Source organism: Diospyros lotus, chromosome 10 (assembly GCF_014633365.1).
Source record: "Diospyros lotus cultivar Yz01 chromosome 10, ASM1463336v1, whole genome shotgun sequence".
In the NCBI taxonomy this organism is placed as follows: Eukaryota; Viridiplantae; Streptophyta; class Magnoliopsida; order Ericales; family Ebenaceae; genus Diospyros; species Diospyros lotus.
This window is the reverse complement of record NC_068347.1, coordinates 18717647-18778594: the sequence shown is the minus strand read 5'-3', so window position 1 is coordinate 18778594 and position 60948 is coordinate 18717647. Positions and strand designations below refer to the sequence as shown.

Sequence of the window (60948 nt, the reverse complement as noted above, 5' to 3'; positions counted from 1 at the left end):
GTATGGTACTATTCAATTGTTATTTGGGTTGTGATTTGTTATATAATTTATGATTCATAAGTTAAAAGATAAAAAAGGAATTAATTACATTATCTCTAATAGTTTCTTTCTATGGGGGACTTTCTTTGGGTTAAAAAATAATATGTTTTTATCTTTAATTATTTAAAATTTACTTTTTTTATAATTAATATAATATTCCCATTTTAAATAAAAATAAAAAAAGAATCCTAGAAATTTTTTTATTTCCTATTTTAAAACTAACTTGTTCTTCAAGTGGGATCAAATTATTGGAAAAAGTTAAGGAAACAAAGAGAAGAACAATAAATACGACTGACTTTAACTTGTGTGGACTACGTTCGTTATCCTCGAACTGCCAAAATGATCCCCTACATCTCACCCCACACTTATCCCATGCATTCATCATCCTCAAACCTCACGACAAAGTCAAAGGCCACCTGTCCAACACTGACCTCGACTTCACGCAAAAGCCCTGTCTCGCGCGACACACCAGATCAGCAACAATCCTCCACGTATTTAATCGCTCTCTGCACCCGCTCATCACTCGGAGAAACCACGCTGATCGGTCGCCGATCTCTCGCTCCGTTTCCTCCCAACAATGGCCGCCGCCGTCAGCAGCATCGCCCCACAACGACTCCTTTCTCTCCCCAGACCCAAACCCATACCCAAACCCGTATTTTCCCCACTAAAGGGCTCCCCCAAGATTTTTCCGAGAAACAAACAGCGGGACTGGGCCGTGGTCGGGTCGGTGACGGAGGAGCTCGACGTGATTCCGGTGCAGAGCCGGGACTCCACGGACCAGCCCGACGGTGTGGCGAGCGGAACGGAGAGGGAAGTTGAGGGAGGAGAATTTCATGGGTTTGGAGGGAGTGAAGGGCGGTTGTCGTTCGAAGGGGCGGGTGAATTTCATGGGTTTTCATCTTCGGCTTCTTCTTCTATGGGGGGAGTGGATGGGAAGGGTGAAGAGGAACAGGAGGATGTGGACAAGTTGATCGATAGGGCCATTAATGCCACCATTGTTCTGGCTGCTGGCTCCTTTGCCATCACCAAGCTGCTCACCATCGATCACGACTACTGGCATGTGAGTCAAAACCAATCATATCATTAATTGTTTGAGGAATTTTCATTGTTGGATTTGGTAGGGGTGGCTTTGATACCACTTGTTGGGAAGTCTATTTATAGGGGGTAACTTAACCGTATTAGGCCTCTAATACTTGTTTCTATGCCTGTCCTCTATTCACAATCAGATTGGGTTCCATACGATAGACTTCTATCTTGATCATATATTTGAGGAGTTATGTAGCAGGGTTGTGGTTGATGAGTTCGTGGGAAGTTGTTTGAGGAATTTCTCTTTTTATGGTGGGAATTTGAGATAAAATTGGGATAGTTGATGGTAGATGCCACTTACGTTTTTGCAATTTGGGGAAACGGGTTTAAGTCAATTGGTTTTTCCGAAGTTGCATTTCTTCAAGTTGAAATCTGTCTCTTTTCCTTCTTTTTTTTTTTCCTTTTGGAATATTCATTTCCCATGATTAAGATTTCTCAGTTGCTAATTATATAGAAATCAAATTCACTCATGCAAATCTGGCTTAAGATTGCGAAGACTGATAATTTTTGTTATCTTTTCAAGATCTCTGCTTTATCTTGTATGGTTGGTGTGAAGTTGTTGCCCTAAGCTCATCTCTTACTAGAGGAAGGGGAACTTTTTGTTTCACATTTTTGTTTGTAGTCACAGCCATTGGTTTCTTTCACAAAGGGCACTCCGAGATGCGGATTTCATTGGCCTATCTGTTTGTTTTACCATTCTAAAAATGACTTACCAATGTTTCTCTCTTCTCTTCTGGTTCTTTCTCCTTTTTTAGGTAGTATTGCCCCGTTCAACGTGTTTTAGAGGACATGTTTGATTTATTTATATGATATCTAGGCATATGCGTGAGTAACTGCCACTTGACATTAGTGATGACATATGTCTTAATTAGTAGAATACTTAGATGGAGTGAATGCTTTATTTATATAATGGAAGGATGGTTGTACATATATATAACAAAAATATATAGAAGAAGATGCCTTTAAAGACAAATCTTGTTCATGTAAACTACATGTTAGAATAACTCACCTAAAATGAGCAAAAAGGGCTCTAAGGGGGAGGGATGCACCTCCCTACAACATCAACATCAAAGGCCTTAATTTCACTAAGTATGGTCAACTACATGAATTCTAGCTCTTCAGTCGTGAATCATCTCTATCCGTACTCATTTCTTCTGTAAGATTATTATATCTCATACCATGAGATATCCATCTCTCTAACCCACCAAAATAGGGAAATGAGAATGATTCCTTTAGAGATAAAACATCACGTTTTCAACACCCTCAAAAGCTCTCCAATTCCTCTCTTGCCAAATATATCACAAAGCACAAGAAAGAGGAATTCTTCAAACACTACTCTATCTCCAATGTTGGCAAGCCCACATCCACGAATCAAAATCTCAAACAGGATAGCTAACATCATCTTATGTACATAGGATGTTATATGTTTAGGATATCTAAGTGAAATAATTTTTTAGCACAACTAGGGACGTAATTGGGTTCCAATGGGTCCCAATTAACCCCATTGAAAATCAAAACAAGTATAAAAAATACATAATTGGGGGATATAGGTGTAAAGGTTATTTGAAATTTTGTTAAAGCATGTAAATGGGGTTAGGGTTATTGAGTACCCATTTACATCCCTAGGCACAACTATGGCTTATTTGTGTCATTGATGTATAGGAATTATTCTGGAGCAAAACATTTTACATGATAAGTGAAAGGCCAACCATACTTCATTACATGGAACTAAAAGTCAAGGAAACCATCAAATAGTTGGTTCTTGACGGCTGAGCTGTTTTTTGGAGGGGTATAAAGATCAAGGAGGGAAAAACAACACAAAAACAATTACAAAAACAAAAAAGAGGTTAAGGTAGTTAGAAATATCCTATAAACATAGGGCTTAAATTTGGGAATTCCTTAATGACAGGAACTGTTAAAAAATCAGGTCATTTTTTTGGAGTAACTTCATTAGGATGTGAGAGGATTTATTTGGAACTTGACAGTTTGTAAGCATTTTAATCCTTGGGCCTTGATTATGGGTCTTATTGATGAAGTGTTTATACAGTTTCATGTTTGTTGGCAAGAAATGAAACTATTGATAACTATTCTGTATGAATATTGTTGGCATGAAATGAAACTATTGATAACTATTCTATGTGAACACAAATATGATTGTGCATGTTCTATAATTGTAGACACATATCCGTATGCTCACAAATTTAGGGATCTCACTTTTCTGGTTTAAAGATTGTGGAGTTTCTCTAGTTGACACCCTGAGCCGCAGCTTTTGTTCATTGTATGTGTGTTAGGGTATGATAGTTTCTTTTCAAATGCATTTCTTCGCCTTATTATCTAGTCACTTTTAGATAATTATCATCCCATACTATGTGCAAGAACTGATTTTCTGTCTCTCATAGGGATGGACAATATATGAGATCTTGAGATATGCACCTCAACATAACTGGAGTGCTTATGAGGCAGCTTTGAAAACAAACCCAGTTCTAGCAAAAATGGCAATAAGTGGAGTTGTTTACTCTTTAGGGGATTGGATTGCGCAGGTTAGTTGGTGTTTCTAAGTTAACCACTATCACCATAGTTTGTTCATTCTAAATTTTTACCAACGTGAATTGAATTATGTCTGATGAATATGCAGTGCGTTGAAGGAAAACCACTTTTTGAATTTGATAGAGTGCGGATGCTCAGATCAGGCCTTGTTGGCTTTACTTTGCATGGATCCCTTTCTCATTATTATTACCAGTTCTGTGAGGTAACTGTGATGCTGTCAATTATTTAATACTCAACTGTTCAGGACATATAATTTAATCTATTTATGGAACATAAAACAATATGTTCTATTTTTCAGGATCTTTTCCCTTTTCAAGATTGGTGGGTTGTTCCTGCTAAAGTAGTCTTTGATCAAACTGTATGGGCTGCTGTTTGGAACAGCATTTATTATACTGTTCTAGGATTCTTGCGCCTTGAATCACCACTTAGTATTTTTAATGAATTGAAGGCAACTTTCTGGCCTATGTTAACTGTAAGGACTTCTTCTCTTCTACTTATATCTTGTTTCCATTCCTGACTGAAGACTTCTTTTTGACTTGCATATTTTATCTGTATGCAAAGGGGATGGGCAGTAAGGATGTGCATTATTCAATGAAAAATGCATTTTGTGGACCTGGATTCATTGGATTTTGGTACTTTGTGCACTCCTCTAATGTTTGTTGAACCTTGTAGATATCCTTAGTTACACACACCAGATAGAATGCTCATGGGGCATTCACTCTGTTAGGCCTCTGAGCTGGCACTTCATGAACAGAATTACTGGTATATAATTACGAGTCATGAAAGTAAATGTTAGGGTCAAATTAAGAAGATTGAGGAGTTGGGGCATGAAATCAACAATAGTAGCAATCCGATTAGAATGTTTGATAAGGTTGTAGATGTTTTAGCAAAAGGGCTTTTTGAATGGACTAAGCCAATTTACAGAGGTGATTTTACATAAAAAGAGATGTTGCAAACACCCAAAACAGCCAATTTGAGTGGATCCGTGAACCTTGATTTGGTAATCAGTTTGAGTTTTGTTCAGTGGCTGTTCATTACATGTCTGTGAATTATTTGAGCTTTAATACTTTGGTTTGTCTGTTTGATTATGGGTGGTTTCTGTTTGAACTTTGGGCATCCAATATTTATTCCATCAGTTTCTCTATTTGTGGTTGGTTGTATGCATTCAGACAGACCTAGGACTGCTACTTGACCAGCTTCTCTATGACCACTTTTTTTCTTGTCTACCCATCTTAGAAAGACTATCATGCTTGGAGCAACATTTCATTTGAAAACAATAATTTCTTTAGTGGCATGCACTATATAATTTGCACGGTTATAATGTATTTGAACTCTATAACTAATCTATGGTCCAAATTGGTTTTTTGAACTTGTTTAGATTGCAGTTTTGTTTAGACTGACATTATTTTGAAAGGGATGGAATGTTGGAGTCTACAGAAACTTTATATTGCTTTTCTGAAGGAATAGCATTGCAATGGTGTCCTACCTTTCTTTGCTATAAGCATATATGGGGTAAAGGGACAACAGTTCTATTTATCTACATGAGCTGTGTTGTTTTAAATTTTAACATTAATTGGAAAGTTCAGCTGACGTCTAAATTTTAGTTGATGTTCCTGAAATAGATTCACGCCTAAATGGATTAATGATTCTTTTTGGACAGTTGTAGAAAAAGATGGGAAGATATTTTCATTCTGGCTTGCATGTACTAAATGCTAAGATTGGTTGTAGAAAAGATGGAGGGACATTTTCTTTCTTCTGATGCCTGCAATACATTCTAAGATTGGTCTAGGGATTTCATTCTTATATGAAACTGGCTTTTCTTTTTTCTTTTTTTCTTTTGCCTTTCATCTGTGTTATTATATATCTAACAATGTTGTGGATTCGGGTTATTCCCAGGCTGGGTGGAAGCTTTGGCCATTTGCTCATCTTATTACCTATGGCGTGATCCCTGTGGAACAGAGGCTGCTTTGGGTTGACTGTGTAGAGCTCATTTGGGTGACAATTCTTTCAACGTAAGTAATAATTCAGGATTTCCATTGCCATTTTAAATTCAGTTCTCTCTTGAGAAACCATATATTGATGGTTGCATTGGTAGATAAGAGTATCCAATCTTGCTAATATTACTGCTTAGAACTAAAATTATGGATTCTTGATTCTGGCTTGTGAAGTTATACAAGCCAAAATTGATGAATTCATGGGAACTTATTACCTTTGGTGAGAGGAGGGGTCACCATTCTCCTGCTCCTTTGGGAATATATATATATAAAAAAAGGCATTCTTAGTGTACGAGACTCCCTGCTTTGTGTCTTTTTCAAGACGCATATTGCTATAAAAATTCCAATCTTTGGCATATGCACTGTTATATAGGCAAGCATGAGAGTGAGGGGGCATAGTTGTCAAAGGCTCAAAGTGCACTGATGTGCAAGAGTGCTTGGAGCCTAGGCGTGAGGTGTAAGGCATAGGCACAAGCCTTTTGGACGTGAGGTGCAAATTTTTACATAGCTAATTGGGTGCTCTATTGTTTTGTCAAATTTCTTTCAGTTTTTTTTCTGGTTATTACTAGTAGATTTTAACAAGTCTATAAAAAAACAAGAACAAAAACAAAAAAAATTATGACATAGGCACAAAAGGCATGCGCCTAGCTCCTCATGGTAGGGTGCATGCCCTAGAGCCTAGGTGTGCGCCTCATAGAGCAAGGTGCCCTCAGGTGAGCCTTGATCGGCCTATGGGAGGGGGTAAGATTGAAGGTTGTGAAGGAGAGAATAAAATTACTTTGATGAATTGTAGCTCTTATTATTCTTCTTGGCCAGAGATAATTCCTGAAATAGTCAATGGTGGAGATCGAATACATGTAGTTGAGCTGTAGGTTGTATGGGAAACCAATTATTGTGGCCGGGGGATTGTTTGAGGACCACTTGAACAGGTTCCTGTATTCACATGTGCAACTTGAGAGTGGCAATCATTCTTACCAATGATATTTTGTCCATGTATCAGCAGCTGCGCATATGATTACCATAACTAGGCATCTCATTTTTCTCATTATGTTTTTTTCTTTTCTATCATCGGTGGGCTGTTCCAGCCAAGTTATTTCTGACATTCTCTACATTCTCTCATCTGCTAGTTACTCGAACGAGAAATCAGAAGCAAGAATATCCAACACATTACCAGAAGCAAGCTCGAGCTCCTCATCACTAGGCCCGTCTGAGGTACGTCAAGAGTAACTTAATCACAAGGCACATATGGGTTCCGAGGAATGCCGCACATGATTCTGATTTTCTATCTACGCTTTCTGTTTTCCTGGACTTCTTCTAGGAGTAAACATGGGATGAGAAAATGGAAGAAAGAGGAGTTGCTGGATTCCTTGCTAGTGCTACAAGAAAACTAAGCCTAAACCCTAGACCTTTCCATCGATTGATTGGATGGTGGCTTGTGAAGTGTGTGGCAATGGGGTGATATGGCTGGGGAATCTGGTTCTAATTTGTCACCCACATCCCTGAGGAATTGGGACGTGTATTTTGTGAAAAACCTTAGCTTCCTCGTCTTCTATCTGAATGTTGTATACAAGCTCTGTTCCGTTCTGTTTCTGGAGCTTCTAACATGGCTGACTGGCTGGCTGGCTCTGTTTCTATTTCGAAATGTAAAGAAAGACACAGAGATAAGTAAATTCCACAACTCCTTCAATTCTAAAGAGCTTTATAGACTTATGTCATTTGCCCCCCCAATTTTATATACAGATACAGTTGCTTTTCTTGGAATCGTATTTGGAATATTCATTCACTTTGCGGAAGAGTTCGTGGTGGTAAATTTGTAAATTTCCAAATATGTGAATGTCATAATCAATTAAAAAGCATGCAAAATTTTAAAGCAAAATAATATCCATGACTGCACCTAAAACCCAGTGGTAATATTTGTAGATAGTAGATATTAATAGGGGACATAAGTTATAATATTTTAGTTTTGGGGTTAAATTGTTTATTATATTTTAAGAATAGTCAAATATAGTATTGGCAACAGAGCAAGACAGCATTGCCTTGTTCTCAACTTCAAATCCCAATACTTTGTACCACATCCTGTAGGGCAGGGCAGGGGTTTTTATCTAATATCCTGTCTTTTTTGTCAAAACAATTTAAAATACCATATTACACATATATAAATAATGTTTAGAATGGTTCAGAGATTATGAGTATATCTTGTATTATGCATGTGTAAACAAAAAAAATGTATTTTAAATCATATTTGCATAAATTTTTTATTTTTGAGTAAAATATAAAAAGATATTTTGAACCTTACTTTATTGACAATGTTTTATAACATCAAAATGCCTTATTTAACAGGATATATAATATTTATATATGTTTATATATGTATATATAATATATAAAAGACTTAATAGGTTAGGGGATCTTTGAACTATTAAAAAATGTGATTTTTATCCGTTCAACTAAAATTTTAGCATACTTCTTCATTCAATTACTTTTTTCGTCACCATAAGTTTTATTTACATGCTTGTAACGTGTATGTAATTCACATTTTAATAGAGATTAACGCCAAAGATTTAAGGTGATGAAAAAAAAATAATTGAATGAGTGAATATGTTAAAATTTTAGTTAAGGGAGCTAAAAACTACATTTCTTAATAATCTAAAGACCTTATGTATTAACCCAATTTTAGGTTATGTGGATCAAAAAAAAAAAAAAAACCTAAACTCTCATATCGTGCCTACTTACCACTGTTACCCTTTTAAGCCTACCACCAGATTTTACCCCACTTGCCTCTACTAACTTCTTGCGAGTATCGACTATTCTTAGTTGTCACCATTGCCACAACTAAAACTCTAAGTCCAGCCCAAAAATAATGGAAGAGAAAATAAGTCCAATCAAAAAATAATGGAAGAGAAAAAAATGGGTGCTGTGGTGGGCAAACAACTAGAGAAAGAAAAATATGGTGGTTGTGGCCAACAAAAAAAAAAAAAAAAAGAAGATGAAGATAGTAGCGGTGTTGTACGATTAATAAAAGAAAGGGAGACGAGAAAAGGGGTTAGGATTTGAGAAATTTGTTTTTTTTTATTTTTATTTTTGTGATTATTATAAGAGATAATGTGTAAAGCTTTAATTTGATATATATAAATTGTTCTCCGGAAAAATGTCCAAGAGATGAGTGAATTGGGTATTTAGAAAATTAATAATTTTTATTTCTTTTAAAAACTCTTGAATTTTTGATCTTAATATGTTGTAATTGCAATATGAATAAATACAATAAAATCAACCAACCACAAAGAACAAGAGAATTTTTATAGAGGTTCAGTTCTAAAGAGCTTACTCTTTTTTCTCAAGACTTAGCTTGAGGTTCAACTAGAAAGAATCAACACTAGGTTTTGATTGAAACTAGAATTAACATATAATCTCTTATCTAAACAAGAACCACTAGCATGCAACTAACAAACAAAATCTCTTGCATAACAAGTGAGTAAAAACAAACTTACAACTAGATACAATATCAAACAAGTCATCAACGGATTGAGAATTTCACTAGCCAGCGCACTTCCAACATTTGAGCTTTCTCACTTTTGTTTGAATGCTCTATTAAGTTTGTTCTGTATATGTCTAGCCTTCATACTCATCTTGTATTTATACATCTTCTCAAAAAACTAGCTGTTACAAATAGAGGGATAAACAATCATTTGAAATACAAAAAAAAATGTGCATTATTTTCCAACTCGAGCTAGCATTTGTTGAAATCTTAAACACAACAAAGAATCATTTGCATAAAAAGGCAAAAATGAATGCTAAGGGGATAACATTTTCAAAAGACAAAATTTCAAGAGAAAATCTGACTATGACTTTGAGGACAATAATAAAACATATATAAAAATATATACCCTTGGCGTGCAACAACAATAGATAAAGAAATATGAGATAATCATCAATGATGGAACAACTTCAGTCGACCGAAGTTGTCCAGTAACCAAAAACACAACTTTGGTTGAAGGCTAGGTCGACCTAAGACACGAGAAAAATATTATGGCTAACTTCGGTAGACCGAAAAAGAACTTCAGTCAACCTAAATGGCATATGACGAGATTTAAACATTCTGCCTCACTTTAGTCAACTTAGACTTAATCATCAGTCGACCTAAGATACATTGACATGAAAAACATTCATCTTTCAACATAAGAAGTTTATGAAATTCATTTAAATTATAAAAATATTTTTATTATCATCAAAATTATATTTACTTACCCTTGAGCTTAAAAATCTCTCTCTTTTTTATAATGACAAAAATTTTATATTTTTCTTTGAAATAAAAATAACTCCCCCTAAATATATAAAAATATTTTGAGATAAAAATATTTGTTTGATAAAACATATTGTATATTAAGAACGAGATATAAAGTATCAGATTATATTTCAAAATAGAACATATCATATGATTATATTCAAAATATAACATATTTTAAGAACATGACATAAAAATAAGTACATCAGATTTGTTAAGCTCAAGGGTAAGTAAATACAATTTTGATGATAACAAAAATATTTTTATGATATAAATATATTTCTTTCTCATACAAAAAATAAATTTATTTTGAATTAAAAGTAGGTACAAAGTGTAAATTTATTTTGAATTAAAGATTGATTTTCTTTAGACATGTTTCCTTATTTTGATCATTTATGTCTCAAAAGTTTAGGTTTGAATTTTCATTTCTTGATAAATGCATTTCTTACTTATGCAAAAAGTACATTTATTTTGAATTAAAGAAAAATTATTTTTAAACATGTTTTCTTTTTTTTATACAAAAAAATAAATTTATTTTGAATTAAAGAGAATTGATTTTAGACATGTTTTCTCTTACTCATGTAAAAAGTAAATTTATTTTGAATTAAAGGAGAATTGTTTTTAAACATATTTTCTTGTTTTAATCATTTATGTCTCAAAAGCTTATATTTGAATTTTCAAATCTTGAATTAAAGGAGAATTGTTTTTAAATATGTTTTCTCTTACTCATGCAAAAAGTAAATTTATTTTGAATTAAATAAGAATTGCTTTTAGACATGTTTTTTTGTTTTAATCATCTATGTCTCAAAAGCATATATTTGAATTTTCAAATATTGATTTCTCATGCAAAAAGTAAATTTATTTTGAATTAAATAAGAATTGCTTTTAGACATGTTTTTTTGTTTTAATCATCTATGTCTCAAAAGCATATATTTGAATTTTCAAATATTGATTTCTCATGCAAAAAGTAAATTTATTTTGAATTAAATGTGAGACATGTTTTCTTATTGTTTGAGAAAGCCAAAATATTTTTTGAATTTTAAACTTTATATTAACCCTTTCTTTAATGGATAGTGTGTTTGGAAGATGTATATATATTTGGTAAGTATGGAGGCTTAAGGTAGAACAAATTTGATAGAGCATTCATGATATTTTACTCTTGTGTTTAGTTTTGATGATGAAAAATTTCAAATGTCTTTTTATTTTCTCTCAATCAAAGCATATGGTTTGGAAACTAAAATCAATTTCAAAGTGCTTTGTTAAAATGATCTATGATCTTTTATATTAGTTGGAGATTAGCATAAACAAGTTTTAAGATCTAAAAAGAATCTCCTCGAAATCGTTGGTCAAAATAATTCTAAGGCAAAAGACCAACTAGAACATGTTTTTTTAGAAAACTATCTCTTAGTATTTTGATATCTAATATCTCTTAGTAATGAAATGGTTTTGATGAATGTCTATATGAAAATCAATTTCTACTATATGGATTATATGAATGAGAAAATGTATTTTTAGTATATAAATCTTAAAGCAAGATATGAAATATTGAGTATGGATGAAAGATTGATTTGTTAAGAATAATTTGTTTCAAATCATACTTTTGATAATCTCAACTTACTTTAAAGATAATCAAAATGAGTTTTTAAAGAATCGAATAAGGATGTATTGAAAATTCAAGTTTTTCTAAAGAATAGTTGACTATCAGGTTCATTCTGTTGATTATGCCTTGAAATAGTCGACTATTTTGATTGTTCTGTCGACTATTCAAGCATCTGTTGACTATTTTTAACATCTGTCGACTATCGAGTAAAAATAGTCGATTATGCCTTTTGGTCTGTCGACTATTTTTGTTTATGAAATTCAAAAATTTCTTTATATCTCAGCATCTGTTGACTATTGGAATGTGTCTGTCGACTATTGAAATTTTGTGTTATAAAATAGTTGATTATTCGTTTTGTCTGTCGACTATTTCTTGCTTTAGTTGTAAAAATAGTCAACTATATATTTCTTCTGTCGACTATTTCTTTTTGCAGAAAGCTCCAACGGCTATTTTTTCAAATCCCAACGGCTCCAAACGGCTATATTTCTCTTCAACTTTGTGGGACACTTATATATACATGTCATAGATGATCAAGAGAAGGCTAATGGACGGGAATGAAATTATTTGAGCTTACTGTTATTCTCATTTGTATTTAAAATCGTCTGTGCTTTAATTTTCTCTCTTCAAGGCTTCGATCTTCAGTTGTAATTATTTACTTCAAGTCTTGTATCATTTTTGAGAGATCATTGTAACTAAGAGTTGTACTCTTAGATTCTCTATTCGATTGTTTGTATTTTTTTCCTAGCAATAGCTAGAGGGCCCATTAAATTGGGAGGTTGTATTTTTCCTAGCAGTAGCTAGAGGGCCCATTTAATTGGGAGGTTGTATTTCCTAGCTTGTGTAGCTAGAGGGCCTACTTGTGTAAGTAGGAGGTTTTAGTGAATTGGTTTAAAATCCTTAGTGGGAGCTAAGGTAGTGGATTAGGCTTGGTTTAAGCCGAACCACTATAAATCCTTTGTCTCTTTTATTCTTCTTGCTTTACATTTATCATCTCATATGTTCTATGTTTTAAGTCACTAAAACCTCATTTGGGTCAAAAAGTTTTCAAGTTTCTACCAAGCTTTTAATTATACCAATTCACCCCCCTTTTTGGTGTGTGCCATAGCATCTCATGTTCTAACAATTCAAACAAAAGTGAGAAGGTTCGAAGTGCTGGAAGTGTGTTGACTGGTGAAATTCTCAATGGTTGGTGATTTGTTTGTAATTGTCTCTAGTTGTAAGTTTATTATTTTTACTCATTTGTTGTGTGAGAGAATTGTATTTGTTAATAGTGTGCTAGTGGTTCTTGTTTAGGCAATGGATTGTATGTTGGTTCTAGCTCCAGTTAAAAGGTAGTGTTCATTCTCCTTAGTGGAACCTCAAGTTAAGTCTTGAGAGAGAGGATTAGGCTCTTTAGAGTCGAACCTCTATAAATTTCTTTTGTTTTGTGTGGTTGTGTGATTTTACTATTATCAATTCTACTGCAATCACCACATATTAAGATTACAAATTTAAGAGTTTTTAAAAGAGTTAAAATTATTAATTTTTGAAAAACCCAATTCACCCTCCCTTTTGGGTATTTTTCTGGGCAACAAGATTATATTCATTTGAGCATAGGAGTACATAAGAGGAAAATAAAAAAAATATGAGGTCATTTCTCTCTTTCTTTGTCAGTATCAAAACTAAGACCTACTATTGAGATGGAGGATGAGGAAAATGACTTTCTAGTCTAGTGAGCCTGTCCTCAACGTGGGTGATTTGAGCACCTACATCCAAAATGGCATTAAGAATATCCTACAAAGAGGGACCTGGGCGAGCAGAAGATGAAGCGCTAGCAGCAGCAGGATCGTGAATCGAAGTGGGATGCATCTCATTGGCTTGGGCATACTCAACCTTTTCATCAGTAGAGTCGACTTGAGCTACGCCATAGAATGTTGGATTCTTCTGCTAGACTCCTTGTAGCTTGATGTAGTGCATGCGACGTAGTGTGCTTGTGTAGATCTGATCAGTGGGCTTGAGGGAAACAAAGTACTCATTCTCAAGTCGAATATTAAAGTGTTTGAAGATGCGAGTGAGAAACATCCCATATGTGATGGACGATGATGTATGGCAAATCAATAGGGAGTTTGTTGACAAGACACCAAAGTATTTCAAACTCAAAAAATGAAACATGATCGAAAAACCCACTATTTGGAACAAAATAGTGACAAATGATTAAATACAAAAGATGAGTAGGAATATCAAAATCTTTACCCAAAGGCATATAGGACTGAAAATCAAGAATAGTAAGGGTGCGAACGGCTGAGGTAGGATCAAAGTTAGGAATTTTATAAGTCCATTGTTGTGTTTTGGGTATTTGGATTTCAGAGTTGTGGGAATGAATACCAAAAATTTCTTGAAAAATACTAGCATTAAACTCATCATCAATGCCCTTAACTTTTGATGAGATGCGAAAATGATGGTCAAGGAGGACAAGATTAGCATAAAAAAAGCGAACAAGGTCATGATAAACTAACTCATCTAAAGTGAGAAATGAGGCCCACATGCCAAGATAGTTGGATAAATCAAACCCTTCTTTGTGAAGCTATTCGAATTTGACTTTTCTACCATTGAGAATAACTTTCTTTTCCATCTGGGCAAAATGGGAGGTTGTTTCTTTAGAAATAATCATAGACATGTCAAAGTCATGGCGGGCCTTTGTACGTCTTTCAGATGTGGATCCTTGGGACCTCTCAGATGTGGACCATTAGACTCTCTTCCTGAATGCTCTTCTTGGGGCCATTTAAAGTGAAAAGAAGAAAACGGGTTGGGTTTAGAGCAAGAAACTAGAGAGGAGAGATGAGAATAAGTGAGGAGAAATGGCCCAAAAGGCCTTTAAATAACATTTGATCGACTTAGGGTTGCTGCATTTACGGAAACTTCAGTCGACTGAAGTTTCTCTTCAGTCGTCCAAAGATGAGCAAAATACCCACTTGCGAACAGATCAAACTTCAGTCGACTAACCTTTAAGCTTAGGTCGATTGAAGATGGACAGAATGTCCACCCTCAAACCAACACTACTTCGATCGATCAACCCTTAAACTTAGGTTGACCGAAGATGGACAGGATGCCTACCCTCAAATTGACACTACTTCGGTCAATCGATCCTTTATCTTAGGTCGATCAAAGATTAACAAAAGACAAAGAAAGGCAATGAATACACCAAACATAAAATATTAAAGAACATATTACTCAAATAAATTCATCATACCTAATTCTCTTTTAAGTTTGCAAAATTGGTCTTCTCCTAAAGGTTTTGTAAAAATATCAACTAGTTGATAAGTTGTGTTTACATATTCTAAATTGATGTTTCCTTCTTTCACATGCTCTCTAATAAAATGATTGTTGTTTTACTTTTGTATACTTAGTTTTGATGATGAAAAATAATATTTTATTTAATTCCTAAGTTATGAATCAAGGTTGTGGCTTTCAACATAAATTAATTTCAATATCAAGTATTATTTTGTGAGAATGAAAACCAAATGAATTTCAAGTATCGAGAATTCAAAGTCATATTTTTCTAAGTCTGGAAGATTAGCACCTTATAAGGAGACATATATGAAAATGTTTTAGTTTTAGAAAACTAACTCCCAGTAATTCAATAACTAACATTCATTAGTGATAAAATGATTTTTAATGAATTTTTCAAAAAATAGAAAGTGTATATCTTGGAGGTGGTAAAATCGCAAAATCTTAAGTTCCTACTAAAATCCAAATTCTACTTTTTTATTCTTATGGATTTTGATTTTTTAGATATTTTTATTGAATCCAAATGGGGGGTACTTTCTTATTTACATTTATGTATTAAAGTAAATGGAAGATAAAATATAAATTAAACAAAATGAGGACAAAATATTAAATGGAAGGTAAAATATAAATTAAACAAAATGAGGACAAAATATTAAAGTAAATGTAAATATGTTGTAATGTTTTCAAGCTTCATTTTGTTGAAAATCTTCCTCATCTGTCGACTGTGCATAAGGATAGTCGACTATGCTTGTTCAGTTTGTCGACTATATCTTGTATCTATCGACTATCATGTAAGGATAGTCGACTATATCTTGTATCTATCGACTGTGCATAAGTAAATGTAAATTTTTGACCTAACTGGTCAACCAATTACTTGAACCAGTCAACTATTTCTATTGTAGAAAGTTCCAATGACTAGTTTCTCCACTATTCCAAGTCACTCATTTCACTACCAACGGCAAGATTTTTGAAATGGGTCACAAAGCTCTATAAATAGAGAGCAAATGGATGAATCAAGACAACCAAGAAGATTGATTTCAAGTTTTCAAATGTTTATTGTTTTAAGAGCTTAATTGTTTCTTTTGTTCTTCATTTTTCTCTCTAAAGGTTTTGATTATCATTTGTATTATTTTGTTCAAGCCTTGTGTTTATTTTGAGAGATCTTATAACTAAGAGTGTCTACTCTTAAATTCTTTCTTTTGTATCATTCTTGGTTTTCTTAGCAAGATTGTTGAGGGCCTACATTGATTGTAGGAAATTATATTTCCTAACTTGTTGTTAAAGGGTTTACATTAATTGTAAGAGATTACATTTCCTAGCTGGTTGCTAGAGGGTTTGTTTGTCTAAGCAAGAGATTGTAAATTCCTAGTTTGTTGCTAGAGGGTCTATCCAGAAAAATAGAAGGATTATAGTGAATTAGTTGAAAAATTCTTTAGTGAGAAGCTGAGATAGTGGATTAGGTTTGATTTAAATCGAACTACTATATATCGTTGTGTCTCTCTTCTTGTTCTTATTCTTGTTTTATTTATTGGGCCAAGCAATTTCTCATTTGCATTAAAATCACATTTTTTATAAAAAAAGATTTCAAGTTCAATCAAATTTTTTAATAACCTAATTCACCCCTTCTTGGGTTTTGATGCCATTGCCATACAAACCTAACAGTTTGTTTTATATATGTACTAGCATTTATACTCGTCTTGTGTTTATACACATTTTTCAGAAAACTAGCTGTTATAAATAAAGGGATAAACAATCATTTGAAATAAAAAAAAAAAATCTCCATTCTTTTCCAACTCTAGCTAGCATTTGTTGAAATTGTAAACACAACAAAGAATCATTTGCATAAAAAGTCAAAAATGAATGCTAAAGGAACAACATTTTCAAAAGATAAAATTTCAAAAGAAAATCAAACTATGACTTTGAGAACAATAACAAAACATATATAAATAAATATACCCTTACTATGTAACAACAACAGATTAAGAAATCTAGGATAATCATCAATGACGAATTAACTTTAATCGACTGAAAGCATAATTTCAATCGACTGAAGTTGTCTAGTAACCAAAAACACAACTTCAGTCTAAGGCTAGGTGGACCTAAGACATGAGGCCAATATTCTATATAATTTTGGTCGACCAAAGAAGAACTTCATTCGACATAAATGGCATACGACGAGATTTAAACATTCTGCCTCACTTTAGTTGATTTAGACTTAAGTATCAATTGACCTAAGATACATAGACACGAAAAACATTCACTTTTCAACATAAGAAATTTATTTAAATTATACAAATATTTTTATTATCATCAAAATCATATTTATTTACCCTTGAACTTAACATAAATTAAGCTGGACATGTTTAGTTTTACTTGTCACAGTTAATTGAGCCGTTAACTCTCGGTTAACTAAAAGACTTAAGGTGATGAAAAAAATGGTTGAATGAAAAAATGTGTCAAAATTTCAGTTTGGGGGGATGGGGAAGGGGCACTAAGGACCACATTTTTTAATACGTTAGGGATCCTCTTATCTATAAAGAAAAATTTGCTTACCTATCTATCTTTCATCCCTTTCACATGCTTGTAACGTGCGGGTAATTAATGTTTTAATGGAAACTAATGATAAGGATTTAAGGTGACAAAAAAAATAGTTGATTGAGAGAATATGCTAAATTTTAGTTGAAGGATTAAAAATTAATAGTTTAGGGACCTCTTTTATTTATTAAGAATATATTTTTTTATATATTTTTATATTTTTTTACATTTAATTGAATATATATAGAGAGAGTATTGAAATGAAGGCTGGGTATGCGGCCTCAACCCCAATTGAAAAACAATCGGGATTCCTCAAACCAATCCTAACGCTTGTCAAACAACCTTTGATCTTGTTCCAATCGGGGTAGGTTTTTACGAGTTTGGGTTATTTTACTAATCGTAGCTAAATAAATTATTGTATTTTTAAATTTAAAACTAATTTGGTCATTGCTATTTAAAAGGTGTCAAATTAGTCACTGTATTTTTAGAGTTAGGGCTATACTAGTCATTATTATACATTCTTTTTAATGTTAGCAAACAACATTTAGATTTTATTAATAATGTTAATTTTATTTCTAATTAAAATAACCTTATATAGTTGTAAATGCTCAAACTAAACCCCAAACTTAGATTTGAAATTTTTCCCACAATTACAATTTGTGTTTTTTTTAAATATAATAATTTTCTTTCGTCATATTCAAAGTAAAATGATAAATTTAAGCTTGAAATAAAAATGTAATAATTTATTTAGCACTTAATTTGACCTGTCAATAAAACAAACTTCGTATACATCTCTACAGTTTGGATTATTTTTAAAGATATTTTATAGTTTATTTTTAGTGTTTAAAGTTGATATGATATATATATATATATATTTTTCTAAAACAAAGACTTAAATTTAAAAATTATTTACTAAGCCACAATATACTTAAAGAGCAATCTTATGTTGTATTGAAAATTAATTTTTATTTAAAATTTATCTAAAAAATAAAAATTAATTACAAACATCAAATATAAGTTATAATTTGAAATTGGCTCGTCATGTGATTTGAGCATAAGATAAGTTAAAATAAGAGAAATATTCGGAGAAATGAAGGACATGCATGCATGAAACAAAGACTTAAATTTTATGCATTCATAATTGTCGATTATAATTAATTAATATATATATATATATATCCGTTGCATTTGAGACTAAAAGAAACTTGGTTTGGTTTATAAAGTCAGTTACAATTACTTTGCAAGAATTTCAATTCAGGAATTAAGAAATCAGTAGGAAAATGTATTTTGGTAGTAAACTAAATCATTATTAATTGTTAAGAGTATGGACAAGAGAACTACATACTAGTGCTAGTCCAGGAACCACTAATGTAATGTATGAGGACATAATTACGAGTGCAGAGACATTAAATGCAAAATATGTATTTGATTAGGGAAGGGGTTAGAGCTGTAGGAGTATGAAAAGGGATTGGATTGGATTGGATCAGATTAGATTGGTGGGCAGCAGCAGTGGGGTTTGGAAATGAATACCAAATTAAGCACCAATGACTCCCAAGATATGTAAAGTTGGTTTGTACACTTAGCTAGGAATGGAAAGCGATTAAAAGAAAAAAATGGGGGCTTGGAATGGTATTTAAGATAATGATTCCTCTTGATGACAGCCCATAGCATAGCATAGCATAGCATGGCATGTATAATATATACATTGGTCCCAGGAGGCATTAATTTGTCCATTTAATTATGGGCTCACTTTGTTGTCAACATATGGGGCTCTGCTCTTGGAATCTACTTAGCCCATGCCTCCTGTCTCATCACTTCGTCAAAGACAATGACACCCACAATCAAATATCTGCCCATTAATTCATCACCCTTCATTCCCACTTGAAAACAAAGGTATCAAACCAAATAGCCAGGATGATGATTTTTCCTTCATTCTCATATGTGACAAATTCAGTTTATTTGGGATAAGAATTGGACCTGAAATTTTATTCCACAAGTTTGGTATGGATTGGTGAAAAAACCCAAAAAAAAGAAGACTCCACGAGAGTCCTAGCTAGCTAGCTAGTACTTAAATACATGAAATAGTGTCTTCGATCGACTTGCTGCTTAAAATACAAACTAGTAAAAAAGTTGTGCTACTGCTTGCTGCTTTCTCCAAGAAAGTGAACAAAACCCTACTTTGTCTTTCATGGCCAACTTTGAACTTAGTGAGGGCCTTCATCTTTTAATTAATTCTATTCTATATACCTCTCTCAAATATCTGTATAATTAGATATTGTAGCATCTTAATTTTACTATGTATATTTCATATGCACGTCTCTGATTAGTTAGTGATTCTTAATTTTCAACCAAATAAAATGGCTTTTGTTTCATATTATATATATATATTTATATATGAAAAAATTTATTATCCATGCATGTTTTTGGATATATATATATATATATATAGTTATAGAGGCTGCTATCTACACTACCCTAAAGTCTAAGTATATCCTTGTCATGTTGCTTTCAAGATTGTTTCCCCACGTGTGGAATTTATCTAAATTTCTCTCATGAAAAAGGTTCCTTGTCACTTGAAACATTTTTAAAAATAGTTACCTAATGATATATATCCATTACTTAATTAGCTCCTTCATATTTTGGTATGGGATCCATACTTTGTCTCTATCTACTAGCTTGCTAACTTCTTCTTACGTACGGCTGTTTATTATACCACAAGAATACGTCCACTCTATCAAAATGAATTTTAAAGGAAAGTAATACGCTCTCTTCTTCATAATAATACAAAAATTGTGCATTACGGATGTACATATAATTATTATGCTTCAACTGACTTCATTGCTAGTATTCTACTTGAATTTGTTTGTTTTTTTTTTTTGTAATTATACGTAAAAGAATTAACCAAGAAATTAGGGAATCGAACGTGAATTAATGTTGCATGCAAGTGTAGAAAAAAGAACCATGTTTACTATGTAAATCAACCCAATTTTCTTTATATATATATATATATATATTAAGAAAATAAATAAAGAAGGGGAATCTCAAGCCAAAAGGAGAGAAAGAAAAGGACGCTGAATCCGATTTACTTTTAAGTAATTAAAAGGTTTTAGTGTACAAATGGAAAAAGAAAACTAGGGGCCCTTGAAGTGGTCGTTACCTAAAAAAGATTTACACTCAAATACATATATATATTCGTACGGAAGGAAACATTAGCATAAACTACGAAAATTACTTTCTACCACTTCCATCTCATTTTACCTCAATTGGTTCTCTGCATTACTAATTAACAAAACCGTCAAAGCTTGTGAAACAAAACTGGTGGCTCTTTTGTCTTTAGCTATACATATACATATATATACCAACTGGCATTTCAATTATGAAGGAAATTTAATTAGCTTGCTCCATTAATTAATTAATTAATTAATATTAATCCCTATGGTGCTTCAAGTTTATCATCAGCGCCTCAAATTAAAACTTTATATATCCAAGTAAAAAAATAAACTTTTGTTGCATTTACTCAGCACCAAGCAGGAAAGAGAGAAGGTGGTGATTGAAAGATGGAAGATCCTTTCCTTCTGGGGTTCTTTTTTCATTTTTCATTTTTTTTCTTTTGAAAAAGTTAAGAGATGATGCACAAGCATTGGACTGATCGAAGGACAAAGATTGCAGATCTTGGAGTTGAAGCCAAGCAATTTGCTAAAACAAAAAACAAAGGAACCATATATATATATATAGTATTGGTGTGGTGTTTAGTATTGAAATCAAACTGATACATGCATAATAATATTGAAATGAACCAGAGAAACCATTGTGCTTAATTACTGAAGTGAACCACTAATTAATTGATTAATACAAATTAACCATATGTAATCTCTTTGCAGAAATTTACAGCTGCAACATTTGGGAGCTCCGATCGAGAGTTCATATCCTAGAAGGAAATATTAATGTAATTCTACATCAACAATATATATCTCATCCAACATAATTAACTAACAAGCAGCTAGTGTTTATGGATTAATTGCTAGCTACATTTACCAAGCAAAATCTCAATTCCAAACCAACCATATACAAACTAATTAATGCACTGTATTCACCAATATAAAACATCTTTTTTTTTTTTTTTTCTCCCTTTTTGCTGGCAATATCAATATATATACTTGAGGTATCTGTCTGCGGACTCTCTATCATACCCAAGAACTTAATTGGCTTGAAACTTAAAACAACTAATTATGTTGATTAATATTGTGTATTTCTCTCATACCCCATCTCCCAAAATTGAACTAAGAGTACCAGTTCAAGCTTGGGAGCTGATATGGCTGCTGGAAAACCCCATCTCCAAGAGATCCCAGAACTGTCTGCTGGTGCAAGGAAGGTGTCTGTGGGATTTGGCTCATCAGAGTGGCCATGGAAGTGTTGTCATGATCTGCCTTTGCCATGGTTCCGCCATTGGCGTGATCATCATGGAACCTGGTAGGAGTAAAAATGACACCATAAAAGATGAATTAGTTAACCCCTTGTCTACCAAATTAAACTTTTAGACGATCTAGATGGTGGCGGCCGGTTCGCAATTCAACAAATTAACCGACCTCTTGGAAGACGAAGCGGCAGCCTGGTCGGCCTCGTCGTGCCAGTAGAGCGAGGGCAGCGTCCGTTTCAGCGGCAGCTGCGGCTTTAAGCTGCTGATGCCGTCACTCGCCATAATTCCCTCGAACAGGTTGTGGTCGCCATCGAGCAATGCGCCGTAGTTTGCGGCTTTCATGGCCTGCAGTTTCGAGTTCGGTTGGCAGAGCGGTATCGAGGCTGGTATTGCGCCAAACATGTCGCCCATCGAATCGTCTCTCTCGTGATCCATCATCGCTCTCGGCGGGTTGTTCTTCTTGTAGATTCGGCACAACACCCAATCGTCGAGCTACAAAACAAGTAAACAAGAACAATCATCTCGCTAGTTAGCTCTCACGGGCATTTTCACAAACAGGTTGTTTACATTAGGAATTATCGTGAAGAAATATCGGTTAATTAATCACCCTGAGAGAGCCTTTCTTGTTGCCGGAATCACAGCCGGGCGGCTTGGAGCTGGCTTTGTTCTCGTCCAGGCGATACTCGTGCATGATCCAGTTGGTTTTCACCCCTTTCGGTGGCTTCCCGCCGTAGAAAACAAGCGCTTTCTTCACGCCAACTTTCTGGCTGCCGCCGGAGGTGAGAACCGGCTTGTCCGTCCCGGTCGCCTTCCAGTACCCCGATGTCGCCGCTCGGTTCGGCCTTGCTCCGTTCGGGTACTTCCGGTCCCTCGGACTGAAAAAATACCATTCTTGCTCCCCAAACGTCGCCTTAGCTGATCAAACCCACCAATTATTCATTTCAAAAGCCAAACCCATACCAGAATTTTGGTTATACACACATAATATAGTGTGTGTATATATATATATATATATTTTCTCTGTAAGTACGACTATACTAGTCGAGATATAAAAACAACTTAAGTTCATCGAGATCTTGGGCTGCCGTTATCTTTTGTGATTAGACTACAATTTTGACGAAGCAACTTTGAAAAGAAGCAAATACCAGGGAGTTCCCAAGGGTCGAACTTGTAGAGATCGACCTCGGCTATGATAGCGACGGGAAGAGGGGCAGCGGCGGCCTTCTTCTTGAGGTAGTGAACGACGAGCTCTTCGTCGGTGGGATGGAAGCGGAAGCCGGGAGGGAGGTGCGGCTGCTGCGAGCCGGTCGTCGAATCGGCCGTGCTCTCCATGTGTGCGTGCGTGTGCGCGCGTTTATATATATATATATAGAGAGAGATGGATGAATCAGAGGGTGAGATGAGTGATGAAGATCGGAGGAAGTCCTGGAATTCTGATGCTGTGGCTCTGGATTTGTTGGCCCAGACGTTGCAGAGAGGTAACAAAAACCGTGTTTTATTTATAATAAATATGAAATGTGGTTCCATGGGGGTGGGGGACTACGGTGCTATCGTGGGCCATCATTTAATCTCGTACAACTGAGTCTGCTCATGCATTGCAGCCAATGGTTCTGGGCCACGTCATCAGTTGAGAAATTTTACCCTCTCGGTGTGTGTCTTGAATCGAGTGATTTTGGCCGTAGACAAAAATGTGAGAGGAATTATTAAAATGACACATTATTATAGTATGATAAAAAAAAAAAAAAAAAAAAGCTAAGAAATTGTGCCCTTTACTTTCCACATGAGAAAAAAAAGGCTAATAAGAAATGGTAATGATAGGTTTGTATTATTATATTAATTAATAAATCACTTTCAACTCGTGCATTATTTTAATTCTATTTCAATTCAAATATTATTGCTTAAAAACTAAAGAAAGAATTAAATGAATAATCTTGATGAAAGTCGACGTTTGATGCCATAAACGTAATAATTATTTTTAATTCAAATTTCTTGTCCCAAAAGGTGAATTTTAAAATTCAGAATTATTGATGAATTAAAGATAAAATTGCGTGTAAAATGATTGAATTATAATGAAATAAATATGTTAGAGAGTAGTGAGTTTAGGCGTATATTTTAGAATTAAAAATGAGAGTTTATTTATTTTTATAAAAATCAGCTATTGGGCTCCTCCTTGTGTTGTGTTTAAATGTAGGTAACTAATTTATCAAACTCAATATTATATTATGTATGAGAATGTAAATTAATTCATATTTATTTTATTTTATTCTCATTAAATAGTATCAGATCCGATTGTCCAACAAACAGTATTATGGAAACTAAACCTAACAATTAACATTAGATTATTAGAGGTAGAGAGAGAGAGTGAGAGAAAGAGGTGGGTCAATTAATAAAAATAGTAGAGGATGGTTGGTTTAGAATTGTGAGTATGTTAAGGCACATTAGAAGAAAGATAAAGGTGCCCCATGGTCATAACCAAATGATAAAAGGGATAGGTTAAAAGCTTATTTGGAGATTTTTAGTCTAGGTTTGATTCTTAGAGAAGTAAAATAATTTTTTCTAGAGAAGAATTTTATGAGATATTAGTGGTGTTAAGTTCTATCACCTTAATCATTTGAGTACGTCTCTTAATTTATTTTTTTAATATAATTTTAGAGACAGAGTGATTGAGGAACTCGATAACGAGCCGTAATGGAGAAAAAAAAAAATTGCAGCACGCAGGTGTCGAGGTTAGCAGCGGGTGACGATGATGTGATTTAAGAGCGGCGGCTTCGGAGCCAGCCGAAACTTGAGCCCTTTGTTGTCCGAAACGTGTTGGCGATGATTGAAGGAGGGGTCGACACGTGTGGTGGGGGCCCAGGGATCACGCACGAGGCATGGTGCAGTGTTTGCAGAATAAATCCAAAAGACGATGATGGGACGCGGATTACAACGTTGATAAAAAAATAGAAAAAAGCTTTTAGATGTCACGTATTTTCAAATGTTTAATTCCCAATCCCCACTAATTAAATTGACAAAAATCACCAAAATATCAAATTTACCAGCTTCTCCCGGGTCGGGCCCCACCTACCCACATGTGAAGACAAATATATTTTATATATATATATATACATACCCAATTTTGTTGGTGGTGTTTAATATATCATTTATTTAAAGGAAATTTTTAATTCAAAATAGGTAGGAGAGAATTAAGAGCCAAATTGCAAGTATATATGCTTATAATGTAAATCAATTATTCTAAATTTAATTTAACAGAAATGATCAGTGAAGCAAGCAAGCAGGTAAATAATTAATACACTCATCACTGTAGACCCATATTCAAGAAATTACTTTTTTATTTTTTATTTTTTTCTACACCCTTCTTATCTGTTGTGATTTATATTTTAATTAGTTTTAAAACTATTATCATATATGAGTCAAGTTGGTTTATAATTACTTAGTAATTCTTTACATCACCAATGAGTATAAGAAAAAGTCACTTATTTGCTTGACATTTATTTTAACCAATAGACTGATAAAATTAAACTGCAAGCCACATTATTAAACAAGATTTTAATTACTGTTTGCTGAAGAACCCCATTTAGATTTTAATTTTTTTTTTCTGGGGGTGGGGGGGGATTAATGAAGTGAATTTGTCGCATTAATTAAATGTAGTTGGATTTGATTGGATTATTAATGAAATTTAATTTGGACTATACTTTATTATGTTTGTGCAATGTGTTGGCTTGCGTTCCACCCACCCATGCATATATCTTTTTGAATAATTATTATAAGAATCTAAAATTACAAAAATTATAAATAAATAAATAAAGACAAGCTAGCCATTGGCATAATAAGTAAGAGGTGGGAGATGAGAAGGTAGTAGTTGTCACAATACAATTTAATTAGTAGAGATGAGATTATATAGCATTATAGGAGATTGGAGTTTGGATTGACTTATGTCTCCAATTAATGCTAACAACAATATATATTGCAGCTGGCAATGGCAGTGGCAGTTGTTGTTTTGTACATATTCATTCATGCACTTCATTTTTGAGTAAGACATATCATCAAATTCTTATATATATCTATATTTTTTTTAAAAAAAAAACAAATAAATTTAGACTACTCCTACTACTATTTGGTTTCAATAATTTTGCACAAATTCATACTAACCTTTGAATAAAGTCATTTCATTCTAAATTTATTATTTATATGCACTTCTGTTGAAAATATTTACATTTGGATCTAAAAGACAGCCTATTTCTTCCTTTTAATTAATGACTAAAACATATTCAAATAGTAAACAACAATGTATACTAGACACTGTTGTTTACTATTTGAGAAATATCCCATCTAAACTCCTCAAAGTCAACCAAACACTCAAATCCTAACTCTGAAAGCAAGATTTGTTTTTTTTTCTTTTTTTTTCTTTTCACAATATTTGGAAGAGGCTGACTTTTATCCACCATATGTATAGATAGGCTCAAAAACATGTATTACTTTGTCCCCCATGAATATGACATTGGTAAATCAAACAGATTTTTCATGAAATATTGGAAGATCGGTTCTTGAAATCTCCATTTCAATAGAATGGGTCAGCAAAATATCTAGCCTAAGTATGTATAATCTGTGTTCGCATTTAAATTTATCTAAAAAGTGCATCAAGGGGGAAGGTCATCCACTTTTAAGAACTAATCGGGTGAAACTCGGATATCTCAAGATAATAAAAAATATATATATATATATACTACTCTACTTGATATTTTATAGCCTTTTTGTTTAGGTTGCGTGGAAATGGAAACGAGAAACGTTTTCGATAAGAAATAAAAACGTGAAAATTAAGGTTCGAAACGAGAATGTGAAATATTTTCGAAACGAGAAAACGACTCCTATACAAAATCACATGTCTTATATTAAACACAAACTCTCATTTTTCGTGCAACATAGCTTTTAGCAACATAAACACAAACTCACACGTCCTATATATTAAACACACAATCCTTACATTTTTCATGTATCTAGACTTGTAGAAGTATGTTTACACACAGAGACAGCCCTTTTTACATGACAAGCGGATGGATGAAGTCGTCCAATATATGTTGTTAATGGGGAGCAAGCATAGAGCACCACTACTAGGAAAGGTGTGGGCGGGGGGATGCTGGTCTCATGGTAGACCTGCAGCTTCCCAACTGCTGTCACGTCTTGTACTCGCTCCATTTCAACATCCTCTTCGTTAAATCAGTTTCAGACCCTTTTTTTTTTTGTTTATAATCAAACAACCATAACGTACGTGTGACTTTGTGATTGAAAAGGTGACCAATTTGTGTTACAAAAATAATATATATATTTTTTTATTAAAACTTATATAGTCATTCACTAGATTACCCAATTAATCTTTTAAGTTTAATTACTTCACTTCCCATCCCAATTCGATCCCATGCATGACGGCTCAATTTCACCCACATCTTATTAGATCAGGATCCAAAGTTGAAAACTCTAGATTAAGATAATTAAGGAGGAGGATGTATTATGAGTCAATTATATGTTCTCTCTTTTTTTTTTGGGGGGGGGGGGGGGGTGAAAAAACATAGCATTAATTATAATTAATTAATGTCCCAAACCCATAAATGAAAAACAAGCCATAACGATGCTCAACAACCAATACACATGCAACTATAAAAACTAACCACTAATAAAGCAAATGGGCCACAAGTCAATCATAAATATATATATATATATATAAAGTTTGAATGCATAAATAATTGAGTAGTTTTTGATAAATGGAATTAAGTCTTACGTGAGAGTTGTGGCTATTTGTTGAGAAAATGCATGCACCAATGAGTTGCTTGCTAAAACCAAGGCAGCTTATTGGTTAAGACGATGGATCGATGCTGTGTCTGTGAGGATTGGAATGGTCCAAACAAATTAATTTAAAAATTTTTGTATGTTGAAACTAAACATGTACTACTGTTTGTTACCTTAGTCCAAACTATACCCCAAGCTATTTTTCTCAATGACACTTCATGTGTGTGTGTGTGTGTATCTCTCTATTATTATTATTAAAGAAACTACGGAACAAGCTCTTCATAACTGCCCCCACAGCATGATTCAACACTGAAAACAACTCTCTCTCTCTCCCTCTCCCTCGCACTACGTGAACATTCCCCCATTTAAGGACCCTGGCAGCCGTAGTATATCAACTTTCTATGATATATATATATATATATATATATGATAACAGCATGATTGAAACGTTGAGCTCAATTATATGAATTTATTTTATTAATTTTATATTTAAAATTTTTTAATCAGACAATTACAATTCATTTTAAATGTTTTTCATTAAGTTGTTTTTTTTTTATCTCTTTTACTAAATATATAATTTGTTTCATTCTATCCACTATTCATTACAAAAAAAATAAAGACTTTTCTTGTAATACCCCAATAGTAAAAAAATAATAATAATATATATCGAGGATAAGTAAGGAAAGAAACAACACCAACTAGATACCTTTTGGGTTGAATGTAGACAAAAAAACTCTTGGGTTAAATGTGCTTAACTTGGGAAAGCTCAATTCAAGGATGGGTGACCCTCTAAAAAGTTCACGTAAGCTCATCAGGTTAAGTTGTTTCGGTTCTTCCTATCGCTCGATGCGGGATGTTACAGATAATATCAGAGTCGACCCTTAGTGAAGGTGGTTCGATGAGGGTAGGGAGTGGCGCTGGGGCTCGAGGACTTGTACAAGAAACGGATTCTAGTAGGCTTTTAGAATGACAGCCCTAAGGGGAGAAGATCTGGGATCAGTTATAAGGTCGCATGACGAGAACGTCATATGCTTAAGGAGGGAGAATGTAATACCCCAAGAGCTCAGAAAATGGTAGTATATATTGAGAATAAGTAAGGAAGAAAACAATACTAGTTGGATACTTTTTGAGTTGAATGTAGGCAAAAAAACTCCATGATTAAGCATGTTTGAGCTTAGAAAGCTCAAGGATGGATGATCCCCTGGGAAGTTCGCGTAGACCCATCAGATTAAGTTATTCAGGTCCTTCCTATCACTCGATGTAGAATGTTACATTTCTTATTTATTTTTTTTTTGTTATAAACCAGTGATATTTTAAATGATCTATAGTGTTTTTTGTCTCACCTTGGTTGATAGAAATATTATTTCTTTCTTTTTATATACATTGAGTTTACTTGAATTTATGAAAATTGTGAGAAATTGAGTGTGAGCATATGAGATTAGGCCAACCAAGGCAAAATTGAGGATTCCTCCTCCTCCCTTTTGCATGAGTTAGTGCACACTTTGCAACCTTATAGTCCTTTACAAAATTTATCTTAAACTAGTCTTATCCAAGAATGTGGGCTTTGAATTAGTCTTCATATTTGGAGAAAGAATAAGATCTCCATTGACTAGATTTTCTCTTATCTTTTTGTTTCTCTTCATCTTATTTTCTTCTGAATTATTTGAATTAGTTTTCTCATTTGTCGATTTTCTCTCAATGTTATTGTTGTGGGTGAAGCATCAAAACGCTGTCGTCTTTTGGAGGGCATTTTAGGCAACCTCAGCAGTCCACGTGGACGGCTGATGGATGGCTAGCTTGCAACCTAAAGGCGCCTTCTGATACCCGACGCCCCTTGATTGTCCTTGCTCTGCCCGATGCCTCTCTCGATTGTCCTCTCTGCCTTTGTTGTTAATCGTGTTCTACGATTATCTAAGGACTATCGATGCTGCCTTTATCAACCTCAATCCCAGCCGCTTAAATCTCATATAAATGGTACAGTGCCTCGGGATGGTGAACAACACAGAAAGATCGAAGAAAGAAAAGAGAAAGAAGGAGATTATTAGGATAGGGTTTTTCGCTTTGAGTAAGCTTTGTTTATCTCTGTATAGACTACTCTTCTTGTTGTAATCTCTGGTTCTTAGGTTTGCTTCTAATCTGTATTTGGTGATTGTGAGGCTATTTTGTTAGAAGAACCATTGATGTACAGTTTACTTATTCGTATTCTTGTAACCCTACTCGATATAGTGCAGTGAGCTCTTTCTTACTGAGCTCAACGTGGACATAGTCCATTTCGGGTGAACCACGGTAAATTTCTTGTGTCCTCGTTTTACTTTTCAGCTCTTTTATTTCTGTCTAGAGTTTATGTGTTGGTTGCTAATGGTTTCTGTTATGCTTCTTGTTCTACCGAATATGTTTGAGATTCTGACTTGTTGAGTCTTCCGCTCGGTCCAACAGTTACTAATTTCTTGCCTATAAATGCATCTTTTTGCTAAACTTGTGATGCATGAAAAACCACTAGCAATCATTCCTCCTATTGCTACTTTACTAGGGTTCATCTCGGATTTTTTGCTATTTTTTTTTCTCTCCAAAACTCGTAAGTGCACACAAGTTTTGAAAGAGTTTGTTGTATTTTGGGAGATAGCCACCTTAACCTTTGCACCATTTATTGAGGGGTAAAAATTATCCTTAAACCTGATGACGTTTACTATTACACTTCAAGTTTCGTACATTTACTACTTGTCCACCCTTAAGAGTTCTCTTCCAACATTTTCATGGGATTTCTAGAAAACATAAGTGATAAGCACACAATTTGCAGCAATCACGCCCAAAACCTTGGAAAACGGCCAGTGAGGTTATGGGAGGTTATTCATTAATTAATTTCCATTGAAAATTAGAAAACGAAAACACCAATAAATTCCTCATTTCTTGTAGTGTTTCTTAGCATGGAATAGAGTTTTTATTGATCTTCCTAATTACTTTATATATGATCTAACCTTTAATCATGTTTCATACACATTATCGATCTTTAACAAAAATCAATTTGACCACCTTATTATAATTAATAATTCATCTTCTTATATGATTACACATTTATCTTAATATTTTTTCTTTATTACTTCTTATACTTTGTAATTAATGTAATTGAAAAACGATATTCATGTACAACCTTTTTAAATTAAAAATGAAATAAATAAGATGACAGTGGCATTACTCGATCGGTAGATATATAAGATTACGAGGCATGCATGTTGTTGAGGAGAGTTTTTCACTTTGGACTATGGATATTATTAATTAAGGAGACATATATATATATATATATATATATAGCTACCCAATCAATGTTACAATATCATAAAGGAGCTGAGGAGTGATGTATTCAATTGTGGGCATATACATCATCATCATCATCATCAAGATTCACCACTATGGCTTGCTTATATGTATATATATTATACAATTTAAACAAAAAAGAAAAAGTCCCTTGGAAAGCAGCATAACAAATATTAGTTTATATGGTGAGGTGTAAGCTGCTTTTTTGTTTGTGGTTTTGATTTCACATTTTTTGTTCTATATATTATAGGAGAAGGAGAGAAAACGAGACACCAACATGCATGTGTGCAAAACAGTACCCCTTCATTGCTAAGCTTTGCTGGCAAAGAAATAATTTCTTAGGGCGATTCTTTAGAGTCATCAGATTCCATCATCGACTTCTATTCAAGGAAGAAAATTCAGCAGTTAAAAGTAATTTTAAAAATTAAAAATCACTTATTATCTTCGCATTTGCGGCGGAGATAAGGATCGAACTGACCGTTGAGTCCTTTGATTTACTTCTCTTACGGATATAGTGGGGTTGAACAAGAGAGACGTTCGTGATGATGCATTAACAAAAAAAAAAAATACAATTTCTTTTATCTTTATTTTATTATTTTATTTTATTAACGCAGGTAAGTAATGTAATTATGTCGATGTCCAGTCCATCCACTCACTATTATTGAATTAATTATATATATATATATAATTACTCTAAAATTGAATAAACTCAACATCTTTTATATATATATATATATATATATATATGTGCGCGCGCGCGCGCCTGTTTGGTGAAGTAATTTTTGAAGCTTTTTTGAGGTAATTGCTCTCAAAATAAACAACAAATTATAAGCCTTCATCCACTAACTATATAAATTTTAGATCGGTAATAATTTTTATTTATGTATGTATGTATTGCAAACACCTTTATAACTCATAACACCACTATTTTTTTAATTTTTGCTTTCGTAATTGTATATTTATTCTATTAAATTTATTCTCATCAAGAGAGTCTATCTTGATATTCTTCTCTCACCTGAATAAATTATTTTAATTATGTCTCACATATATTTTAATCTTAATATAAGAATCATTTTAACCTTATTTACAATATATATATATATACCCTCATTTTTAATAGATAATTTTAAACATAATGATATGCAAATAGAGAATTATTTTAAACCTAGTTTTACAAGGCTAAATAGCATAAATAAACTATCACTAAATTTTATACTAAGATACAAAAAGGTCACTAAACTTTAATTTATAGGCAAAATGTCACTGAATTTTAATTTAGTATACAATTTCATAATTATTGTCAATTACTGTTAAAAGAGACAAATGAATGTGAATGTTTTTGTAATTTAGTGCAAATTTTAGTTATTTTTTTGTATTTTAGTACAAGATTTAATGACTTTTTTATATATTTTTGCTATTTAACTATCCATGTTATTAGCCACATCAACATGTCATTAGTCTCTTTTAACGATAATTGACAGTAGATATGAAATTATATACTAAATTGAAGTTTAATGAGTTTTTAATTACAAATTGAAGTTCAATAATTTTTTTATATATTAGTGTAAAATTCAATAACCATTTATACTATTTAAACAACTTTGCATAAGTATGAGGTCACAAGTAGAGGAAGGAAGACTTTTGAGGAAGTGGGTGGGCTTGTTCACATTTAACCATTGATTCAAGTGGGTTGTTGTCAAAGGGCTCAAAGTCATGGTGAAACTGAAATGTATGTGGTAGTGGTAGTAATCCAATCCTCTTTTACGTAAACCTAATTTTGAGCTTCTTATTGATCTTGTTTAAGGAAAGAGTAGATGCACATGCATGTACGCATCCATATCCTTCTCTCTCTTCGTTTCCTGACCTCGATCGCCTCTTTCTCTGCTATAGCCTAGCTAGCTAGACATGCAACTTCATCAATACTTACCAATCATGTTCAATCAAATAACCATGATCGATCTTTTCAAGAGAGAAAAAGACCAAAAAAAAAAAAAAAACTTAGAACTGGAAATGGTTATTGCTTTGGACAGACTCATGGTCATCAGAGGAGGGAAGGAGCTAGTTCGATGGCATATATAATTCTTTCCCAGTTGTTGGCACAGGCATTAATAATTTTCTCTAGATCCAGAGGGGGAATTGCTATATTGCACATCACATGCACTTTGAACAACAGGCCCCTCCCCCCATCCATCCATCCAAGAAGTAGTCCATTAATGGCCGGTTAGGTATACCAACACATTATCTTTCTGAATTTAAACAAGGTTTTGATCCAAATGTGACTCGGATAACACACCGTATGTTTCCTTCTTCTCATTTGGAGTTTCAGTGCCAAACAAGGCAGAGGACAGGTCCCGGTATTACGCCATAATTAATGAAGGCTCTCTCCCCCCCTCCCTCTCTGATGTAACAGACTTTGGCAAAGTCACAATTGCATGACCCTTCAACATGTGAACCAGATTACCCAGTTTGTTGCACATTATTATCCATCGTTAGCACGTAATAGACACCTAGTCAGTCCATTTATATATATATAATTAATAAATACCAAAACACCTGCAAAAATAATAATAATAATTATTATTAGAACAATACGTCGTTCTTTTCTTACACCCGTTCATTGATCACAATTAAAAAGAAAAAAAAAAAAACTCAACATAATTAAAGAGAATAATTAAATTATGTAAAAGAATACCATTAATTGATCATCTGATCTATTTATACATATTACCCACGTGCAGAAAAACCTAACCCTAGAATCAGTGTGAAACGGTTGGCTTTTTCGAAAGACATCGTTGTCACTGGAAATAAAAAATAAGGCCACTAGCTAGCTAGGGTTGCGTTTGTGAGATGACTACAAAGGAATGCATGATCATAAGGTATGCAATCCACATCCAGCTTCACTGGCTTGCAACCATTTGGACAGCCTCTTTTTGGCGCCACTAATATCAGGAGCTGTGATATCTAGAGGCTGTCTTTACATGCAAGCTACCTAAAGGAGATCGTACAATTCTGAAGTAAGTGACAAAATTGCTGGAGCTGATGCCATTTGACATAAGCCAAAAATAAACTTGTGAAAAATGATGATCATGCATCAAATTTTATCCCACGTGCTTATTGGGGTTGATAATTGCACGATACCTTAACCTTATATATCGATGTCACACACACACTCCATTTTATTTTAAGATTGTATATATATATATATATATATAGATAATTAAGTTTTATTGAGAGATGTGTTCTTGTTTGTCGCCTTTTAATGTCAGCATAAGCGTAGCATTCATATTCACATGAGTAGAGCTGAAAAATGCTAGGCAAGGTATTGTTGGTGGCCGAGTTTTGCTTTTCCTTGTACAGAAATTAAGATAATGCGATTGCTTTCTCTGGTCACTGTTTATTTGACTCTGTTGGGGAGATAATTATGGCTTGCCAATTTAGCAGACAAAGACAAAGGATTAGTCACCATACTGACAGCCATTGAAGCTCCTCGAAAGTAACTAGAATAAGATAGCTGCACTTAGGCCCTACTCACCCACTAAATGTTATTTTAATTATGTGATAGAGTTGAACTTCTTCAGCCATGTCCCATCCTTTTTGTTCCGTTCTTCAGCTTTGGGCCTTTTTAGCATCAAATCCACATTAATCACGTTGTTGTTTATATCCATCCATCATCTGCATCATTTTTTTATGTTAATTAATTGTTAAATCCATGTGTATGCAAGCCTCATGAATAATAATAATAATAATAGAGTAATGTAATTTCTCAATAATTTTTTTTTTGTCAATAATCAATGTTTATAAACACCACCCCACCAATTCCAAAATATGTCTTAATCGCACCATCTGTCAAAAGTGCTTTAACTGCATGAATATGAATTTTAGCTCTATTTATATACATGTCTCAATCGATCGCATTCTTCCACTAGCATCTCTGCCCTGACCCTAGCCACGGCTGAGTACCGCCCTCTGGCACCTGTCTTTCCCGGAGCTCAATTTGGGCATGCCGGAGACAGCCGAACCCGATTTTGACACCTCAAAACCCAACCCGATCCGTCGCACTGGCAAACTTCTTTTATGGGTTGGGTCGGCAGACACATATTATCGATCCTTGCTTGTTGGGCTGGACTCTAGGGAGCCCAATTGTTTTTTGTTTAGGATGAGAGAGGATGGGTCTTAATAGCAACCGGAAAGATACTCTTTTTTATAACTGCGAAGCTGAAAGAAGCTAATGAACAAACATCTTAAAGTTGATGCTCTTTTTGACATTTTCTACACTATAACAAATGAGTTGTGATCTATTATTGGTAAAATTATTCTCAAATTAGCTTGTGATTGGCTACTTACCTTACCTTTGCCTTACTTTCCCTTAGAAAAAAGAAAAAGAAAGAGATTTACTCTTACGGGCGTAGCACAGTTAGTTCTCAGGTAGCAGATTGCATTCAAAGATACATGTTCGAGTTATGGCAGTCGCAATGTGAGAATTTCACCCTCCTGTGGGGGTGACTCCTTGTGGGCACCATGTACTGTGTCTCTTACCTGGTGCACTGTTATGTACAATGATTAACCCCTCTCATGTGCGTAGGACAGTGTGTGAGGGACTCTTAAGATGAGGAATTTCACCTTCTGCACCCAAGAAAAAGAAAGAGAGAAAGAAATGGGAGATGATTTTTGAGGATTTTGATGAAGTTTAAGCTTGGGTTTTGCAGTTGCAGAGGAGAGGCGTGTTGGAATAATTAAGCATGGTTTGATGACGCATGCAACTTCATTTATAACAGCTAGCTAGCTAACTTTGATTCTTAGCTAATAGTATTCCATAGCGTGCGAACCACATTCACATTCTATGTTCTTCTTCTTAGCCCAACCTCACGTGAATAGTCCAAATCGGCCCACAAAACCTGCTGATTTTTCATCTTATCCTTATCTCCTTTTTGTTCTCAAAGATTCAAAGTCAAACCACAACCCAAATCAATTCCATCCTTTTGGCTACCATGATTTTGTTGAAAAGAGTTTCAAAAGTTAGCCATTTTTTCAATTAACATTATCAATATTAACTATTATACATCTTTAATAAATTGTTCTAATACAAAACTGGGAACACCCTTTTTTTTTTTTTTAGATTTCTAAACCATTAAAGCTTTAACGAATAGTCTTTCATTTTTATCAACTAGCAACTCCGGTTGTAAAATCATTTTTTTTTTGTCACCCAATTATTGCAAATTCAATTTAAAATTTTAATTTAATACTGTTAACCCTAAGGGCAAGTGAATACGATTTTGATGATAACAAAAATATTTTTATAATATAAATGTATTTTTTACTTATACAAAAAAATAAATTTATTTTAAATTAAAAGTAATACAAAAGTAAATTTATTTTGAAGTAAAGGTGGGTTGTCTTTAGACATGTTTATTTATTTTAATCATTTATGTTTCAAAATTTTTGTTTAAATTTTCATATCTTGATAAATACATCTCTTATTCATGTAAAAAGTAAATTTATTTTGAATTAAAGATAAATTACTTTTAAACACGTTTCCTTGTTTTAATCATTTATGTCTCAAAAATTTAATTAGAATTTTCATATCTTGGTAAATATATTTATTTCTCATACAAAAAGTAAATTTATTTTGAATTAAAGGAGAATTGATTTTAAACATATTTCCTTGTTTTAATCATTTTTATCTCAAAAGATTATATTTGAATTTTCAAATCTTGATTTCTCATTTAAAAAGTAAATTTATTTTGAATTAAATATGAGTAATTTTTAGACATATTTCCTTGTGTTGTCCCTTGTTGTTTGAAAAAGCTTAAATAATTTTTGAATTTCAAACTTCATATTAATATTTTTTTTAATGGCTAGTTTGTTTGGAATATGTATATATATAGGGTAAGTATGGAAGTTCAAGGTTAACAACAAACTTTATAAAGCATTCAAACAAGAGTGAGAAGACTCAAAGTGTTGAAAGTGTGTTAGCTGGTAGAATTCTGAACTGTTGATAACTTTTTTTGTAATTATCTCTAATTGTAGATTTGTTATTTTTACTTGTTATGTGAGGGGATTGTATTTGCTAGTAGTGTGCTAGTTGTTTTTGCTTAGGCAAGGATTGTATGTTGGTTTCAACTCTAATTAAAAACTAGTGTTAATTTTCCCTAGTGGAACCTCAAGCTAAATCTTGAGAGAGAGGATTAGGCTCTTTAGAGCCGAACCTCTATAAATTTCTCTTGTTCCTTGTATATATAGAGTCGATCTTCGAAAAACACCAATGATTCCAAGTCGACTCTTGTATATCTAGAGTCGACTCCCCTTAAGTTGAAGTCGACTCTTGCAAAGTTAGAGTTGAATCAGCCGAGATCATGTTATGCAGAGTTGACCTGGCAGCATTGGTGTTTTTCGAAGAGTCGACTCTAGCATTAGAGAAGTCAACTCTTGTATAACTAGAGTCGACTCCCACTTAAAATGAGAGTCGACTCTTGTTTTATAGAAGTCAACTCCTCAGGTCCAACGGTCAAATTTTTTCTAGCTGTTACAGATCCGTTGGAAGCTCCATTATAAATATCAAGAAGGGATTTTTGGAGAAGACTAATGCTCTATCATTTCCTATCACCCTAAAGCACACCCAAGCTCTCAAGCGCTCAAGAAAAGCAATCCAAGGCTCAAGTTTAAAGATTTATCTTTGCAACCCAAGGCAAATGATGAGATATTTTCTCCAAGTGTGGTAAAAATTGTATCATTGTATTTGTATACTTACCTTGTATTATTTCTATTTTATCTTGTATATCATTGTGTTTATTTCCATATTAGTTCAAGGTTGGTTGGACATAGGATTTATTTGTATTGGATTATGGTGTGGCATCCTAGAGTCTATTGTAATTTAGGTGTTGTTGTTGTTGTATGGTTGTATTAGTTTTCGGGGTAAGCTAAGAGGAAAATCTCGGGGTGTACAAGTTTACTAGGTGATCTTGTGTGGAAACCTAGCGTTGTGATTTTAGTGGAACCTTAAGTGTCTGGTTGACCTTGAGAGAGTGGAATAGGTGTTGGAGACACCGAACCACTATATTTATTGTGTTGATTATTGTGGTTGTTTGTGTACTTATGTTGTTATCACTCTCAAACAACTTATATAGTTATAACAAGTGTATTTTGTATAAGAAAATCTCAAAAGTTTTTAAAATGAAAGAATTCAGTTGATAATGTTAGAAATTAAAATGTTATGGCACACACCAAGAGGGGGGTGAATTGGTATATAAAAATTATTTTTCCTTAAAAATTCTTTTGATAAAAAAAGAGATGTCATCTATGAAGACCATGGTTTCGTTAAACCTCAAGACCTTGAAATGACACGATGAGGTTTCAATCGCATGAAGACAATCTCGTCTTGACAATGAAGAACACAAGATTGAAAAATATGAAATATTTTTCAATGAATGGTTAAATATATGAATCAAGTGAGGAATATAGAGATGCTTGAAAAGATATATAAACAAAGAACACAAGCACAAGATGAACACAAGGATTTATAGTGATTTGGCTTAAGTCAAGTCTAATCCATTACCTTAACTCCTCACTAAGGATTTTGCAGACAATTCACTAAAACCTTCTGTCACTTCGGATAGGCCCTCTAGCACCAAGTTAGGAAATACAACCTCTTACTTTCAAGCAAACCCTCTAGCAATATAAGATAGGAAAAATAAGAAAGATACAAAAGAGAGTTTCTAAGAGTATACACTCTTAGTTACAATGTCTCTCGATAAATATACAAGGCTTAAATAAAATGAAACAGATTTAGTACAAAGCCTTTGAGATAAAAGTTGAAGCACAAACGCAAATCGAGAAGTATGAAATAATCCTTAAGCTCACTTCACTTCATTCCCATCCATTAGCCTCTTGTTGAACATCCATAACTTATATTTATAGGCATCCCAAAAGATCTAAGAGAAAACTAGTCGTTTGTGACCGTTAGGATTTGAAAAATTAGCCGTTATGACTTTCTACGAAAAGAGTTAGTTGACAGATAAAAATGACTAGTCGACAAAATCACGCAAAATAACAAGTTTGGTCGACAGACAAAATAGGTTGGTCAACCAAGTCATAAAAATAGCAGGACACTTAGTCAACTAAGATAAAAATAAGTATGCCACTTAGTCTACTAAAAATATCTTTCTGTCGATAGACTTAAGGAGTTAGTCGACCAAGACATAATATATACACAGTTAGTCGACCAATCTTATAGCTTAGTTGACTAAGACATAAACAGGCACATTGTTAGTTGACAGAGCCTATAGCTTAGTTGACCAAGTCAATATATCAATTCTATTAGTCGACAAAGTGAAGGCATATAGTCGACATAGTGAAGGCATGATCATACAAAACATATTTACATTAAAGTAAATGTTCTCATTTTCATTAATTTATATTTTACCTTCTATTTACTTTAATACATAAATGTAAATAAGAAAATACCCCCCATTTGGATTTAATAAAAATATCCAAAAAATCAAAATCTATAATCATAAGAAAATAGAATTTTGGTTTTAGTACAAACTCGGGATTAGCAAATTTACCACTCTCAAAATACATACATTTTATTTATTAAAAAATTCATTAAAAATTATTTTAATAACAATGATTATTAGCTATCAAAATATCGGGAGATAGTTTTTCAAAATAAAAATATTTTCTTATATGTCTCCTTATAATGCTCTACTCTCCTAGACTTGGAAAAAAATATATTAAAGGTAAAAACATCCACTATCCAATTGTTTAAAACCAATTTAGTGAAATCATTTAGGAGATTCTTTTAGATCTTAAAGCTTGTTTGTGCAAATCCCCATCTATAGAAAATTATAGATCATTTGTTTTTTTCATATTCTTAACAAATCATAATCTCCAACAAATCATATTCTTGACAAATGACTTGGGTAATAAATTGATTTTGTTTTTCATCATCAAAACCAAATACAAGAGTACAATATCAGATAAGTTTTTAATTACTCAATTCACCCTCTTCTTGAGTGTCCATTGTGTGTCAAGAGACTGACAATTGGTATCAGAACAGGTCCTAAAATATTTGTGATTATCAATCTCAAATCTTAGGATAAGATCTTATAATGGCCTCATATGTATCTCATGGTATAGTTGAGGAAACTTCTCCCTCCCGTCCCCCATTCTTTGATGGAACCAATTATAGCTATTGGAAAATGAGGATGAAATCCTACATCTTTTCAATTAGTTATATATTGTGGGAACTTGTTAGGGATGGTTTTACCCTATCTAGGGAAGAAGAAAAAGATTGGAGTGAAGAAGATATAAATAATCTTGAAATAGACCATAGGGTTAAATATATCTTGTTTTGTTCGATATTGCCTAGTGAGTATGAACAAATCTCTTCATGCTCCACATCTCATGAAATATGGAAAAAAAATTAGAACTTATGTATGAAAGGACCGATCAAGTTAAGGATACTAGGATAAATCTTTTGATGTCTCGATATGAAGGGTTCAAACTGTTAACCAATGAGACCATTAGTGATATGAATGTTAGGTTTCAAAAATTGGTTAACTCTCTAAAGATGCTTGGCAAGGTTATCCCCGAAAGTGATCAAGTAAAGAAAATACTTAGGTCACTTAGCATAGATTGACAACCTATGGTTATCGCTATCACTCAAGCCAAAGATCTTGGAGTCTTGAAAATGGAAGAGCTCATTGGGAATCTCTTAACCCATGAGTTAGTTCTTAATCAAATGAAAGAACCCATAAAGAAGATGAAGAATATAGATTTAAAAGCTAAATTTTCAACTAAAAATGAAAGTGAGTCTTCTAGTGAAAATGATGAAGATGTAATTCTCCTAGAAAAGACTTTAAAGAACTTAATGAAAAAGCAAGATAAGGATAGCAAGAAATCGCTTCCTACTTGCTATAATTGTCAAGAAGTTGGGCATTATAAAAATGAGTGTCCAAAGGAAGAGGAAGAAAAGAAATATAAAAAGAATAAGAAGCATTCAAAATATCCAAAAAGGCATGCCTTCTATGCATGGGATGGAAGTGAATCTTCCCAATCCAAAAAAGAAGAGGCAAGAGTATGCTTCATCGCCTTTGAGGATGAAGAAGAAGAGAATGTAGGAGTTGATGAACTCCAAGAGGCATTTAAGGAATTATTTGTTAAATTTAAGTCTCTTAAGAAGGAATTTAAGAATGCAAAGAAATATTTTGCTAAGGAAAAAGAAAATCTTGAAGTGGAGAATGATTCTTTAAAAAATGAAATGGAGATCTTAAAGAAAAAGATTCTAGAATTTAAAGAATAAAATGAAATCTTAGAAGGAAACCTTAAAAAGAAAAATAAAGCAAAAATAGATGATAAAATGGTTGAAAAATTTCCCATCTTGGAGAAAGAAGTATTGGCTTTAAAAGCTCAAAACTCCAAGCTCGCATTAGAAAGGAGTGCAATAGAGAAGTTTTTGACAACCTTAATTGTGAAAAAGAATTCTAATAGCCCAAAGCCAAAACCAAAGCTAAAATATCAAAAGAAATCTTGGAAACCACATAGATGGACTCCCCAATCCCCTAAGAGAAATGAAATCAAAATTTGGGTGTCAAAAAGGATAGTTCAACAAATGAGAGCTTTGGATCCTCCTAAAGTGTCCAACATTAAGGCAAAGGGCATTCAAGAGCCAAAAGTCAAAGGTCCCATCTATAAATGGGTTCCCAAAGCTAAAACTTAGCCTTATGTGTGCCAGTGTGCATGAGATCCACATGGGGAACATGTTATATTTGTTTAAGTGGAGACTCATAGCATAAGAGAGGTGAGGAGTTCTATGGTTTAGACTTCACTCTCAAAAATAGGATGAAAAGCTAATGGGATAAATGGAAATATGAGAGGTTTGGTTTTTGAGTAATCACCTCATTCCTAAATTCTAAAATTATTATGGATTGAAATGTAAGTTTGCCAAATGGTTTAAAATGTGAAAAATCATCTTATGACATATAAAAGATTTGGGCTTAATGAAAATTTTCATGCCTTTGTCTATGTCTTATCCCATGGTGTTTAAATGTTTGAAATTTTTTGGGATTTTGTTAGAAAACCCTCATTTCCATTGTTGATCCAAATTGCATGACCTATTGTGATAGATATATTTATGGAGTTATTCAATGCAAGCAAAATTGGTTCATTTGGAAGAAAAATGAGGTTTTGGACAATTTAGTTCCTATTTTCTAAAAAAAATATTTTTGAAAGGGTCTAAATATGTTGTGTATTTTATGTACTTAAATGTTTCATTTATGTGTATATTAGGCCTTGTAGAACATATTGGTATATGTTTTGTTAATTGTTTTTGGCCTATGTTTCAAAAGGAGAAAATGAGATTAATCAATTAAATTTTCATCTCCCATTTTTTAAATATAAGTATGCCTAAATATGTCTCTTAAAATCAATTAGTATCCTAGTGCTTCATTATTTTATCAATTGGTATCATTTTGTTTCATTGCTTTTCAACAAGTGGTATCAAGAGGATATTTCTTTTTGTAACAATTGGTTTCAAAGAGTTTATATTATTCCATCAATTGGTATCAACATGTTTCCGAATGATGCATATTTTCATCAATTGGTATCAATCTTTTTACTGGCAATTTGATTTCAACAAATATATCAAACTAATTTATTATAATTATTAGATTTATTTATAATATAATTTTATTTTTAAATAATTATTAATTTGATGCAATAATTTAAATTATTTTATTAGTTATCATAATCTTAAATTATTTTATTTTTATCAATCAAATAATTATTAATATTATTTTCATAAATTATTTTAATTTTTATTAATTAACAATTAAATATTAAAAAAAAACTAAAATGTTGGCGGGACCTGCCCCGCCTTTTCCCCTACAATTCCCAAATCAGAATTCCCCCCAATCCCTAATTCCCCAAATCACAGCCACTGAAGGATCCTCTGTACTCCCAACCGCCTCTCTCCATCGCCTTTTCCCCTATAATTCCCAAATCAGAATTTCCTCTATAATATTGTGCTTGGATTTTCTTATATGCTTATCCAGGAGAGCTGTTTTACACATGTTCATTTGAAAATAATCAACATATACAAATATGTCCATAGCTAGCACATTTTTTCTCTAGTGGATTCTTTAATCTCTTTTTTCTTTTGTCCATATGCGAACATCTTAGAAGCCTGTTGTCATTTGAATTCATATTTGCATTTTGTGCATTTTTAGTGTTGTCTCTAACCAATATCAATCAAGCATCAATACTAGATTGAAAATCTTCAGCATTGACATTATTGTTAGAATATTATTAGAATATTTTCTGGACCTTCTGGGTGTTTTTGTATATTTTGTGTGATATTTCTATACTTATATATTATCGATTTAGATTAGTTATATAACCATATATGCCCATTATATGCATCTTATGGTAAAAGATAACACAATATAATACATTACATTTTGATATTTATCACTTAATTTCTTTCACCTTCTCTTATAATTATCAAAATATGACGATAGAGACAATAATTATTGTTAAGTAATTTTTGACCTCTCTGATATCTTGGTATTAATATTTAATAGTTGTGTCTCTCTCTAAATACCCTAGGAGTTTGAAGCCTCTCGTTGTCGTGGCTTCTTGACTACTCTTTGGAGTCTCTACTTTGAACTTGTCTCAATGCATGAGGCGACTTTGCACTATTTGTTCATTTTTGTATGTCCTCAAAAAAAAAAAAAAAAAAAATCATTGTCAAGTAAATAGAGTATACACATGTATCTTATGAATGACTAAATACTGACTATTATCATTGTTGCTAAATCTCCTTATCTCTATTTACAAATTTGTCCTGAAAATGGTAATGTCTTGAATAAGCAGAAGAATGTCAACTTCATGTTTGGCCATTTATATATTTATTTACAATTTATTGGCCAGACAACTTTTGGGCCTTGGTTGTTATATAAACACTGAAGTTAATAATAATGTAGTTAATTTCTTTAATATTCTTGTTATATAAGAATTATTTTCTTGAACACTTAAATATCTAATTATGATCTAGAAGTCTCATTTTACTTTTTTTAGTTAACAATAGCTTTAAATTTATATTCTTTACCTTTTTCTCTTAATTTTCTTTTGGTTTAATAATGTCAACTTTTGTCTAGAATTCATGGTGTTTGATCTAACAAGTTTTTAATAGTTCAAGTATTAAGTTGGCCTAAACTTTTGTTTACTTGGTTTTAAAGTTTAGTTTTTTAAAAGTCCATACAAGTTTAAAGTCTAACTCTAATAATGAGAAGCTAAATTTTGTTATGAATAGCCAACTCTATTTCTTAAGGCTTAGTTAAACGATATTATTGTTATATAGTTTAAGTGAAGTGAAAAGATGAAAGAGAGATTGAATTTACTGGGATAATTATTATTGACACTGAATCGTTTATTTGTACAGAGAGATTTCTAATCATTCCTACAAGTCAGGAATTAGACGCTACATTATAGGTTGTCTAGCTATAAGTCAGGTATTACAATAGGAAAGCTTATATACACATATCATCTTTTCTTTATATGGAAGATATGAAAGTTTAACTTCCTAACACTCCTCCTCAAGTTGGAGAGTGGATATCCTGCACTCCCAACTTGTGAACCATAAGAACGAAGATTTCTTTCCCAAGGGCTTGGTAAAGACGTCTACTAGCTAATGTGCAGAATTTACATATCTTGTAGTCACGGAACCATCTTGGATCTTGTCTCTAATGTAATGGCAATCCATCTCAATGTGCCTAGTTCATTCATGAAAAACTGGGTTGGCTATAATGTGTAAGGCAGCCTTGTTGTCGCAATATAGCAAGGCAAATTCATAATGTGAAAGTCCCAAGTCCCTCAATAGATATTGGAGCCATGTCAACTCACAGCAAGCTCCCGTCATTGCGAGATATTCTGCCTCAACAGAAGAAAGTAAAATTGTTTTCTGTCACTTTGACCTCCAAGATATCAATGAAGGTCCAAGAAAGACACAATAACCCGTAGTAGATCTCTTAGTGAGTGGACAACCTGCCCAATTCGAGTCAGAGTAAGCCCTTAACCTGAAATCATTATTCGAAGAGAAGAATAGGCCTTGGCCAGGTGCACCCTTTAGATATTAGACAACCCGAAGATCTGCCTCCATATGAAGTTTCCGGGGTTGGTGCATAAATCTACTCAAGACATGTACAACATATGTTATATCTGGCCTCAAAACAGTCAAGTAAATTAACCTGCCGACTAATCTTCTATATCGACCCGGATCTTTGAGCAAGTCGCTTTTGTCCGATAATTTCAAGCCTCGTTCCATAGGAGTATCAATAGGGGCTGTGCCCAATAGCCCTGCATCCTCAATGATTTCTAATGCATATTTACGTTGGGAAATAAAAATCCCATTCTTGGAAGAAAAAACCTCAATACCAAGAAAGTATTTCAAATCACCAAGATCTTTGAGACGAAAATGACTATGCAGAAATTTTTTAGTTGTAGCAATGCCAACAAGATCATTTCCAATAATTAGAATATCATCAACATATATCAAGAGAGCAATAAAGGACTTGCCTTGTTTTCTGGTGAACAGAGAATAACCAGCGAAGTGAATAGCTTCCGAGAACTTGGCGAACCACTGGGGAGATGCTTGTTTCAAACCGTATAATGACTTATAAAGGCGACAAACCAAGTGTTCCTCCCCTTGTCGCCGAAGCCCTGGCGGCGGAGACATATATATTTCTTCATCTAAGTCACCGTGAAGAAAGGCATTGTTGACTTCCATTTGATGAAGGGACCAGCCATGAGTTGCGGCCAACGCGAGCAAGTAGCGAACTGAGATGATCTTTGTAGTGGGGGAACAGGTATCCTGATAATCAACACCTTCTAGCTGAGTGAAGCCCTTTGCGACCAATCAAGCTTTGTACCTCTCGATAGACCCATCTGAACGGTGTTTAATTTTATACACCCATTTGTAGCCAATAGGTGTCTTGCCAACCGAGAAAGGTGTAAGAGACCAAGTACCGTTGGCTTGGAGAGCCTGCAATTCAGAACTCATTGCTTCCTGTCACTCAGAATGAGCGACGGCTTCTGAATAAGACCTGGGTTTTGTGGCATTACTGATTTGAGCAACAAAAGATCGAGCTGCAAGCTGATACCAGTTATATGAAACATAATTGGCCAATGGATAACGTGTACCTTTGGTCGGACCTGGCATTAAGGAGGCTGATGGGTCGAAGCAAACGTTGGAGCAGACATAATCGTTGAGCTTGACCGGTGGACCGGTTTGGTGGCTGGAGCGATGAAGCGGAGCAGGTTCGGGTGCGGGTTCAGGATCAGGTTCAGATGAGAAAAGAGGTGATTGTGGAGATGGATTAAGGAGCTGGGTTGATGACGATTCCAGCGTCGGAGAAGGTGAAGTGGATGGTGGTTCCGGTGGAGGAGAAGAGGCAGACACAGGTTGTGGATTTGGAGAAGAAGGAGACGTGACTATATGATCGGGAGGTGATATGTTTGGATTGGAATCAAAAGAATAAGTGGTGTCGTGGGCCACAAGAAGAATTAGGCTAGAATTTGTGTTTGAAGGAGAAAGAACAGAATTGGGCTTGATAGATGCATAAGGAAAAATAGTTTCATGAAATCTCACATCGCGGCTAGTGAAAACCTTTATAGTCGACAAATCGAATAATTTGTATGCCTTTTGACCGATGGGATAACCGATAAAAATTGAGGGCATGGAACGACTGTGAAATTTGTGAGAAGTATGAACATTAGTAGCATAAGCTAGAATTTGTGTTTAAAGGAGAAAGAACAGAATTGGGCTTGATAGATGCTTAAGGAAAAATAGTTTCGTGAAATCTCACATCGCGACTAGTGAAAACCTTTTTGGTCGACAAATCGAATAATTTGTATGCCTTTTGACCGATGGGATAACCGATAAAAATTGAGGGCATGGAACTACTGTCAAATTTGTGAGAAGTATGAACATTAGTAGCATAGGCTAAACAACCAAAGACGCGGAGATAAGAAAAAGAAGGCGATTTTGAGTAGAGAAGTTCAAAATGAGGGAGTCGATTGATTATGTGTGCAGCAGTAAGAGCACACTCCCCCCAAAATTGGGTAGGAATGTGAGCAACGACACCGTTATCTTGAAAAAAAGAACAAAGTGAGATAAATTCCCTACCATTATCACTTCGAAAAGTCTTAATGTGAGATTCAAATTGAGTGAGAGCATAACTGAAGAATCGTTTTAAAAGTGATTGTGCTTCATCTTTGTGTCGCATCAAGAAAATCCATGTGAAACGTGTATAATCATCAACAATAGTAAGGAAGTAATAAGCACCAGAAAGACAAGGGTGTCGATAATGACCCCAAATGTCACAATGAATTATCTCAAACGGTTTTATAGAAGAAATTTCACTATGACTGAAAGGTAAACGACTCTGCTTAGCTAAAAGACATATAGGGCAAGTATTATTGGACTGAACAGAAAAATTTAAAAATTTCTTGGCAATGAAACTTAAACGAGGAGGTGATACATGGCCTAAGAGGTTATGCCAGAGATCGGTGGATGAGATGGTGAGATTGCAGGTTGGTCGGTTTGTGGGTGAGGAAGAGTTGGTCACAGATTTCTTCATCGCTAGTGCCACTAAATAGTATAGTTCGTCACGTTGTTTACCTAAACCAATCATCCTCCTCGTAGCCAGATCCTGCAAAATACACCAATGAGGGAAAAAAATTATTGAACAATTTAGGCCTCTCGTCAAACGACTAACTGACATCAAATTAACTTTGAATGTAGGTACACATAGCACATCATGCAAATAATAGACAGAATTCAGAGGCAATGATCCTTTTGCAACAATATTAGCTTTTTCTCCGCTAGGCAGTAGTACTGGAGGCAACGAGCAATTTTTATCTTTGCAGAAAAATAATTTAGATGATGAAGAAATATGATATGTTGCCCCGCTATCAATGATCCAACTGCGGGAAACAACTTTAGAAATACCTGGCTTCGTTATGGCATTTGCTTGAGAGTTAGATCCTTCATTTTTGTTGTCAAGAAGCGATAAGAGTTGCTTCAATTGAGCCTCCGAAATTACTTGGTTTCCATCTTCTTTAGAAAAGCCTTTGGTCACATGATTAGCTATAGACTTGTTATTGTTCTTGAAACGTCTTGGGCTTGAATTATACTTTGCCTTTGGATGGCCCACCGGATACCCATGTAGCTCATAACAAGTTTGGACCCAATGGCCCAATTCTCCACAGTGGGAACAATGAGGGCGTCCTCTTCCAGAGGAAGAATGACGCCTGTCTTGGTCAAATCGGCGTCCTCCACTGAAATTCTCTGGTGACTTTCCTTGCGATCGGAAATCCTGTGACCCATATGGTCGATCGAACCGCTCGGACTTCCCTATACCTGCCAATGGAGTGGGTTTGCTGTTGTTGCTTCGAACCGCTATGGCCGCGTTGCTGCTAGATTCATTTGTAACGTGCATTGAGCTCAGGAAACGCTGCTTTTCTTCTTGAGAGACGAAGGAATATGCTTGGCGAACCGAAGGAATGGGATTCATCAGAAAGATTTGTCCACGAATAGCACTATAAGAATCATTCAATCCCATCAGAAATTGCATCAATTTTTGTTGATCTTGTTGTGCCCCATGTACTGCATCACCGTAGGAAGCTAGTTCATTGCATAAGCCCTTCAATTTTGTGTAATAGGCAGAGACAAAGAGTTGTTCTTATCGAAGATAAGCAACATCTCGCTGAATCTCCAAGATGCGAGGTGCATTGCTTTGAGAGAATCACTCACGAAGATCTTCCCAAACTTCATAAGCAGTAGAGTAATAGATCACACTATTTGAAATTTCCGGACTAAGAGTGTTGATGATCCAAGAGTGGACCATATCATTACACCGAGACCAAGCCGCATAACCTTTAGGGTCAGCTTCTTCTAAAGGGACTTTGATTGAGCCATTAACAAAACCTAGCTTGTTTTTGGAATTTAAGGCCAGAGTCATAGCCTTTTTCTAGGTAGAATAATTGTCCCCATTCAAGGGTTTGGAAATCAAAACCAAACTCGGATGATCTGAATGATGAGTGAAATATGGATTTAAGACATTCACCTTTGAAGAATCTGTAGAAGTGTTAGGATCGGCAATTTTAGGGACATGAGGCATTGGCGGTACTTCATGGTTGGCCATGATGACTGAAAATAAGAGATGCTACATGAGAGATTAGAGTGCAATGATGGGTCAGGATTTTAGTCTTGCTCTGATACCATGAAAAGATGAAAGAGAGATTGAATTTACTGGGATAATTATTATTGACACTGAATCATGTATTTGTACAGAGAGATTTCTAATTATTCCTACAAATCAAGAATTAGACACTACATTATAGGTTGTCTAGCTATAAGTCAAGTATTATAATAAGAAAGCTTATATACACAGATCATCTTTTCTTTATATGGAAGATATGAAAGTTTGACTTCCTAACATGAAGTACAAGATTTTATCATTCTTTTACGAGATAATGGCACCTAGTAAGGAGTGGATGCATCTTGTCAATGATCAGCAAGGAGTGGATGCATCTTGTCAATGATCAGCTTAATGAAGCTTATCAAATAGGGGTACAAAAGTTTCTAGATTATGCTTTAAAGAAGTTGGGTGCCAAAAATAAGATTTGGTGCCCATGCATGAAATGTTGCAACACTAATTTTGAAACTCATGTGTCTGTTAGGGCACATCTAATGATACATGGAACATCTGAAAGGTATACATTTTGGTATCTTCATTGGTGAAATGAGCAATGAGCCTCAATATGAGTCTGAGGATGAAGAAAATGAGATCTTACAAGATGATACTAGTGCTCTAGATGATAGTGATGATGAGATCCAACAATTCATAAATGACTTGTATCCTCACTTTAAAGGATTAGACGAAAATATATCAAGTTATACAATAGTGTACAAGACATTCTAAAAAAATGCTTGAGGAGATTCAAGATCAAGAAGATTGGGAATGGCTTGTCAAAAACCATTTTCAAGCTTCATCCTTCAGGGTAAACAATCTTGAATTTTTTTGTAATTCTGCTTCTAGTTTTTTAAGGAGTGGCATTTTTATCTCATTGATATATTTTATGTTGTTATTAAATTCTCTAAATAGGAAAAAAGTGAAAGAAATTCAAAAAATAGAGAGAACCTACGCATGGCCCATAGGACTGGAAGCAAGCTAATACAGGAAATTGCGTACCAAATGGTACTATAAAATATACCTTCAACAAATTTCCTTTATACAAATCAATAGTTCTATTAGATAGTGGTTACTCTAAACTTTTCATTTTATTTGAGGAGGCAAAAATGGTCAAGAACCCAATTTAGCAAATATGCGGTTTGAAACTAGAAAGAAAGGTGAGAAGTTGGTGGAGCCGAAAGAACAAGAAACATATGTAAGTTAAATAGTTAATGACACTTACTTTAATTTCCTTGTTCAATTTTTCTCATCCAAGTATATTTAATGTGTATTAAATTATACCATGAACATGTTTTGTAGGACCAATTAGTTCAAATTATCCAATCAAATCCAGAAATGTTTAATCTTGAAATCATTGAGACTTGTTTTGACCCCTAATTGACGAATCATGTTCTTTTGTATGGTGGTGAGGTGAGACCTAAATAACTAAAACCCACAACTTCAAGCAAGAATGAATTGGAAGAAGAGAATAGGAGGCTTAAAGACAGTGTGGAAGCTCTAGAAGTTGCATTTAAGGAATTCATGCAATCTAGAAGTCAAGATTAGCCTTCTACATCTCAACCTACTCAGGTAATATATATCTCTTTATTACATCCAACTTCATGGCTTCTTTTGAACCCAATTTGGTGAATATTAATATTAGCTATAGTTTCTTGATCATAGACAATAGTTTATTAAAGAGAAACGCTGAAAAATTCTAATAAACCCCATTTGGTTTGCAATGAACACTAGTAAAGAGAATATGGGAGAGAAAGAAGTAAGGGAGATGGTTCTTCTTGAGATAGAGAGCACATAGGGAGAAAATTGGTTGCTAAATAAGGAAAAAGTGCAATAAGTATACATGTTAATTAGGATAGTTTATTTTTTGTTAAATATTCATGAAATTATGCAATGGTTTTATTGTGGACCAATTCTTGAAAAATTTATACAGCATCATTTTACATAAACCTTCAACAAGATATTAGCGTCAAAGTTATTTATATATATTGTTCCAAATATGACAAAATTATTTATATAACAAAGGACTTATGAATATAGTGGGAATGTTGTAGATTTTGTTTTTTTACAAATTATATTACAATAACTGTTATCCTTGTAAGTGTAAATTTTTTTACTTAGAAGCTTATAAGTAATCAAGTCTCATACAGATAGCATCAACTACCAAATTTAGAGTGTGTTTGTCAAATTTTGTTGTGTTTTGGTGCATTTTAGTGGTTGTATGTTATGTAGCTTGTGATGGAGACTTTTTGTGCTTTACTAATTCTATTTCTAATTTTTTATAAAGAAAACATGAACACATCTTTGACTCTAATTTCATGTTTTATTTTTTTCTGTAGGTCAATGAGACAACATGACTCTAAAGGAAGCAACTTTTTTCTTGGACTACATAAACAGTTCTATGACTATAATTTCAATGAACTCTTTGACTATAGTGTTTTGGTGTACATTTTTGTATAGCATATACGATTGTCAAATTATTGCTTTTAGTTAAACATCTTTTTTGGTGTAGTTTGTTAGCAATTAACACTTATATAAATGCTACTTTTGGTGTGTAAATGTTAATGGATAATGATGCTTCTTATTTTGGTTGAACATATATTACTTTGAAGTTAGTTGAATGACATGTTTAATTTTATGAGTTTTATTCCAATTTGATATGGATAATGATATATAGGTTTGGTGGTTTACATCAAAACATGATGTTGTCGTCATTCATGACTAATTGTCATTTTTACATTATTAACGACGGGAAATACTATTGTTATTGATTTATATTTTGGTAGCTAAATAATATTTTTTAACAAAAAAAATCATACAGTCTCTAATTGTTCACATTATTAAAGACATGAAATATTGTCTTTATTATTTTGTGTTTTGATAGCTAAAAAGTTATTTTTAAAGATAGGAATCATATAGTTAATTATTCACACTATTAATGATGAGAAATATTATCGTTATTAGGTTATAATTCGGTCGGTTCTAATTATTCTTAATGACATGAATCATACGGTCCCTAATACAATTAATGACAGGTTTATCATTTATGTCATTAAATGCTTTTATCTGCGGAGGCAATAACGATGAGCGAAGCCAAGAAAATTCCTGTTGTTACAACTTTTTAACAACAAGAACTCAACTTTCAACGATTGATTTTCTCGTTGTTAAAACTTAATTTTCTTGTTGTGTTAGTTAAATAGACTCACGGGAGACCTAGGGAAATCTTGAGGATAGCCTAGAAGGAAACTCTAAGAGAAAAAGATTTGTGATAAAGGGATCCATCCAATGAAGATGCATTGGCTTAATCACAGAGCCCACGAAAGGATAAACTCAAAAAGTAAAGATAAAGCATAAGGGTCAGAATGGAGAAGAGAGCTACAAAGGGCTTAAGAGACTCTATTGGGGGAGACCCTCTAGGTAAACCCTAGATGAAAAAAGGTCATGATGACCTAGCAAGGTTTCCTAAAGACTCCTCCATGAGACATTCTTAGAACAAATAATCTCATCTGAAAATTGTGTAATAGATAAGGATGAGCCAAATCCAAGTAAATCTCAAAATATCATCGATGATTACCACAAATCCCTCAAGCTCCTCTATAAATAGGTGAGCCCTTATTCCTTAGAGGTAAGACACTAAAACCCAAGAAAGAGTTCTATTATCTCTTATAACTATGAGGATCTAATTTAAGCATTAGAGAATTTATGCAAGGAATGACTTGCACCATTTGATCGTTTTCTTTCTTGCAAAATCTCGATGGCTTAAAGACAAATCCCTCAACATAAATTTTATTGTTGTATTCAGGAAATAAAAATTAGTATTATTTGTGAGAATTTGATCAAAAAGCCAAAATATTCACCATGGTTTACACAATATCTCAAGCTATTGGAAACAGAAAAAGAAAAGAAGGTCTTGATACCAACAATCTTCCTAATCAAAGATAGCTAGAAACTCTCCCAAGAAGAGCTCATAGAGCTTTAGGGACAGCCCCTTAGACCATTCCTTTAGGTAATTATGAAGCATTGAGACAATAACACAAAGAAAGCACTCAAGCTTTCCGAGAGATGATAGTTTTTCTACAAAACATCCTATAGTAAGCTCCACTTCTGCCCATTTTACAAAATTATGCTGAAAGATGACCTTTGCAATCCTTTTGATAGACTACAATAGAGTCTCTAGTAAGGACATCGACCTTTCTCGAAGACCTATCGAGAAGGAGGCTCGTGGGAAACCCTCTTGTACCTACAAGATAGTGCGAGTGTTACCCTAGTTCAAAAAGAAATTGGGGTCCCCACATGAAAAAATATCAAGAAATCATAGAAAGTACAATGACAAGTGAAGCTAGAATCTCACCAAGGCATCAACTTAGAAATTAAAGAGTAAGAAAGGGATAATCAGCCAATCTTTAGTGCCACGAGTCTGTAAACATAAAAAAAATGATTGAATAGGTGTTGGAGCAAAAGAAGTTGGTACCCATTGAAGAAGAAAAGCATAGGAGAAAAATCCCCTTTACTCCTCAAATCATGGAGAAACCTCTTCCTCTTAAATTCAAGATGCCACAACTCACTATCTATTAGGGAAAAGGTGATCCTTACGATCACATTCAAAATTATGAGTATGTAATGTTATTACACGACTGGAAAACATTATCACGTGTTGAACCTTCTCTTCAGCTCTAACTAGCAACGTGCACATGGGTACCAAAGAAATTATGAGTATGTAATGGCTTGATTGAAAAGTCTTATCTCATCTTTTGAATAATTGAGAAAAGAGTTCATTAATGTCTTTGTTGTCAGTAACCAAAGAAATAAAGATGCTACATATTTTCTTAGCATCCAACAAAGTGGCAAAGAAACTCATAGACAATCTGTTAATCATTTTAGGAACACAACATTGGAAAATATAAGACTTGTACATGGGTCTGGTTGTAGCCGCATTGTTGTAAGGGATGAAATCGATACCATTGCAAGAATCACTCACTTTGGATTAGCCTACATCTTTAGTAAACTTGTTCATTAAAGCCAACAAGTACATTTTTAGGCTGAGGTGATGCAAATTGTTGGAGGAAACGAAGAAAGAGATAAGAAGAGAAAAGAAATAAACTCTGATAAGGGGACTAGATAGAGGAAGGAGAAAGCCAAAAAGTCTAGTGACCCTTCTAAGCTCTAATTTAAGAACTATACCCACTTATAGAGTCATTCTGATCTATTTTGCAATCATTGAAATATTGAGCCTTATTAAATCCCCAAGAAAATTGACAATCCTTTGGAGGGAAAAAGTGATGTTTTTGGTCAATTCTATGGTACCTATGATTATTCCATTGACATATACTAAAAATTGATGAATTAAGTAAAGGCTTTAATCAAAGAAGGGAAACTAAGAAGATTTGTGGACATCGAGGCCCAAACTAATTACAAATAGAGGGCATGACCCTATGCAAAAAAAATACCTCGATGGGCATGAGTCTAGGAGCACCATTCACCATTCAAATGTCTAAGCCCTCAAAAGCCCAAATCAATCTCAGGCAGAAGTCCATAAATGAAATTGTGGAAACACTTATACTTTGCAAATGCTAACTTTTATCTTAGGTTACGTATATCTTTCAATATATGATAACTTTAACCTTTCTTTTTTGTGCATTTTGTTTTTTGGGACAATGAATATATGAAAAAATACTGAAATCTTGGTAGACAAACAAACTTGGCATCGGAAGTGAAAAAACATGCAAGAATGACTTGGGGTATGCCAAGAAGAATAAAGAATGGATGGACAAACCTAGAATTAAAAGCGCAAAAGCGTGAGAACTGATTAAAAATTGAAACTTGAAAGCTTGAGAATGATTTAGGGACCATCATACCGCCAAAAACCTAGCATCAGAAACATAAATGCACGAGAAAGATTAAAAATCAAAATGCAAAAGCTTGAAAATGATCTAGGGTGCATCATCCACGGAGATCTAGAATCACAAATACAAAAAATGTGAGAATCATCCATAACAGATCTAGAATCAAAATATAAGAGAATGATCTAGAATTAAAACGTAAAAGCGTACGAGTGATTTGAGGTTCATCATCCAAGAAGACAAAAGCTGTTAAGACATGTAATAAAGAAAAAGGGTTAAGTGTGAAGAACCTTGAAGTCAATGACTTAAGTTCGCTTCAATCTTAATATGAAGAACCAATGCAAAGAACTACCAAAATATTTAGAGGTGAGGACAACTATTGAACTAACAAGTTATAAAAAAAAACAAGGACCCATTGTGGATGCACGTTGTAATCTAGCAAATAGAGGACAATAAAAGCTACTCTTCTACTAAAAAGCTATAGCAAAAAGTAGAGAACAATTAATATGTATATGGATCAAAGCCTAGTTAAATAAATCTAATGGGAGACCAAAAAGAAAACATGAAAAAAAAACCCAAAGAAAGTTCTTAAGGGAGGAAGACTTTAGACTTGGAGTAAAGGGATCCACTCAATGAATATGCATCGGCCTAATCACAAAGCCCATAAAATGACATACCCAAAAGTTGAAATTCGACTGGAGTACAACAATCCTGGTGGTTATATATATAATTTTTTATTTGTTTATAATACATAATAAAAAATATAGCAGGCTTGCTTGCACGCCCCCCACCCCAGGATGGAATGCGTGAAAGGAGTGATGACCAGACTGTTTCCTTTCCATTCCAACCAAAAAGCTGCGCGCACGTGCACAGAGGATATGACTGCTGGGGGCTACGCTACGAATTGAGCATGCGCGAAACCCCGAGTCAGAGAATCAAATTGGTCAACGCTTTGACCTCCACAAAGCCGTATTATTTGGAAACCAAAACCCAATCTGCCTATGCATACCTCTACGCTTTTGTTATTTATACGATATTTTGTTTGGACATTTTTTATTACATTAATTAATTTAAAATAAAAAATACTTTTTTAAAAAAAAATCCATTGATAATGAACTCATCATCTTTGGATAGGTTTTCCATAACCCACGTAATGGGCAATTTTTTTTTAATTTTGTTATTTTTTATTGTATTGTGTTGTGAAAATAATATTAATAAAAATAACATTTAATAATTGAGTGTCTTGCTGTATTTATTAATACTAAAAATATATAATAAGTCTTTGATTAATATTCTTTTATTACGTTATAAAAATAATACAAAATGACAAAATAAGTAAGATATAATTTTTAGGAGAACTAATATATTATTCACATCCGATATAAGCTAGTAAGGGTGGTGTGTGGGCCCACCGTCCCATGAGATTCACACCTCTTTTTTCAAATTATTTATGTCATGCGTACAACATAATAATTCTATAATCTTTAAAAGTGATGCATCTCACCAAAAGTTATTGGGTTAAGGATAATAATTAAATTTTAATAAATATACCTTATTTTTAAACAGTATTTATTTTTCTGAATTCTAAAATAATTTATTAATTGGGGATAAATATATCATATTTTAATAATTTATAATATTTTCATAATTAATAAAATTTAAAAATAAAATATAATATTTATAACAATAAGCCTAGCAACCCTTTTAAAAGGCATAGAAGACTTGCTTTTTTTTATCAAATATTATATTTTAAAAAAATAAATAACTACGGTTCGACCAACGCACAGACCCATATTGTCGGAGGAACCAAATTTTTTACAATACTATAATCTACGCACAAATCCATTGGCAACCCATTTATTTAATTAATTAATTATTTACTTATTCATTCCATTAGCCAGCCACCTCTACAATTGTGAACTTTTCATGTTAACACATTCATATATCATATCATCTATATATATATATATATATTAAAATGGCATTGACCATTACATTGCATGAAATTCACATGGACTGTTTCGCGTCTTACCAAATTATAAACAGGTCACGTGTTCCGTTTTCTTCACCTTCTTTTCTGTTTTATTTTTTTTTTTTGAGGTCACGTGCCCCCTCATTTTAAGAAATTGCACAACATGTTTTATTCAAATCATTCACTTTGAACCATATGGAAAATAATGAGTACATTATAAGAAAATAAATTAAACTTTCAAGTTTTGTTGTAATTTTAATATAAGTTTTTAATTAAACTTTTATGTTTGTAAAAATTTTAAAATGACTTGGATTTACTAACCAAACTTATAAGTTTGTTATAGTTTTATAAAGAGTTTTTAATTTTTACAATTCATTGACTAAATTTATAATAATTTTGTTATAATTATAGAATACTGTTTGGAATTATTAATTTTTTCCTAAAACATTTTTTGTAATTTACTCAAAATAAATTAAAAATTTATAACTTCAAAAGATCTTTTACCAAAATGAGTACACATAACACATTATATCCTGTAATTAAAATATGGTATAATTTTGAATAGCATTTTATGCCTGAATAAATTTTGCATGTATATTATTGGCGGCGAAATCATGAGAAGAGACCAAACAAAAGTGTAAGTTTCATAATCATGACCGATTAGTGCGCAATACTGAAGCTCTAAAACCCCTATTCAAATGCCAACTAATGTGCAAATTTGATCACTAATTAAACTATAGTATACCCAATGTCTTGTGTACATTAAATTATGTACCAAACCCACAGCCAAATCAATTAATTTAATTTGCCTTTTGAGTTGCCAGCTCCATCACCATCACCCTGTCCATGCCCCACTGTTCCATTCTCCGAAATCTAATGCCAAAATGTTAGCCAAAAGAATTCCAGATATTTACACACACGCCCTTCAGTGCTTTATTTCTCTCTTTTTCTATCTTCACTGCCGAAACCCGAATTGTCCTGCCGGGTATTCAATGCCGAACGGGTCGTGCGAGTTGAACAAACCCTGAGCGAACGCGTTCGAGTTGTAGGCCGAGTTCTCAACCCGCTGGGTTCCGGGCCCGCTTTGAACCTCCTCCTCTACAGCCCTGCCGAACTTCTGACGTGGCAGCTCCACGAGGCACGCTTGTGGGATGGAAGGGACGTACATGTCATGGCTGGTATTGTTGTTGCTGATGAGGTGTCCCTGAGTTTGATGAGCTGAAACTTGGCAGCCGCCCCCGCCCGGGCCTAATTCTGGCATCGTTCCAACTCCGGCGAGGCTCGCCCAGTCGAAGTTGCCGGAGCTCAGGTTCTGAAGGTTAAGCTTCTCCTCCTGTTGTGTAGTTCTCAGCGAGTTCATCCTAGGCAGGGCGAAGTACCGGTCGTTGATATCCGGCAACGACTCCAGCATGTCGTCGAACTGAGACGACGACGACGACGAGGAGCCGTGGCTGTACTCTCTGGCCTGAGCGCCGGGAATGGGTTTTTGGGCGCCGGAGCTTTTCTTGTAGATGCGACACAGAACCCAATCATCCAACTGCAAACCCGAAATAACCCGATTCTCATCAGCAAAACATGATCAAACAGTACTTAATTAAATTAAATTGCACAGTAATGAAATTGAATTGATTTGTCACCTTTGTGCTTCCATTTTTTCTCGACGGCTCGGAGAGTCTATATTCATGCATGATCCAATTCGTCTTTGTTCCTTTCGGAGCTTTACCCACATAGAAAACCAGAGCTTTCTTGATTCCAACCCTTCTTCCTTGCGTAGTTATCACCTTATCTGTTCCGGTGGCTTTCCAGTACCCTGAACCGGCAACCCGGTTAGGTCGCGACCCGTTCGGGTATTTCCGGTCTCTTGGGCTGAAAAAGTACCATTCTTTCTCTCCGAATATTGCTTTACCTGAAAGCCAATCACATTCAAACCCATATTCAGTACAATTACAAGAAGAAAATTGAAAGCTATGTATGAATGATCTTTTAGGATCGGATCTTACTTGGCAAATCCCACGGGTCGAATTTGTACAAATCGATATCTCCGATTATCTGCAGAGAGAAGTGGTGGCCGGCGACTTTACGGCATAGATACTGAACCATAAGCTCTTCATCGGTCGGGTAGAACCGGAAACCCGGCGGCAAGCTCAGCTGCGAAAGCGGGTCTGACACCGGCAATCCCATTTTCCCAGGATGATTTTCTAAGCAGAAAAAGTGAGATTCAGAAAGCGAAGAAAGAGACGGAAAATTGTCTAAATTATTTATTTTCTCTCTTTTCTTTTGTTATTTGTCCGAACCGTAGAGAGAGAAGAGGGGTTTATTTATATAAGGCATTAGCGGTGATGTGGAGATAAGCATGACCGTCACCTTCTCACAGTTCAAGGTGGGACCCGCAGCTTCATCACCGTTAAAAATGCGACACGTAGAAAGAGGTTCGACTTTATCGAGCGGCCGACCTTATCCGAAAGGTTAAAGCCAGCGGAGCTAAGCCCAGGTGCATGAACCCCCACGAAAACCCCCCGGTGACTCAGCATCTCCCCTCGACGCGTGTCAGTTTTCCAGCTACTTATTTCCCAAAGCCTGACCAAACCAACTCGATCCCAAAATCATTGACTCTTGCGCACAATTAAACCGACTTAATCCCAAAATCATTGACTCGTGCACACAATTAAGGTTTACGGCGGTAAAGGAGTAATGAATTTTTTAATTCAAAATATTTTTATAATATTTTATTAACCAATAAAATTATATATTTTACCTTTATAACATCTTAATCATATGATTAACGTCACCTAATTAATATTTAATACGAGGGCTTTATTTTTGTAGGTCTCACAAATAAATTTAATAAATATATTTTGTAAATTAAATGAAGCATAATATATATATAAATTCATAATAATTTAATTTAAACTTATCAAACATTAGGCATAATTAAATTTCACGTACAATTTGAATAGATGGGAGAGCATCATTATTGTAGTGAAAATATATGTATGTTTTCTGAAACAGGAAGGACAAGGCCACATGGATTGGCTCAAATACAAAGAACAAGAGATGATTGGGAAAACGCCAAAGGCAAGATCGCATTTTTAGAGCTATTGATTGAAATTTTGATATGAAAGAGGGAGAGATTTGTGAGATAATTAAGTTAATTGGGTGGAATGGAGAATATCCAAACTCAGATATTCCGCCAGTTGTCAGGGGGATGAACCTAAAAAGAATAAATTTTATAAAAGAACCAATCAATTAAATACCATTTGACCGTTTACATTTTAAAACCAAAAAGAAAAAAAAGAAGCAGATATTTTGCGGTTGGTTACTTAAGCGTGATTTTCACGTGGGGATTAAAACGGGAAGAAACAAAACAAAGTCGGCAAAAAAAAAAAAAAAAAAAAGGAGGTTGGGAGGCATTGAGTGTAGGACACGTGCTAACACGTGGAGTGTTCCGAGGAGGGGAGTGGGGGCCTTGAAAAAGTTAGGCGGGAATTTAATTTTCTTTTCTTTCTTTTCTTTTTAATTTTACTGGGGATGGGGGGGTGGGGGGCGCGTTCCAATGGCGGCGCCACGTTTGGGGGCACTTTTGTCACTTAAACGCGTTTCTTTTCCTCCTCCGGTTATCTTTTCTTGTTTTTCTACGCCTTTTGCTTTCACTCCTCAAACTCCTACATGGCATGTACGGAGGAGGGGATATATATATATATATATCCACTTAGCTTGCAGTATTCTATTTACAAATTATAACTTCAATTTCACAACACTATTCATTCCAATATTTTAGTATTATCGCTTCCTAATTTTGACTTTCACTAAAGTTTTTTGGACAGGCTTGAGGCTGTGCACTAATCTACCCTGATAAATACACCTCACTGCCATACTCTCTCATTTGCAAGCCTCACTCTTTACTTATTTCAACTTTATTATGATAATTATTGTTGAATTTCAATGATGCAAAATAACGCAAATCTTATCTTTAAGAATCCATAAAAGTTATAAGGAAAAGATATTAATTAACTGAATACTTCTTT

General features: G+C 33.9%; 3 protein-coding genes across 3 annotated transcripts; 1 reads left to right on the top strand and 2 right to left on the bottom strand.

Annotated features, from left to right (window-relative positions):
- The first annotated feature begins 552 nt into the window (after positions 1-552).
- LOC127811910 (uncharacterized) lies at positions 553-7376 on the top strand. Its single transcript, XM_052352106.1, has 7 exons — positions 553-1099; positions 3525-3665; positions 3761-3874; positions 3971-4144; positions 5569-5684; positions 6794-6878; positions 6985-7376. Exons 1-7 carry the CDS (start codon positions 617-619, stop codon positions 6988-6990), a joined length of 1119 nt encoding a protein of 372 aa, XP_052208066.1. The 5' UTR covers positions 553-616; the 3' UTR covers positions 6991-7376.
- Positions 7377-21356: 13980 nt separating this feature from the next.
- On the bottom strand, positions 21357-23255 carry LOC127811029 (NAC transcription factor 56). The gene is made up of 4 exons (XM_052350708.1): positions 22913-23255; positions 22375-22682; positions 21937-22259; positions 21357-21817 (listed from the first exon to the last, which is right to left on the bottom strand). Exons 1-4 carry the CDS (start codon positions 23097-23099, stop codon positions 21631-21633), a joined length of 1005 nt encoding a protein of 334 aa, XP_052206668.1. The 5' UTR covers positions 23100-23255; the 3' UTR covers positions 21357-21630.
- Positions 23256-57545: 34290 nt separating this feature from the next.
- Positions 57546-59218, bottom strand: LOC127810811 (NAC domain-containing protein 72-like). The gene is made up of 3 exons (XM_052350364.1): positions 58924-59218; positions 58561-58829; positions 57546-58460 (listed from the first exon to the last, which is right to left on the bottom strand). The coding sequence occupies exons 1-3, from the start codon at positions 59102-59104 to the stop codon at positions 57879-57881; spliced, it is 1032 nt and encodes a 343-aa protein (XP_052206324.1). The 5' UTR covers positions 59105-59218; the 3' UTR covers positions 57546-57878.
- Between the last annotated feature and the right edge of the window lie 1730 nt (positions 59219-60948).

Excerpts from the sequence above, each read along its gene's own strand:
- LOC127811910 (XM_052352106.1), top strand. The coding sequence starts at position 617 with ATGGCCGCCGCCGTCAGCAGCATCGCCCCACAACGACTCCTTTCTCTC. Across the intron at positions 4,145-5,568 it reads CTTTCTGGCCTATGTTAACT|GCTGGGTGGAAGCTTTGGCC; the intron begins GTAAGGACTTCT and ends GGTTATTCCCAG. Across the intron at positions 5,685-6,793 it reads TGGGTGACAATTCTTTCAAC|TTACTCGAACGAGAAATCAG; the intron begins GTAAGTAATAAT and ends CTCATCTGCTAG.
- LOC127811029 (XM_052350708.1), bottom strand. The coding sequence starts at position 23,099 with ATGGAGAGCACGGCCGATTCGACGACCGGCTCGCAGCAGCCGCACCTC. Across the intron at positions 22,683-22,912 it reads CGACCCTTGGGAACTCCCTG|CTAAGGCGACGTTTGGGGAG; the intron begins GTATTTGCTTCT and ends GGGTTTGATCAG. Across the intron at positions 22,260-22,374 it reads ACAAGAAAGGCTCTCTCAGG|CTCGACGATTGGGTGTTGTG; the intron begins GTGATTAATTAA and ends CTTGTTTTGTAG.
- LOC127810811 (XM_052350364.1), bottom strand. The coding sequence starts at position 59,104 with ATGGGATTGCCGGTGTCAGACCCGCTTTCGCAGCTGAGCTTGCCGCCG. Across the intron at positions 58,830-58,923 it reads CGACCCGTGGGATTTGCCAA|GTAAAGCAATATTCGGAGAG; the intron begins GTAAGATCCGAT and ends ATTGGCTTTCAG. Across the intron at positions 58,461-58,560 it reads GAAAAAATGGAAGCACAAAG|TTGGATGATTGGGTTCTGTG; the intron begins GTGACAAATCAA and ends TCGGGTTTGCAG.